The 72089-nt window shown below is 43.5% G+C and overlaps 3 protein-coding genes across 29 annotated transcripts in view; 2 read left to right on the forward strand and 1 right to left on the reverse strand.

The window, feature by feature from the left end:
• LOC115119118 (collagen alpha-1(XVIII) chain-like) overlaps nt 1-3716 on the forward strand; it is a 198784-nt gene extending 195068 nt beyond the window's left edge. For all 4 annotated transcript variants that reach the window (XM_065023904.1, XM_065023897.1, XM_065023898.1 and 1 more), the window contains one exon: nt 1-3716. This exon is cut by the window's left edge and continues 149 nt beyond it. In XM_065023904.1, coding sequence (XP_064879976.1) covers nt 1-65 — 65 coding nt within the window. In that variant the 3' untranslated portion in view covers nt 66-3716.
• A 4453-nt stretch (nt 3717-8169) lies between these two features.
• Nucleotides 8170-14051, reverse strand: slc19a1 (solute carrier family 19 member 1). Of its 2 annotated transcripts, XM_029647863.2 has the most exons (6): nt 13757-14051; nt 12274-12939; nt 9811-10612; nt 8892-9084; nt 8577-8718; nt 8170-8462 (listed from the first exon to the last, which is right to left on the reverse strand). In XM_029647863.2, the coding sequence occupies exons 2-6, from the start codon at nt 12544-12546 to the stop codon at nt 8259-8261; spliced, it is 1614 nt and encodes a 537-aa protein (XP_029503723.2). In that variant the 5' UTR covers nt 12547-12939; nt 13757-14051; the 3' UTR covers nt 8170-8258. The 2 variants fall into 2 exon arrangements, with proteins under 2 accessions (XP_029503723.2, XP_064879978.1); XM_065023906.1 differs by having other exon boundaries at nt 12274-14051.
• A 511-nt stretch (nt 14052-14562) lies between these two features.
• Nucleotides 14563-50718, forward strand: LOC115129853 (poly(rC)-binding protein 3-like). 23 transcript variants are annotated; one of them, XM_065023925.1, is made up of 17 exons: nt 14572-14783; nt 15108-16546; nt 16739-16785; nt 21968-22060; nt 23203-23325; nt 42181-42355; nt 42604-42627; nt 42781-42822; nt 42942-43058; nt 43192-43323; nt 43537-43665; nt 44250-44393; nt 45844-45885; nt 46526-46604; nt 47112-47167; nt 47431-47600; nt 47770-50718. In XM_065023925.1, exons 6-17 carry the CDS (start codon nt 42275-42277, stop codon nt 47822-47824), a joined length of 1071 nt encoding a protein of 356 aa, XP_064879997.1. In that variant the 5' UTR covers nt 14572-14783; nt 15108-16546; nt 16739-16785; nt 21968-22060; nt 23203-23325; nt 42181-42274; the 3' UTR covers nt 47825-50718. The 23 variants fall into 23 exon arrangements, with proteins under 23 accessions (XP_064880075.1, XP_064880068.1, XP_064880010.1 ...); XM_065023928.1 differs by having other exon boundaries at nt 16471-16546; XM_065023938.1 differs by lacking the exon at nt 16739-16785 and having other exon boundaries at nt 14571-14783; nt 47115-47167.
• The last annotated feature ends 21371 nt before the right edge of the window (nt 50719-72089 follow it).

Raw genomic sequence — 72089 nt, forward strand, 5'->3', positions numbered from 1 at the left:
GCTGTCACAGCTCCTACGCCGTGCTCTGCATCGAGAACAGCTACATCGGACAGTTCAAGAGATAGGACTGACCGACCAAACACACACACACTACAGCCAGATCAAGAGATAGGACTGACCGACCAAACGCACACACACACTACAGCCAGATCAAGAGATAGGACTGACCGACCAAACGCACACACACACTACAGCCAGATCAAGAGATAGGACTGACCGACCAAACGCACACACACACTACAGCCAGATCAAGAGATAGGACTGACCGACCAAACGCGCGCACACACACACTACAGCCAGATCAAGAGATGAGCCCAATGAAAAACACACACAAACACATCAGCCAATCCAGGAGGCCTAACAAAACGTAAGTACCAGTGGAGGCTGGTGACTTTAAAAACGAGGAGGATGGTAGACCCAGGGTATAGGTGCGGAACGCACGGAGACAACAAAGTGTGTTTCAAAAATCGTCAAATACAAATTATTTTAACTTAAAGCATTTAGTAAAGACAATTTTAGTACACTATTATGGGGAATGGGAATGAGAGGGCTACTTACAGTGTTGGAAAGGGACCACAGCAGTGATTGAATGAGGGTATGAGGCATGAGTTGAGGTGTTCAGAGGCTTGACCAGTGCAGGACAGGATTTGCCTAGAAAGACAAACAATAACACAACACACTACACAGTTAGACAAAAGAGCTCAGAATGAGTTAGTCTAAGCAAAGAGTAAAATGATTGATGTGTAATAATGTGATTGTGTATGTGATTGACTCTTCATAAATGAATGAGAGAAAATTGATAGGGGGACTTAAAGAGCTTGGAGAGGAAACATTCAGTGTGCCAGTGGATGAGCTGCACTGGAGACATGGCTTCAGTTCATGTCAGGAGATAGTTGACAATGGTAGTGGAGTGATCATCACCTCTTATTAATCAGGGAACAGGAGGGGACTTCCTGGAAATACAAATAGCAGATACAGGGATTTCCTCTACCCAGACAAATAGACAACTGGGCTGAGCTCCCTTTCTGCATGTTTTCATCATGTAGGCCTTATAAAACATTTACTCACATCTATCATTGCTATTATGTTGATTGATTAATTCCAGTTAATACGCCTAGCCAGCCCAGTTTTGAATATAAACTACATTTGATCACATTTTCTCCTGACACACAAATGGACTATAAATACTTAATGTTACCAATCAGTTTATCCTGACCAGACGGACAGGGTGCATAGGCTGTTTGCAGCTTCTCTTATTAGGAGCCTACAGTTGATCATACTGAAATATAGTCTCGTTTTCATCCCATACAGCATGTCCGATTTCTAGCGTTTAGGTGTAGCCTAGGCTGCTGCAGCATTTATGTCATGAGTTTTTGCTTGTGTCTGTCCGGAGTGATTGTGTTATCATCTTTGCTAAATAAATACCGGAGGAAAGAGGAAAGCTTACTTGAGCGCACGCGAAAAAAATGCGCTGTGTCAACCTCTCTCTTTAATCGAAATGTTTATGGATGATGCGATGAAGCTATCAAATCATTCTGAATTGTTTTCGACATCCTAGAAAAGAGTCGAAAGTTTGACATGTTCAGCAAGTAAAGCATCGTAACGTGCCATTACCTCTGCAAGCTCTTTGTAGTTGCCCTTGTTGGCGGGAATTTTCCCTCTCGTCTTGTCCTCTATCGATGCAGCTTTTTCCCAGAAGCTTGAATGTGATGTCGGCATTTATATGATCCCTGCTTTTGTTTTGCCGTTTAGCTGAACGATCGATGTTCTTCAGGTCACTGTACCCACCTTTTGACCAAGGCTCAGACTTTCCCTAAAGCAGGCATGGCCAGCAATACAGGCAGCTTGATGAAAGGCTCCCTGTTACCAGCTTTACTTTTGATACCATTTGGTATTGAACGCCCTCACCTTTTCATCAGTTTCATGAAGATCTCAGGCAGAGGTCGACCCTCCCTTTTCCGTGTAAACTGCACACTTCGCGCTGGTAGGTAGCTAGCTACTGAAGTTAGCGAGGCTAACTTTTAAAAATGTTAAATCAATTGCACTAACTGGACATAAAAAAAATATTTCTAAAACAATTTATAATATACCTCTTCTGTCTCCTGTCATTTAAAAAAAAAAATGTGATTAAATAAAATCCCCCAAAATGCTCAACTATCACTGTTCACTCTTAATCTCTATCCAAATGTCACCAAGTTTCTCAACACATAGAATCCCCATAATGCTCTGTGGCACAATCCCAATACAACACACTATGTTTGTTCTCTGATCATAAAAGCTTTGATCTGTTGGAGGACTTCCTCCGGAAGTGGTCATAATTACCATGTATGTCTACGGAAGGGGGTGAGGCCTACAAGCCTCCTAGGTTTTGTATTGAAGTCAGAGGAGGATGGAAGCTAGCTGTCCTCTGGCTACACCATAGTGCTACCCCAGACAGTGCTTTTGAAGTTACTGTAGACCATTGCAAAACAGTGTATTTTAATCAATTATTTGGTGACATGTGAATATATTTAGAATAGTTTTACCATAAAGTATAACTTGAATGTTTCTAATGTTTACATTTGTATGAAATTTCACCGAAGTTGGTCCTCCCCTTCCTCCTCTGAGGAGCCTCCACTGGTATACACACACACAATGGTGCTTTGTATATAACAGCTACATTCCCCTTCTCCAATACACTCAGTCCAGCTGGTCAAATAGGACCACATGTCCATAATATGGGGTTGATCAAGAAGAGCGACAACCAGGCTAAGAGATGGACCCCCCCCCAATCCACCCCCTTTTTACACTGATCGCAGCTGACCAAACAGCCCACCCCGACCCCCTGCACATACGTCTAAATCACTGTTCTGTAAACACCTCAACACTGTGGTTTTCAGTAAAGTTTGTATTCATTCCACTTCTCCTTTCACTGTCCACTTCAGAAAGCCATGTTCATTGTGGGTTAGAGGACAGACTATCACAACGTACATTTATTTTTTTGTGGTCTTACCCTCAAAAGCATAATACATGCACTGTAGAAAGTCTATAGCCTTTTAACAGTTTGCCCTAGAATCAAACCACACCTACAGATTAAACAGGACACTAATTCTGTTCTCTATGATTCCAACAAGCTAATTGTTGCAGTATTGTACATTAAATGATTATTATCCAATGTTGTAATTTTTTATTCACTTTACATTTTGTTGTAATCAGTACATATAACCAGTTTTTGAAGTACTATCTATAACATAGTCATAAATGTTGGATGGTTTTATTTTGCTAGCGGACATCAAAAGGGAACAGGATATTTAAAATGTTTTGATAACAAAAGGAGTATTTATTTTGCGATTAACATTTTTTAAAGTAGTTTTAACATTCACACTTTTCAGTAATGGACTCCATGGATCTATGTAATGACAGAGGAAGAGATGAGTCTGGGCTAAGAATCATGACATTTTGTATCAAAAATCTAATTACTATGTTTTTGTTTTGCAATGTCCTTTTGCGTTTCAAAATTCTCAAAAGTGCTCTTAAGTGTTTTTCATGTCTATGCACTGTGATAGAAATTAAATAAGGCTTTTAATCCAAAATCCAAAGACGAAAGCATTGCAGCTCACTGAATGAACTGGTGTATGACCCTGGTGGAGTTTCCTGAGGTGACATGTACTGTGCCATTTCTCTCAATGTCATCAATGTTTATTGCAAACAAACAAATGCTACATTGTTTTTCCAAACTGATTTATTTGTAAATCAAAAATAAAATGTTGACATAAGTCTGTTTTTTAACAGCAACAAAATAGGTTCACAGTCATTCACCCAAAGTGTATATTTTCGGCATTGATTGAAGTCAGTGTGACAATAATAAACATGAACAATTCTGACAGTTAACGTTACAAATCTTATCCTATACTGAACTCGTTGGCTAGTATACTGCACGGCATATAGACCATTAGGTGCAATTCATCTCATACCTTTGTATTTGTTTATGAGGCCATATGACCATGTAAAAATCATTTATACTCTACAACCTCATCACTATATGCTGAAACTTACCTTGAGATATGACCTTTTAAATCAATTAGAGAATAGTGCAAAGTTCAAGTTGCATATCGTGTGTTCCGGACCCATTGTACATAGCGTTCTCAAGTTAAGTGCTTGTATTGTTCACACACATCTTTTATCCACCCTACATGTAATTAATAGACACTCAACTACTATAGTCTATATTCTGACATGATTTCTCAGTTTTGTAGAAAGATGGTCCTAAGATTACTCAAGGGGACAGGAATTCAGCAAACCACTTCCTATGCACAGCAATTCAATTAAAGGAAACTTCAATTAAAAAAAATGGGTAGGTATAATCTGCATTTATGGGCATACTTTGAGTATGGTATAAACACATTCAGAATGTAAAGGGTACACCAGATATGAGTTCCCAGAGTTGTCAGATTCCAAAGAATAAACATATAGGCCTAAAAGATATTTACATTTTTCAACTTAATTTTGCATTTTATTTCCTCAGTGACAAACATTTAAGAAAACACAATTTTACTCTTACGCACACAGATAAATAAATTGTTCCATTAAAACAGTAGTTCCCAAACTGGGATGGGATGCAGAAAAGAGAACGGACCTATATATTTTTCAATAATAGCCTATAATCTTTGAGAATTTACAATCAACAAATAAAAGCTAGACAATCAGGTCCCCACTGATGTTATGTTTGTGCATAAGAACACCAGCCATGTCAAAATGCATAGAATTGTATGACATTTGCTTAAAAGCAAACAAAATCTCAGCTCCATGGCAAAATGCATAGAATTGCAGGAAATTGGTTTTAAAATTGCACATTTTTTTATTTCAGCTCCATGGCAGGATGTGAAATTGCAGGGGATTAGCTTTGAAACAGCAAAATATTGTGTCCACTGCCAAGATCATATTTATGCTTTGGTCTGTGTGTGGGTTTTTACCACTCAACCCTTATGGTGGGTTGAGACTCAAAAGACAGCTCAATTGGTGGGTCACGAAGCAAAAACGTTTGAGAACCCCTGCATCAAAACAATACAAAATAGCTCATTCGAAAATAACATGCAGAATAAATGTCTGCCAGCTCATTGTTAAATCCTCAAACTCATTTGCAGTAGTTCATAACTATATTCCAGTTTACACATTCACATGGGCTTCCTATTAGAAAAGATGACAATGAACATATGATTAGCTGGGGGAGAAAATACAAATCTGCATGAAAACATTTAAACAAAAATAGGGGAGAGTGGGGTAAGTTGAGCCAAAGAGGTAAATTGAGCCACCCTTGTTTCTAGGAAACTATACACAAAATGTTATAATTTGAACAAATATCTACGAAGAGGTCATCATTTCATGGAGTCTGAAGGAAGAAACCATTTGGAAAAAGTAAAAAAATATATATAAAAAATAAAATAAGATTTTCACCAAGTCAAATTAATTTATATTATAGAGGTTTCATGATGCTTGTATCTAAAGCAAAGCAGATCATTTTAAGATTATTCTATACATCAGCATGAAAGTGCTTTATTGTATGTGTGTGTGCTAATATAATCTAAATGTTTGCCTTGGGGTGAACCAATGGCAAGTTGAGCAAATTGAAGTGTTTTCTTCCCAGGCATAATGCAAGGCATTATCGCTGGGATATGAGGTAACAGGGCCTGGCCAATGTTAAAAATATATATATATAAACTACAAAGTGTTTGAAGCCTGTGTTAAAAAGGTGCTTAAAATTATTAAAAAGAAAAAGCAATTGTGTTCGGGAAATAAAGATAGATATTATTTTTAAAAGGTATTGGTAATATTTCATTCAGTAGAGACATTTCAAAACTATACACAAAATGGCTTAATTTACCCCCCTCCAGACAACCTGTTTTCAAAACTAAAGTTTACACAAAATGGCTTATTTCAGGGATACACAACATCCGAAATAAGCAAATCTATACAAAAAGTGATGCTGAATGTAAAAAATGGCTCACCCCACTCTCCCGTAAGCAAAACTATACACAAAATGGTCACTAAAACACTTCCTGACACAAGGTGCATTGAATTACTCACTGGCAGCAAGCATAACTTGTTCCCAACTGGCCTACCTGGTTAAATAAAGGTGACAAAAAAATAAAAGTCCACTGATATGGTTAGTTTGAAGGCCCTAAAACAATTGGCATTTGCTTTGTTCACAAGCAATCACTGATTAAACCTAAGACAATGGGAGTGTAGTGAACATACACACAAAGGGCTTCATTTAGAAAATCTTTTCACTCTTCAAATAAAATCTTCAGGAAGATTCAGCAGCCCAAAAATGCATCCTGTCACATGTCTACTTAATCTAAAGCAATGCTAATGTCATCACATAGTAATCATGGTCCTGTGAGGCACACCTCTCTCACTGGAGGACTTCTGTACATCTAACAATAGACACACAGATTCAAAAATATGGTTTTCGCTAATCAATACAATTGCAGCAATTGTCGAGAATTCCTAATGATCGAAAAACTGAATCATTTGCTGAATATAACAGGCTACTGTTCCATCAGTAGAAGAAGTAGTCCAGTAGAATTAGTTAGACTGTTTCTGTAGATCATTTCCTATTGGTCCCCTCTACTTGAGATGATTATTTTCTCAGTCAGAGTTACAAAAACAAACATGCTTCAACATTATTAGGGAACATATGATTACCCTGTATTTGGAAAACTCTGAACATAATCCCAGTGGATAACACCATTTGGGATGTTTCTGGGATGAGAAGAGAAAAGCAGCCACTACATAGTACATGTCAACAGTCTCTCTGAGAACATTAGGCTGACAACGAGGCCCAAACTCTGACTATTAAAAACAAAACACTGTTTGAGTGAGAAGTAGGGATTGGTCTAACGCCGAAAAAGAAAATTCCTTAAATGTACCTACTACAGTAGCTATATGCTGGTCTATTGTACTTCGAAAACAATGTTGAGGCAGGTTTCTTAGGATGCAAACCTTCCCAAACAGCCTAATTCATTCTCTTAGAGGTGCTCCCACAATGTGATTTGTACCACATACAAGGTCATGTATTGCTACTTACAAGCAGTGGTGTAAAGTACTTAAAAATACTTAAGTACTACTTAAGAAGTATCTGTACTTTACTATTTATATTTTGACAAATTTTACATCACTACATTCCTAAAGAAAATAATGTACATTTTACTCCATACATTTTCCCTGACACCCAAAAGTACTTGCTATATTTTGAATGCTTAGCAGGACATAAAAATGGTCAAATTCACACACTTATCAAGAGAACAACCCTGGTCATCCCTACTGCCTCTGATCTGGCGGACTCACTAAACACAAATGATGTCTCAGTGTTGGAGTGTCCCCCTGGCTACTGATGAAGAAAAAATGCAATTGTGCCATCTGGTTTGCTTAATAAGTCATTTGAAATAATTTATACTCTTACTTTTTATTACTTAAGTTTATTTAAAACCAAATACTTTGACTTTTACTTGAGTCATTTCTATGAAGGTATCTTTACTTTTAATCAAGTATGACAAGTTGGTACTTTTTCCACCACTGCTTACAAGACCATTAGGCTGATCGAGTGAGCTTTTTATTATCTTGTTGTAATGTATGTGGGCCCTGCCTGTAATTCTTTAAAAACATTGAGAAAAAAATATGTATTCCATAATAACATCCTTTTGGTGAACTGAATCCACGTTGGATATAACAGATAAGGCACTAAGGGCTGAGAACAGTGACTGTTCACTAACACTGGTAAACTACACTCCCCCAACACATCCAACGAAGTGTCATGAGGTCTCGACTCACCTCTAAGTCTCATCTGTCCTTGTGCAGTCGTGTGGAAACCGTAGCAGAGATTCCCAGACCATTTAGACCACTCAAAGTCAGTGTAGGGGGTTTAGGTGTTGATGTAAAGATGGCACAATGTTCAAGGGATAGTTGAGGATTTTGGCAAGGAGACCCTTTATCTACTTCCACACAGTCAGATGAACTCATGGATACCATTTTACATCTCTGCATCCAGTATGAAGGAAGTTAGAGGTAGTTTCGCCATCCAATGCCAACTAGCGTTAGCTGACAGGAAGTCTACAGGGACAACTTGCATGCTAGCTGTTCCGATAGACTTCCAGTCATTACGCTAACGGTAGTTAGCAATTTGGCACTGCACACAGATACATAAAAATAGTCTCCACGAGTTAATCTGACTCTGGGGAAGTAGATAAAGGGCTTCACTGCCAACATTCCAGAATATCCTTTCAGCCCTTCACGTTGTTCCCATTGGACAGAGGTTCCGTCTCTGAGGGGTTTGATGGTACGGGACATAGCTCAGTGGGCGTGGCCTGGTCGGTGTCCCCTCCACCTCCTGCCAATTGGTTCCTGTAGTGGCGAATGATGACCCAGGCAGCACAGCCCAGGTAGATAACCGTCAGCAAGGCAAAGTAGAAAAAGTAGACCAGGAACTATTGGAGAACAGAACAGCACTCATTAGAAAACATATGGTGTTCCCATATGGGTGACGTCAGCTTGCAGGAAGTTGTCTGAGTGTGGTTGTAATCAGAGTGTGTGTGACTGACCTGGGAGTGCACGTCTAGTCCCAGACCCTTCTTGTCAGAGACGATGAGGGTGATGATGGACTTCAGAACGGTCGCCAGGAAAGTGTTGACCCCAAACACCAGGGCACACAGCTCCTTGGTGAGCGAGGAGGCGATCTGGAAACTACAAACACCACAACAGGATAGTCAGCTAATTAAATGTACAGCCTATAGTAAGAAAGACGTGACAGTTCTATTTGACAATGCATTCATACACTGTACACGTCTGAACATGAAAATCCCCAAAATCCCATTATATGTATACAACGAAATAAAAGTAGACCTAAAGAAACGTACATGGCGATGGGCACGAGGAACTGGTAGAAACCCTTGAAGAGGGAGTAGGCCACATAGCAGACCCAGATGTTGCTGGTGGTCCCCATGAGGAGCAGCAGGCCAGCCTGTAGAGCCGTGATGACGCCGATCACCAGCTCAGACCACACGTTCCAGCGGATCTTCACGAAGCCCGCTGCAAATGACGTGATCGCACCTGGGACAGAGTTAACGAGGTGGAGTTAGTCAAAGAAGATAAGCTGTGTGTGTGTGTGTGGACTCAGGGTCACAGTTTGACCATCTCGCCGTGTGAGCAACATCTAAACCATTGTCATCTTCCACCACCTTTCAACAGAACGTGACTGTTTAGTCTGCTATTGTCTCACCACATTCTGCTTCATGGGAATTCCTCTTCCTAGATTGATGGGCTTTGTATGTCTCCTGTCCTTGTCAGCTGTTTAGGTCATGTAATTTCAGTCATAATTAAATCATTGGAGAGGGGTCAGTCTAAAACAGTGTTTCCCAACTCCAGTCCCCCCAACAGTGCACATTTTTGTTGTGGCCCCGGACAAGCACACCTGATTCTACTTGTCAACTATTCATCAACTATTGAATCAGGCGAGTTAGCCTGGGGCTACAACAACGTGTTGTTGGGGGTACTGGAGGACTGGAGATGGGAAACCCTGGTCTAAGACAACTCATTTGACTGAGAAAATATGTACCTTGAAGCATGTTGCCATGGTGCTCTCACTACTACCTCTGCCAACTGCTGTAGGGGTGTTAATATTTTGTAGGAATCATTGACTTGGAGAACACAGGCTCCAACCCTGTCAGACAGTAAAGACCCAGGTGAATGCTACATATTGGTTATTAAAACACTTGTATACCTGGCTTTGGAGGGCCTTTGTACCCAGACTAAAACCTAGAGAAATGGATCCCTCACCCAGTAGTGTGGAGACAGCCTCCACCCCTCCGTTGTAGACGTGTTTGTTCTCCGTGGCGGGGTACACCTTGTTCCACAGGACATGGACGTACAACAGCACCAGGTAGTAGCCAGCGGAGTTGAACACCCACCACAGGCTCCACAGTCTCAGGCTGGGCCTCCGCGGCACGTTCCTCAGCTCCTTCAGCATCTGAATAAACACTGAGTCCCTCCAGGAGGAACCAGAGCTGAGAGGGGCCAGGGAGGGTGTGTCACCTGAACCCAGGCCAGCTTCGCCCTGCTTCATCCTGGCCAGCTCCGACTGGGCAGCAGCCTGCTCCTGGAGGTTCCTCTGGGCAGCGTGGTGGGCCCTGTTGAAGAACAGGGACCTCTTGGGCCAGGGCAGGCAGCAGGAGAGCACCAGGCCGAAGGACACCAAGGCCAAGGAGACAGCACTGAGCATGGCGAAGGAGAGCCTGCCCACAGATATCAGCAGCTGGCCCAGCACCGAGCTGGCAAACACCCCCATGAGGACGCAAGAGCGTGAGTAGCTGGCCACACGTTGGTAGAGCTCTGGGGTGACCAGGGAGAATATATAGGAGGAGTAAGCCACGCGTGCTGCCATGGTGATGCCGTAGAAGAACTCCATGAACTGCATCTCTAAGAGGGAGGAACCCAGGAGGAGGAGGAGCCAGATGGCCACGTGGCTGAGGCTGGAGAGGACCAGGACGGGCTTGTAACGCAGGACGTCTGTCAGGAGGAAGACTGGCACCAGCACCGCCATGTAGGAGTAGGACAGGATCGGGTTGATCTCATTGGTCACCTGGAGGAAGAGAATGGCGGGTATGAGGGGGAGACCACATAGAAGAGACAGAGGACTCCGTGGAATCCAATTCTCCTTGTAAAAGTTGTTGTAGCTGAAGGCTCTATAAATGTGCCGGCAGGTGTTCTCAAATTGCATATTTAGGCTAGTTTCCTGTGAGTCCTCGAACACTGACAAATGCACATACCTCATATGCTGTTCAGAATAACCTTGTCGCTGTGCTGACACCTTTGCCAACGCAACAACGTTAATCCCCCTCTACAGGAAATGAGGGGAGCAAAAACCTTCACTGATCCCATTCATTTGAATTAATGCTACATTGTAGACAAGGACACCTTCCAATGAGTCTGCAGACTTCAGGCCATTAGGTTCATTAGTTGATACTGAGCCAGACAAGCCTACAGTAACCAATCAGAAAAAGAGACTTCCCTAATTTGTAGGAATGTGAACTTTGACCAGAGGGGTTACTGCAGGAGGGGTTACTGCACTCACACTGTGATAGCCTTATTACAGTCCAGTGGGTTCCATGACTAAGGAACACTGGTTCAATTATTTTAGGATTGAGCGGTTGTAGTTCAAGCTCCTAGTATAAATTCAGATGGAACACGTGTCAGCTGATATAGCTTATATCAGGGTTGTCCTTCTACGTGTCATACAAGGCTATAGCCTCCAGCGCAGGACAATGCCTTCCATATCCCTCAAAATCAATTGGGCCTCAGGTTGAACTGACATGCCCTGGCCTTTAAATATATATATCATTTTATTTTTTACATTTAACCTTTATTTAACTAGGCAAGTCAGTTAAATAAAGGTTCAATAAAAAAAAATATTTAAAAAATTCAGTAGAAGACCAATAGCAATAGTTGACACGACTAACAATATACTTGTTTACTAAGCAAGAGTGAAGATAAGTTTCTCAATCTTTCCTACTAGTGCTCCAAAATTATTGAATTCACATAGTAATCAAAATACTAACGTGCAATATCCATATCGCAAGAGATCCATATCACAAGATCCATATCGCAAGAGATCCATATCGCAAGAGATCCATATCACAAGAGATCCATATCACAAGAGATCCATATCACAAGAGATCCATATTACAAGAGATCCATATCACAAGAGATCCATATCGCAAGAGATCCATATCGCGTATTGTATTGCAAGAGATCCATATTACAAGAGACCCATATTGCAAGAGATCCATATTGCAAGAGATCCATATTGCAAGAGATCCATATTGCAAGAGATCCATATTACAAAAGATCCATATTACAAGCAATATTTTGAAACGTGTAATGGACGTTTTTATAGTTTCCGCCATGTTTTCTCCTCTTGCGGCTGCTTCCCCCCAAGCGGTGCAGTTCCTCCTCCTTGCGGTTAGATTCACTGTAAGTTCGCATACTATTCTGTTAGGTCAATGCAGTCAACTAATCGTTCCAAACCAGAACAATGCCGCTTTCCACTTTGGTTCTTAATAGCGATGGGGGACCAAATCTAAACAGTTACATATCGGGATATTATTTGTGACTATATATATATCATACCACTGACAATATCACCCCCCCAAAAAAAAATGCGATGTTCTCCATCTTCTATTTAAATAAGGAGCCACACCAACATTCCAAACTGTTATAGGGGGATGACTGTGCATCACTGACCTGTTCCCTGGTGAAGTTCTTCTCCATGCTGAGCAGGTTTGGTGTTATAAAGGGCTCCCCAGGCTTCAGCTGCACCATAAACCCATAGAAACACAGGAACACCACCGACAACTCCCAGGTCCGGGCGGTCTTGGTCTGGCCGTCTGAGGGGTCCTCGGGTGGGGGAAGAGCCATCTCAGGGTCAGGCTCTCCAGGGGAGGTCTCCTTCAGGTCCAGTTCAGCCTCTTCCTCCACAGCCCTGTCCCCACTCACCATAGCGTCTTTGCCCACCATGGTAGTGGCCTGACAGTGGACACTGGGGTCCCAAGTCTACCTCTGACTGTATCAAATGACTAAGTGGTATTGCTATAGTGAAGAGGCTTGGTATAGGAATTTTCATAGAAACCAGAGAGTAGGGCCTAAACCACCAATTCAGATGTTCTAAGCAGACAATGAGTAGAGATTCCTGTTAGCACTCTTCCTTACAAGTTCCACAAAGGATCCAGTGTTAAACATTAGAGGGGGTGAGAGGGAAACCTTTTACAATGACGAACATGGAGTTAAAGTGCTACCTGCAGCCATTTTGATACTCTATGTATGAGAGAAGGTCAACCTTTGCTCCATTCCATGGATTAACAATAATTGAAAGCAAGCTAGTTTACAGCTGGACCTCTGGTCTGTTTGAACCTGTAAAATACAATAATGTTTGCAAATAGTCACTCAAAGTTTGTTTTCTGACAGAGTGCTTTATTCTTCATTATTTTGTGGGATGGTGCTCAACCAAACTCCCTATGTCCAAAGCGGTCCTTTCCCGGGCAGTGACATCAAATCACACGTATTATAGTAACAACCATGGTAAACAACGACCCTAACAGATCTGAGCTGTCAGGTAACGAGTATTATTTGGGTGCAGTCAGTGTATGATAACTTTGTTGTTCTCTGTTGGGATGATTTATTAACTTGGGGTTGACACACTCCGAAAAAATGGATTCACAACGAACGACTTGTGTAACGTTTACCATGGTTAGAAAGATTTGTAATTGCAATGCTGCATGCGTGAGACCAGACATAGTTACTTTAAAAAGTATTCGCTAAAACAGGGGTGCAACTTCTGCACGCATGGCTGGCACGAGCCATATTCAATGTTAGCTAACTAGTTACGTTAGCTAACCAGATTCCAGTCTGGAATACCTAACGTTAGTTAGCTAAAGGTAGCTAAGCTTGTCTGGAAGAGGTAGGAGCTTATTTTAATAAACCCCTTGCTAGTGAACAATGTCAGAGAGCTAGCTACAGCTAAAATCAAATAGCCTATACAATTTAGCTAACTGCCTATAGTAGCTGACACTATCTAGCTAATGTTAGCTCCATCATGCGAGTTAATATTATCTTATTGCAGGGAACATTGGTGAACTTGTTAGCTAGCTGAAGTTGACACCAATAATTGGGTTTTAAACAATGTACATACAACTTTGTACATTGACAAGGAAAGTAGGTAAAAACCTACCTCTAAATTCTTCCCCGACTGAACTCGTGTGCGCGCTGTTGCTTAGTTGAATGCATTTCAGAGCAACTGAGTCTGTGAGATTTTGCAAGGAACTATGGGGGCTGTAGTTTCTGTTGATTGACCGGAGATAATCCAAAATGCACCTTAAAAGGTATTTATCAATGAACATTAGTATATCACTCAATGGTCAATACTTTTCACTGGTTTAAATATCAATGGCCAATAGGCTACATAATGTATTCCAATATATTAGGACATAATATCACATGAACATTTAACGAATAAAGACAAACACCCGACACAAAACATAGAGCATTCTACTGAGCAAGCAATTGAACATTGCCCCATGGATAATCATTGGACGTGACCGTCGCGCGCTGTGAAATGAGGGAGTTCTATTTTCCTGGTCCGGGTTGAACCGAGAAATGGCGCCTCATGTCATCTGGGGAAGGCTAGGAGGAAGGAGCGCCCTTCTCAAATCAAACAGCAGTCTGCCCTCTCGGCCAATCGTCCCGAAACATACAACATCTCCTTTCCATAAAAATACATGTTTGAATGTTCAAACTAGTTTTAATTGGGAAGGCAGATAAAGCGTTTTTATCGCAATCACGTTTGCACAGAATCTGACTCATCACTAATCCGATTTATCACTCCACGTCCTTAATTACTAGACTTTTGTTTAGAACCGGCTAACAACCTTCAGGCTGCCCTGTTCCAAAATGAATGCAATCACCTTCACCCGATACAAACTCCTCTCATCGGGGTAACCCGAGCTAGATAAACGAATCCCCTCAGTGTGAACGTCCATATTACATCTTTGGAAAGTAGGCTACATGTCGGCGTTACAATGTAACAGAATAAAGAAACGTTGTTATAGTATGAGGAGAAAACGTATGAGAATGTTTGTAAACTTTATTTTCGCGTCACGTGTGAGCTTTTATATCCAGATTTGGAATACGTCTAGCAGTATGAATATGCTAGAAAACGCCTGCAACATCATAAACAAACTTCAGCAAACATTTGCAATGTGAGTTTGACCTTTGGAGCTATAAATGAGGGCATAGCAATGGAGTGGTGACTGACTATCCAGTGTGTTACGTAATCCTATTGTGCATTTGCCTACTTAGTTTTCAAACTGGGTTCTTTTATGGGATTTGGTAGGGTATTTATAACATATTTACTACTCATATAAATAGTTCTCCAAGTATGGCATGACCAATTTGATTATCATGTGGTTGGTTTTAAGTAAAAAACTGTCTCAGGCTACATGGAGAGAATCAGTCCATTGTCACAGCACTTTAACTGTTATGTGATTTAGCCAGTCATAAGATATCTTCTGTGCCCTCAACAGAACCCATAAACACATATCTGGGGATTTGGTTGTCATGCAGTTATCCCAAGGCAGTCCAACAGTGTGCCTTGATTTCATGGACATCACAGCCATAGCTGTGAGGAAGGCCTCACTGCAAATTCTGGATCCATCCAACCTTTCCTTTTATTGCTGTTTCCCAGACGAAGCTCTTCCTTCTGTGTCACCTCCTTTGAGAACCAGACCCTAATGTGAAAGGATAGCATGCATGCATACGGTGGCGGCCATTCTGCTGTATCACTTTCACCCATGAATGTATTCTGTGCTTTCAACTAGGAACTATCCATCTCTTTCAGATCAGTGGTTATAAGGAATCGGACAGAGAGGGAAATAAGTCTTAGGACATCATTTCCACAACATTTTCCTGTTACCTTGGTTTGACTGTGGCAATATCCTGTATATTATTCACAGCGACCAATACTCATTTCATCGCAGCTGGTAAACCCTGCCTATATTTCCCCTCTGTGCCCATCGTTCCCCTCCCATTTTCTATGAATCTTTTATAGCCATCTCCTGTCCAGTATAGAGGAGGTACATCCTCTACAGCACAGCCTGTCAGCTGTGTTTTATTAGAGGACTGAAATACTGCTGAATCAGAGGTTTCACCTCTCCTCCCTCTTTAACAATCAACTCTGTATGTGTGTATGCATGCATTCCTGTGTGTGTGTCTGTGTGTGCACGACTGCGTGTGTTCTGTTTTCAGAAATAATGCAACATGTCATGCGTAACCTCCTTTAAGAGGGTAGCCGTACATGACAATGACTGTAGCATGCAGTACAGCACCTGACTGGATCTCAGCTAGTGTTGTAGGGAAGAATGCTGCCTATTGTGTTATCACACTGGTCTAGGTGAATCAAAATCTAATCACTCTAATGTGTCCCAGGTCAGGGTCTTAAATCACTCACACAGGCTAAGTGCACCATCCTAAATCTGTCATTAAGAGAGAGGGAGGTTCTAAGAGTCCAAAGGCAATTTCTCTGATTGGCTGGTTGAGTCATTGCACCTATTGGCCCTGCCTTCAACGTCTCTCATTGGTCGTGCAGTTTTACAGCTGCCTCTCATTGGGCCAGTAGGAGAGAGATTGGGCCGGGTCTTACTCTTGTTCTCTGTGTTTGAGTGTCTGTGGATGGGTAAGACACTCTCTCTCCCATCCTGGGAGTAACTGCTTGTGTTAGTTCCTGTCTGTAGGCTGTGTGAGTGTGTGTTTGGGTGTGTGTGTGAGAGAGAGAAAGGGAGAGAGTAGCGTTTACGTTTCACCTCCCTGTCTCCCTGTTCCCTGTCCTTCCTCTCCTCTCTACTCCTCTCTCGTTCCCTCTCCTGGACTACCCCATTGGGACCTACCCAGACCCCTTCCCTGCCTGGACCCTCTACTCTCCATCCCTGTGACTCTCCTCATCTGTCCACATCTCTCCCAGGTCAAGGTAAGCACCACTTTATCTAGCTTCCTCTAATTTCAGACGTCTGATGAATTACGACCCTGGATAAGTTTACACCATATTGCAGTTTTCTAATCAATCTGTCAGGTCAGAGATATTCAAGACAGTTGGCATTGCATACAGCCAGTGATCCTGAGAAGCTCTCTTCCCTTTTTCCTCCTTGGCTGCTGTTCAAAGACGCCTGCTTGCCTGGCCCTTCTTCCTCCATGCAGACCATGGCTCTGGTGAGTCTGCTCAGAGGGAGGCAGGGAGGGAGAGAAAGAAGCAGGGGATTCAAATCAGCCAGCAAGGCCACATGGATTTCATCTACCCAGACTAAGCTCAGTCTAAAAGAGGTCCCTTATCTCTCTCCTCTTTTTTGGTCTTTGAAACATGGGTATCCTGCTCTCTGGGCATGGCAGTGTCACCTCATTTGAAAGTTTAAAATAAAAAGTAAATTCATGCTTGGGTGCAGTGGTGATTGTTTGTACCAGGCTGACTCGTGTTTTGTTGTTCTTTTAGGCTGTTGTTGTCATAGGCTTTGACCTAATTAGCCACAGATGCTCCAACAGTAGGTACAAAACAGTATCCCTACTTCCCCTCTTAGAAATGCATTGTCTCCTGTACTGTGGAGGTTGTGGGAGCACCATTAGCTAGCAAATGGAATTATGTTGCACACAGGATAATTGCCTTACCAGATAGTGTAATTACCTGCTAAATTGAATCAAAGCCATGGCCTCACTGCATTCCCTTCTGTAAACAGGGTTTAAAGGGAAGGCATGCTGACTGGTACTGAGGATGGACAGGATGTGCTCTGCTGGCTGTCTGATTGGACTTCCTGTTTTGAATCTAGTTAGGAGGGAGGGCTGAGTGTGTTGATGTAGTCCCTCAAATAAATATTGTTCTGTATACATACGACTGTGCTTTTACTAGCCAGTTAGAACCAGCACATTGTAACTACTGTGACCTGCATGTGATACCGGTTTGTTGGGGTCATCTTGACTCATTTCAAACATATATCAACTGGTGGTGATTATACAGATATTCTCATGGCATCTTGTTTTATTAGATGCATAGCTACTTGTACTAGAAACAAACAGAGTCAAATAAATGTTGACATTTTTCCCCCTTACAAGCTTCACACGTCTTTGTTAACAATCCAACGACTGTTGTTTGGAGTAAGAACACAAGGATGCGGTGTCTATGGCTTGAAAAGCCAAGAGACGAAACGGTTCACCAATAGTGCTGTTAACGTTGTATCCTTGACTTCTCAGTAACCCTCTGTCTGTACAGTAGGACAGCAGAGTTCAAAAGACATTCAAGATCCAGAACCTGCCATTCAGGCAGTACTGTGTCTTATTGTTCCATTGTCAACCTCTCAATAGGATGGATTCATGTTTTTTAACGAGTGTGGGAAATGCAGCTCAATAATGTGACATTTATTGAAATCATAAGAATAGTTCAATAACTCTGATTTGTGTAGGTGTTTGCAGTGGCGCCGTATCATGATGTAATCTATGTTCCGTATCTGCTCTATGCTTCCATAGTACTGTAGCTCTGAAACATACCTGCTGTGTACATGCCTCAGGGTTTTGGCAGTTCCATTTACTCCCATATGGCTCTACAACAAGGAGCTGACATGAGCTGTTTTTATCAGGTGTAGGGAGGAAAACTGATGATGATGGCTTATAGAACTCAGGGCCCCAAATGGAACAGAAAACGCAGCCGTATGGAATTTGGAGGACATTTTGACAGATCTGACGTGTAAGTGTGCATGCTAGCACCTTCTAGTGTAAATGTGTATTGTCCTGTCAACAATAAGGAAGGAAGGACTTTACTTACCCATTGATGGACGTTAGGGATGATACAATAGCTTCTCATTACCACACCTCTGTGTTCAATAGGCTCATTAGGTTGTATTCTATTCCTCCTGCACCCATTTGCACCATAACTCATAACAGGATGTACTGTAAGTGATACTCCGGCCTGAGAGAGAAACCTGAGTCCTCTCTCTGTTCACTGGCCACACAGAGGAGAGTTATGGCCTGGGAAATAGAGATATTTTGTCTCAGAGAAAAACAATCTCTCTCTTTTTTCTCTCTCTCTCTCTCTCTCTCTCTCTCTCTCTCTCTCTCTCTCTCCTTCCCTCCTTCCCTCCATAACCTGGTTTGACAACCATTAGTCAGTTTTATGATGTTGCCGGGAGGATTATAGACGGCTCACTGTTTCCTTTAGACACATTTCCTCTTAAGCGTCTGCAGGTGCAGCACACGGAGCAACTGATGATTATCAGATTGGAGAGAATGGATTGTCTGGCCGTCTCGGTTGACACGCACATGGCAAAGTTGTTGTTGAAACAACCTTGTGCAAACCATCTGCACTTCCAGGTTAGCTACAGTACATATTAACTATACACACCTATAGATGTAGAATAGGATCAGAGACGAAGGCAGACATCTCAGTACTCTCTTTGAGCTGTTGTATTTCTGCCTGTATTCTAGAATTAGCTGAGTAGACCGGAACAGGGCATTCGCCTCAGACTGACATGGAAATCATGTTATACACACTATTTAGTCTTATGGAACTCAGTCTCATTTCAAAGCATCACATTTTGGTTGATACCGCAGCCCTTGTGACTGTTGTTGTCAGAAAGCCCTGGAGGATAAACAGGGTCAAGTTATACTGCAGCCCTTATGACTGTGTGGTTAACAGGGTAAAGTTACACGTACTAACAGCCATTATTTCAGTACTTAAACCAACATGTTGTTTTTCATCACTAACATACTCTTACTAGTGGCCTTTACGGTGTTGATGTCAAAGCAACATACAATTAGAGAGCAGTGATATTTCTCTCAGCAAGAGGTTGAAAGAGGGAGAAAATGGAGGGAGGAAATAAAGAGGTAGATGATTACTTTAAAGGGGCAATCCACAGTTGAAATAATAAAGTGTTTTCCCCCACTTATGTTTGGTAAAAGGCTGAGGGATGTGCCTGGAGAAATGTTACCACTTTCAAATTCATAGACAGAGATATAGATGCAAGGATCGACCAACCAAGATATCAACATTATAGTTTTAAGCATGCACTGTTTGTTTACAAGCACAATGTTTACAAACATTGGAGTAAAACAAGTTTATATTTTGTGGTTCTGATGGAGTACGGTAGTTTAACTATGCTCATAAGTTATGTTATTCAAGAATCAATGGGTACATATCAACGTCCATATGTCCAAAAATGTACAGTTGAAGTCAGAAGTTTACATACACCTTAGCCAAATACATTTAAACTCAGTTTTTCACAATTCCTGACATTTAATCCTAGTCAAAGGTCAGTTAGGATCACCACTTTATTTTAAGAATGTGAAATGTCAGAATAATAGAAGCGAGAATGATTATTTCAGATTAGATTTATTTCATCACATTCCCAGTGGGTCAGAAGTTTACAATTAGTATTTGGTAGCATTGCCTTTAAATTGTTTAACTTGGGTCAAACGTGTTGGGTAGTCTTCCACAAGTTTCACACAAGAAGTTGGGTGAAGTTTGGCCCATTCCTCCTGACAGAGCTGGTGTAACTGAGTCAGGTTTGTAGGACTTCTTGCTCGCACACGCTTTTTCAGTTCTGCCCACAAATGTTCTATGGGATTGAGGTCAGGGCTTTGTGATGGCCACTCCAATACCATGACTTTGTTGTCCTTAAGCCATTTTGCCACAACTTTGGAAGTATGCTTGGGGTCATTGTCCATTTGGAAGACCCATTTGCGACCAAGCTTTAACTTCCTGACTGATGTCTTGAGATGTTGCTTCAAAATATCCACATAATTTTCTTTCCTCATGATCCCATCTATTTTGTGAAGTGCACTAGTCCCTCCCGCAGCAAAGCACCCCCACAACATGATGCTGCCACCCCCGTGCTTCACGGTTGGGATGGTGTTCTTCGTCTTGCAAGAACACCATCTTTTTCCTCCAAGCATAATGATGGTCATTATGACCAAACAGTTCTATTTTTGTTTCATCAGACCAGAGTACATTTCTCCAAAAAGTATGATCTTTGTCCCCATGTGCAGTTGGAAACCCTAGTCTGGCTTTTTTATGGAGGTTTTGGAGAAGTGGCCTCTTCCTTGCTGAGCGGCCTTTCAGGTTATGTCGATATAGGACTCGTTTTACTGTAGATATAGATACTTTTGTACCTGTTTCCTCCAGCATCTTCACAAGGTCCTTTGCTGTTGTTCTGGGAATGATTTTCACTTTTCGCACCACAGTACGTTCATCTCTAGGAGACAGAACGTGTCTCCTTCCTGAGCGTTATGACAGCTGCGTGGTCCCATGGTGTTTATACTTGTGTACTATTGTTTGTACAGATGAACGTGGTACCTTCAGTCATTTGGAAATTTCTCCCAAGGATGAACCAGACTTGTGGAGGTCTACAATTATTTTTCTTGGCTGATTTCTTTTGATTTTCCCATGATGTCAAGCAAAGAGGCACTGAGTTTGAAGGTAGGCCTTGAAATACATCCACAGGTACACCTCCAATTGACTCAAATGATGTCCATTGGCCTATCAGAAGCTTCTAATGCCATGGCATCATTTTCTGGACTTTTCCAAGCTGTTTAAAGGCACAGTCAACTTAGTGTATGTAAACTTCTGACCCACTGGAATTGTGATACAGTGAATTATAAGTGAAATAATCTGTCTGTAAACAGTTGTTGGAAAAATGACTTGTGTCATGCACAAAGTAGATGTCCTAACCGACTTGCCAAAACTATAGTTCGTTAACAAAAACGTTTTTGGAGTGGTTGAAAAACAAGTTTTAATGACTCCAACCTAAGTGTATGTAAACTTCTGACTTTAACTGTATGTAGCAACTGCCCCTTTAAGGTGGAGAAAATGGGAAGGGGCAGAAGACAGACAGCACAGGACTTCCTTTTAGAAGTCATAAAATATGAAACAGTCTGATTCATCGTGGTAGGCTTTGCTAAGAAGCGTTCTGATGTAATAGCATATTGCATTCAGAGCATTTCTGTCCTCAGTCCAACAGTGAGATGTACTTGAACACAGCGACCAACAGAGGGCACTGTTATCCTGTTGAAACAGCAGCCACAGCGGTAAAATTACTAGTTTCCTCTGGCAGGCCAAGCATATTGAACACATACGACTTGTCCTAAACCACCCTCAGAGTGGCAGGTTATCATTGCGTTATGTGCCATTGATGTTGACGACATCCGCTGACCTCCCACTGTCTAGCCGACTATCTAATCAAGATCTAGAGACAATGTCATCATCTATATTATGGTAAATTCTATCTAAAGCATTTCAGGGGGTCCAATAGGGGAAATCAGAAATAATAATGGAAAAGCGGTTGATTGAGATAGTCAATGTTCAATCAAAACTCACATTTAACCCCTGCCTGCAAATGTTTGACTCTTTCTCTAGTCTCCGGGTGGATTTGAAGTGGAGACGTGGAATCTTCCATGTTATTCTGGAATGTGGGATAAGACAGGGTCCCATGATATGGACCCCTCTTCGGTAAGAACAGCATGATCTTCTGACATTACCCATTAGGCTGATAATCAACACACGCACACACACACACACGCATACACTTCTTCACACAATATAAGGAGGTTGTTATTTTCAGCTGCAGCAGAAGGGAATGCTACTAATTTGAGTTTTTTGTTGAGTTTAGTAATGATGAAAGTCATTTAAGCATACACTAATGGTGTAGGTCCACATACTGTATGGTGTTTGTTCTGCCTTTTAGCCAGGGGTGGACTGACCATCTGGCATTTTGGGCAAATGCCAGATGGGCTGGTCCAGTTTTAGCCCATTGGGCCTGTCTAACTTGGGTTTGTTGTGCAAAATTATCTTTATCTGAATAATATAGGGGGCCTCAAGGAATAAAATGGGCCGTTGTGGGGCCTCAAGAAAAAAAATGGGCCTTTATACGGGCCTCAAGGAAAACTATGGGCCAATATGTTAAAAATGCCAGAGCCGATTTCGGCCCCCAGTTTTATTATCTTTGACCTAGAAGTGGAGGCTTTCACCTACTGGAGAAATACTAAAAGATGAGATGTTCCATAACCTGTAGGTAGGTAGGAGTGGTTCTGAACGGATAGTTCATCACTTCTGCTCTTTTCTATAACCTGTAAGAAACACTATATATGGTCTATTCTTGGCATGTAGGTTTCTTACTTATGGTTGGCACAAATTGAGACATGGGGAGGGGAATGGGCAGGTTATACTGTGTGCAAATTAATTACTGTAGTATTTCTATAGTTTAAAAAATGTTTTTGCAGACATTACTGTAGTATTTACTGTAGTGATTTTGCTGACTATAGTATATTGTAGTATTTACTATTGTATTCTACGATGTACTACAAAATGATATAGTAATACTACACATGATCGAGGCATACTTCAGTGTGTAGTATAGTATTCTACAGTATACTAGAGTTTACTACAAAATTATATAGTAAGTACTGTAGTACTCTCTAGTAAACTGAAGCATTTTTTCATGTGGGCTGAAATGATTTATTTTACAGTATGCTCTATTTTACAATACAGCGTTTCAGTCATATATATTCAAATATATCTGGGATTTAAAAAAAAGTGGTAACAGTAGTATGTATGTATTCTTAATGGTTCTTGTGTTTTCCTCCTCTCTCTAGAATGGGTTGATGCTGGTCCTGCTGGAGCTGATGATCTGAACCAGTCTGTCAGCCACCTAGCTCCCCCTCCTCCAAACACAACCACTGCCCATGTCCTGATCCCAGTGGTCCAGCTTGTCTGTGGTAAGTCCCTCCTTACCCCTCCCCTGCCCTCCCTCCCCTACCCTCCCTCCCCTGCCCTGCCCACTCCTCTTTAGTTTTTTTCTATTAAAAGCACATTAAGTCTATGCTTAACTAAAGACGTCCAGTGCAGTCCATATACCCAAGGCCTATACCCAAGGCCTATACCCAAGGCCTACACCCAAGGCCTACACCCATGGCCTATACCCAAGGCCTATACCCAAGGCCTACACCCAAGGCCTATACCCAAGGCCTACACCCAAGGCCTACACCCAAGGCCTACACCCAAGGCCTATACCCAAGGCCTACACCCAAGGCCTATACCCAAGGCCTATAACCCAAGGCGCTTCCGGCGCCGACAGAGATGGCCGCCTCGCTTCGCGTTCCTAGGAAACTATGCAGTTTTTTGTTTTTTTTACGTGTTATTTCTTATGTTAGTACCCCAGGTCATCTTAGGTTTCATTACATACAGCCGAGAAGAACTACTGAATATAAGAGCAGCGTCAACTCACCATCAGTACGACCAAGAATATGACTTTCGCGAAGCGGATCCTGTGTTCTGCCAGCTGGCTGGTGTGTTTACGGACATATTCAATCAATCCCTATCCCAGTCTGCTGTTCCCACATGCTTCAAGAGGGCCACCATTGTTCCTGTTCTCAAGAAAGCTAAGGTAACTGGCCTATACCCAAGGCCTATACCCAAGGCCTATACCCAAGGCCTACACCCAAGGCCTACACCCAAGGCCTATACCCAAGGCGTACACCCAAGGCCTATACCCAAGGCCTACACCCAAGGCCTACACCCAAGGCCTACACCCAAGGCCTATACCCAAGGCCTACACCCAAGGCCTACACCCAAGGCCTATACCCAAGGCCTATACCCAAGGCATATACTCAAGGGGTACACCCAAGGCCTATACCCAAGGCCTATACCCAAGGCCTACACCCAAGGCCTATACCCAAGGCCTATACCCAAGGCCTACACCCAAGGCCTATACCCAAGGCCTATACCCAAGGCCTATACCCAAGGCCTATACCCAAGGCCTATACACAAGGCGTACACCCAAGGCCTATACCCAAGGCCTATACCCAAGGCCTACACCCAAGGCCTATACCCAAGGCCTATACCCAAGGCCTACACCCAAGGCCTATACCCAAGGCCTATACCCAAGGCCTATAACCAAGGCGTACACCCAAGGCCTATACCCAAGGCCTATACCCAAGGCCTACACCCAAGGCCTATACCCAAGGCCTATACCCAAGGCATATACTCAAGGGGTACACCCAAGGCCTATACCCAAGGCGTACACCCAAGGCCTATACCCAAGGCCTATACCCAAGGCCTACACCCAAGGCCTATACCCAAGGCCTATACCCAAGGCATATACTCAAGGGGTACACCCAAGGCCTATACCCAAGGCCTATACCCAAGGCCTACACCCAAGGCCTATACCCAAGGCCTATACCCAAGGCCTATACCCAAGGCCTACACCCAAGGCCTATACCCAAGGCCTATACCCAAGGCCTACACCCAAGGCCTATACCCAAGGCCTATACCCAAGGCCTATACCCAAGGCCTACACCCAAGGCCTATACCCAAGGCCTATACCCAAGGCATATACTCAAGGGGTACACCCAAGGCCTATACCCAAGGCGTACACCCAAGGCCTATACCCAAGGCCTATACCCAAGGCCTACACCCAAGGCCTATACCCAAGGCCTATACCCAAGGCATATACTCAAGGGGTACACCCAAGGCCTATACCCAAGGCCTATACCCAAGGCGTACACCCAAGGCCTATACCCAAGGCCTATACCCAAGCTGTTGCTAAGTTTAATGTGTAGTGCCAGGGTTGCAAAGGGCCATCTCTGAGGGTCTGGTGACTTTCTTTGCATCTCGCCTCTGTCTGTTTGTTGTGCCACTGTCAACACGCACGCACACACGCACGCACGCACGCACACACACACACACACACACACACACTTGGGGCTAAGGCCACTCTCCCTCTGACACCCAGGGTAACTTGTGTCCTTTGTCACCGCAACTGGCTCTGCCACACTGGCAGCTTTAGCTTACAGCCAGTCAGTGCAGGAGTGTGCAAGTGCAGGCATTTGTGTGTCATTTCTTGTGCATTTGGTGCCTGTGTGTGTGGTCTGTAGCCTACTTGTCAGGGATAAACATGTGTCCCAGTCTCCAAGCTTTAAGTCCTCACTGTGCCACACAAGTGGGTGGTGAATGATGATACATACAGTATGATTAGAAGCCTCTTACTTGGGCCCTTCTGTGATGTATTCTACAGTGTTTGTATAGTCGTCCCGGTCACCAAGCTATGAGATTGAAGACCTACGGGTGAGAACATGCCACCTCCCTCTGTACATGTGGGTGAGATGCTCCGGGTGCCAGTTCAACTGACGTGGTCAAGTTCAATTTATATCACACTAATGTGTCGGCAGTATTAGACAAAGTGTTTACATTGACCCCTGCATCAACAGCGCAGGTATAAACAGGCACACACACACACATCTCTCTCAACTACCAGCAAAATGTACACAGTCATTAATCATCTCAAAACAAGTGATGTATGCTTCAGATACCCTACGAGAAAACAGTCGAACAGAGAGAGGGAGGAGAAAAAAGAGAGAGGAGGGAAAGGAGAGAGTAGAACACAGAGAGAGAGACCCTAGAGCATGGTACATGTAGCTTTATCCATCTAAACACAAAGGGAGACAAAGTCCCCTCTCTCTTCTGTGCCCTCTGCAGATCCTTAATGGAAGAGACAGATATTACAGAGTACCACTAGAGCTTCCACTAGCTGCACCCCGCAGTACTCTGGCTGGTTATAATCTCGGTCCTATATCCATGGTGGTGCAGTACTCTGGCTGGTTATAATCTCTGTCCTGTATCCATGGTGGTGCAGTATTCTGGCTGGTTATAGTCTATGTCCTGTATCCATGGTGGTGCAGTACTCTGGCTGGTTATAATCTCTGTCCTATATCCATGGTGATGCAGTACTCTGGCTGGTTATAATCTCTGTCCTATATCCATGGTGGTGCAGTACTCTGGCTGTTTATAATCTCTGTCCTGTATCCATGGTGGTGCAGTACTCTGGCTGGTTATAGTCCCGGTTATAATCTCTGTCCTATATCCATGGTGATGCAGTACTCTGGCTGGTTATAGTCTCTGTCCTGTATCCATGGTGATGCAGTACTCTGGCTGGTTATAATCTCTGTCCTATATCCATGGTGGTGCAGTACTCTGGCTGGTTATAATCTCTCCTATATCCATGGTGATGCAGTACTCTGGCTGGTTATAATCTCTGTCCTGTATCCCTGGTGGTGCAGTACTCTGGCTGGTTATAATCTCTGTCCTATATCCATGGTGGCGCAGTACTCTGGCTGGTTATAATCTCTGTCCTATATCCATGGTGATGCAGTACTCTGTCTGGTTATAGTCTCTGTCCTATATCCATGGTGGTGCAGTACTGTGGCTGGTTATAATCTCTGTTCTGTATCCATGGTGGTGCAGTACTCTGGCTGGTTATAATCTCTGTCCTATATCCATGGTGGTGCAGTACTCTGGCTGGTTATAATCTCTGTCCTTTATCCATGGTGATGCAGTACTCTGGCTGGTTATAGTCTCTGTCCTTTATCCATGGTGGTGCAGTACTCTGTCTGGTTATAGTCTCTGTCCTATATCCATGGTGATGCAGTACTCTGTCTGGTTATAGTCTCTGTCCTATATCCATGGTGGTGCAGTACTGTGGCTGGTTATAGTCTCTGTCCTTTATCCATGGTGGTGCAGTACTCTGTCTGGTTATAATCTCTGTCCTATATCCATGGTGATGCAGTACTCTGTCTGGTTATAGTCTCTGTCCTATATCCATGGTGGTGCAGTACTGTGGCTGGTTATAATCTCTGTTCTGTATCCATGGTGGTGCAGTACTCTGGCTGGTTATAATCTCTGTCCTATATCCATGGTGGTGCAGTACTCTGGCTGGTTATAATCTCTGTCCTTTATCCATGGTGATGCAGTACTCTGGCTGGTTATAGTCTCTGTCCTTTATCCATGGTGGTGCAGTACTCTGGCTGGTTATAATCTCTGTCCTTTATCCATGGTGATGCAGTACTCTGGCTGGTTATAGTCTCTGTCCTATATCCATGGTGGTGCAGTACTGTGGCTGGTTATAATCTCTGTCCTATATCCATGGTGGTGCAGTACTCTGGCTGGTTATAATCTCTGTCCTTTATCCATGGTGATGCAGTACTCTGGCTGGTTATAGTCTCTGTCCTTTATCCATGGTGGTGCAGTACTCTGGCTGGTTGCTGGTTATAGTCTCTGTCCTAGTCTCTGTCCTTTATCCATGGTGATGCAGTACTCTGTCTGGTTATAGTCTCTGTCCTATATCCATGGTGGTGCAGTACTGTGGCTGGTTATAATCTCTGTCCTGTATCCATGGTGGTGCAGTACTCTGGCTGGTCATAATCTCTGTCCTGTATCCATGGTGGTGCAGTACTCTGGCTGGTTATAATCTCTGTCCTATATCCATGGTGATGCAGTACTCTGGCTGGTTATAATCTCTGTCCTATATCCATGGTGGTGCAGTACTCTGGCTGGTTATAATCTCTGTCCTGTATCCATGGTGGTGCAGTACTCTGGCTGGTTGTAATCTCTGTTCTATATCCATGGTGATGCAGTACTCTGGCTGGTTATAGTCTCTGTCCTATATCCATGGTGATGCAGTACTCTGGCTGGTTATATTCTCTGTCCTGTTGTCCTGTATTCATGGTGCTGCAGTAAATTGGCTGGTTATAATCTCTGTCATGTTGTCCTGTTTTCATGGTGGTGCTGTACTTTGGCTGGTTATAGTCTCTGTCCTGACCTACATGTCTGATGTCATCACATAGCACTAAACCGTTTAACCCAGATGTCTGATATCATCACTAATTCTAACCATGGATGGATTTTCCATTATTGTGGTCATTTGATTGGATTAGTGTAACTTGTACTGCATAGGATATGTTATTTAAGCAATAACGCCCAAGGGGTGTGTGGTATATAGTCAATATATCACGTCTAAGGGTTGGTCTTATGCACAACGCAGTGCGGAGTGCCTGGACACAGCCCTTAGCCGTGGTATATTGGCCATTTACCACAAACCCCTGAGGTGCCTTATTGCTATTATAAACTGGTTACCAACGTAATTAGAGCATTAAAAATAAATGTTTTATCATACCAGTGGTATACGGTCTGATATACCACGGCTGTCAGCCAATCAGCATTCAGGGCTTGAACCACCCAGTTTATAATGTCTTATAGAACACTGACAAATCTACAAATCGCGCATTGAGAAATTATGTCTCAAAAACACCAATCTGTTGAGGAGGTGAATAGCGTCAGTGAATGTTGCATTTGATTAGAAGTTGAAAGGACTATTCCTCTGTATATACGGACACTGGCATTACTAAAGGAAGACCACATACGACACGTGACACAAGAGACAGACCAACACGGTTAAAGTTCCATTTCACCCCATTCATTATTGGTTTTAGCTGCAAGGCAATGTGGACCCATTACTGGCTGCATTGACCACATCAGTGGAGAGGGTCAGGCCATATTTTCCATTAGGGGCTGGGATTGTTTGTGTGGATTATGGGGCTGTGGGGGCACAGAGGGGAAGGGGAGGTTTTTAGAAAGGGAGGGGAGAGGAAGCTGCCCGGCAGAGGAGGTCTGTTGTTTTGACTGAGACAGAAAGAAGTGCCGTGCACTCTTATCCCCACGGGTGTGTAATGCTGATCATTGGGATGAAAAGATGGTCAAAGATTACACGACTCTATTCTATGATCAACACCGGACATCAGGGCCCAGTTTTTCAAAAGCGATGCCCAGAAATATAAAATGCCTAGAAATAGAATGAATAGAGCGGGAGTCCCCATTCAAGTCAGTGATACGTCTGTCCTATTCATTCTATTTCTATGCATTTAATCCTATCCAATAGGCGAAATCCATATAGATAACTTTAGAAATACTGGGCCCTTGTTAAACTTGTTAAAGCACCATTCTGCATGGTGTAAAGTATGTTGTAAGACAAATCAATAATGACGTTTTTAATGATCCTGCAGCCCAGGATACATCAGTTGGTTGTATAAAAAGTATTGAGTATTGATATAAAATGTTCATTGGGTCAGGGGAAGTGCTTAGATAATCACCTCCCCAAAAAGTCCCTTCAAAAAGTCCCCCCCCACACACACACACACACATTCACACACACACACACACACACACATAGACACACTCACACAACACTCATTATTTGGTACCTCAGCCCCGCCTCCTTCAGTCACCACGTCAACAATCACTGGCGGGATCGACTGTTCCTCCTGATCCCTCTCTCCCTCGCTCCCTCTCTCCTTCACGCCCTTCTGCCTCCATCAGGCCTGCCTGTTCCTGACAGGGGACTGGGGTGGCTATGGGGAGGGTGCTTCTCCCACCGAGGGCTAGTCTGGGTTGGGCTGAGCTGGGCTGGTCACCTTGCTGGAGGCTATGAGGGAAAGTTTACATATAGAAGCAGGCCAGCCAGCCCATACCTCAGAGTGTCCGTTGTCCTCCATGTTTGTCTGATCCCAAATTGAACCTCCATCTCCTCCTCTGGAACTTTCCCTTCATCTGAACCGGTAAGATACTGTATACTGCCTGACCATATGAATACTACTAGGTAAAGAGGCCTTCTATAAGACTCACTCTGGACCTTTTGCATGGACTTGAGATGTAAATATCCTTGCCATCTCAAGCGCATAATTAGTATGTGTGGTTGCTATAGGGTTTGTATATGTTTATAGTAAAACATGCACTGTGACTGCCTTGGGATATGGAGGAATACATTGGTCATGTCCCAATACTCTCAAATGTATTTCCTTCTTTATTTCCTTTCCTTCATGAGCACTGATAGGTGCAACGACTGGGACATGTTTCCCAGTTCCACAATATCACTTTCACCTATCAAGTCCTTTCAGACCAGTGGGCCCTAAGGGAAGGAGACAAGGAGAGGACGCTGTCTAAACTATGGGGACAAGGCCTTAATAACTTGAGAAAAAATGGTAAAGTTCAAGTCTGTGTCTGTGGGGCTTCCACCATGTACTCTTGGTTTTGAAGGAGAGCCAACAGCGTTATTTGAATATAAAGCAGATTCCCTGTGACACTGTGCTTCTCTCAGCTTCTTGTGATTCAATGTGGAGCAAATTTAATGCTCTATTTGTGGTATTCTCCCATGGGCCAATCGACAGGCGGGGCGGTAGGGCGGGTGTTTTTTTGGGGGATAGATAGATAGATGTTGAGTGTTTAAGAGGACATATTTAAACCGAGATATGCTTCTTGCTTCCCTCTGAACAATTTAAATTTAGGTGGGACACGCTCCTCATTGTTTGTGTTGCCCCTAATCCAATGCCCCGTCGCCCACATCGCCCCCCTCAACCCCCCCACCCCCTAAACCCTACATTCTGTCTGTGCTGCTGGGGTCCCTGCACAACTGTCCATCTGACACCGGGTTGGATTTTAGCTGGATTGGATAATCTGGACGGGATGCCTCTAAAGCTCCCTGTAATTCCACAAACACTCACACACACACGCAGATTAAAAGCCAGCCGGGAGGAGCCAGGTTGGTTCGAGGGCGGCTGGATGTTACGACAGACATGTGATGTGGGGTTTGGGCTTTGACCTCTGTATCGCCATCTCTCTACCAGCCTCATCCTCCAGGGCACACAGACCACCACGCCAACCCACAAACCAACCACCCTGGTAGTCCCTTGTCACAGACGTTGGGGGTCTGTGGGTTTGTGCTGGTGTTCCTTGGCGGTTGTTGTATCTGAAAATACTTTGAGTGTTGTGTTCATGATCAGCAAGAGAAGAAGGCGGTGGGTTGGTGTGTTGGTGGGTTGGTGAGTTGGTGGATTGGTGGGTTGGTGGGTTTGTGAGTTGGTGGGTTGGTGGGTGAACAATTGACCTACAGGACAGGCGAGTGCCTGGGGGTGGCTATGCAGACTTTGACACCCCGCCTCCGTAGACATGCCCCAATGCCAGTGTGCCTCACTAGGCACCCCCTTTGTTCCGTTTGGGGGTCGGGGAGGGGGGACGGTGACCCCATCCCGCCTCATCATACAGCCTATTTACAGTAGACCACAACATCGTAAGTGTAGTCAGGGTATCACACTGCCACAAATTGTTCGGCTAGGATGCAAGGCTGTTTCATTTCGTCATTTTATTTACAGAGGGGTCACGGGTTCTCTGTCTCGCCCATGTGATTTGGCCTTTCCAACCAATCAGATATCCCGATTCAGACTGGGCATAGCAAAGGAGAGAGGGAAAAAATCCTTTTCATTCTGTGTTTTTTTAATCTTTTGCGAAACGTCGAAAGTGGTCGCCATCTGTTTTACGCTGCACGAAGGTAATGCCTATTTTTCAGCTTCTAGATCAGGTTTGAGGAAGGCCTCTGATGAGTCCAATGGTCATATTGTTACTATTCAAATATGTATTTATTTTTATAAACACATATGGTGGAAATGTAAAATAGTGCAATTGACTGTATCATATGTACGTACAGTAGGCTAGTGTTAAACCATATGTAAAAAAGGCTTCATGGGTAGTCTCCTGGCTTTAAACTGGCAGCAGGAGATATTGGCCAATGTTGAGTTGGGAAATGTCTTCAATAATTAATGAATGTCTGTAGAGTTATCGTTAAGTGGCGCGGGAACAGCAGCCGTTGACATGTTGCGAGTTTATTATCTCAATCCCATCGTTATTTGAAACCCCTTTGTTTTGTAATACAGTGGACATCGATCTGACTCCATTGTTTTAGCCGTTGCTCTTAGTGTGTCCTTCATTAGGCAAATACAAAGGGTGTTGCGACCCCATGTGTGTGCTGTGAAAGTATTTCTGTATTCCCTTGAGAATCGCCGGTTAGCTTGTTGGTTGGTTGGACCCCTTTCTTTGTGGTCCCTCCATGTTCCCTGCTATTGACTCACCCTTGCGATCATATAAATTGGGGCTAATTGTTTAATGGAATTATCGGTTAATTGTTCCTTTAAGGTGGGTTCTAATGACATTGTGATGTTTTGCAGATCAGAAGTGGCGTCGTTCTATTGCGATAGGTTCCGCTGACCTTGTCCACACGGAATGGTAACAGAACCTGATAGCCCATGAGATGGATGTATCTAGTCCTCACGACCATTATCCCAATCATCCTCACTATCAAATTAGCTCTCTTGATGGTGTTCTTGATCTGGAGGAACAGTCAACGTGTCATTTGGCATTATCACTAATTCATGTGAACCGTGGGATTGAACGTACGTTTCCTCTGTAATGGTTAGGACAGGTTTTAAAAGATCACATAATTGTTAAAATATTGCAGAATCGACATCTCAAATAACAATACCGAAGGCTGGCACTATTTTTTTGTTGTTGAAATGATCAAATTGATATTTGTATTGGAATTTAGAAAACAAAATATCATTGTAATCTATCAAGGATGTAAAAATACTAAGATCAAAAATTATATTATAGAATTTAAAAATTATTTTAAAAAGATATGTGTTTACACTCGACCCATTTAACATGACTGTGATCTGTAAATCCATGCATGCTCATTCAGCGGAGCCTTGACTTAGGGACAAGCTGTGATCTCATGTACATTTGTGGGAAATCTAAGATGGCCGACCGCATGCTCTTCTTTTACCACCACAGCCACAGTACAACATGGTAATGCTACAACGCAAAACGGGGTCTACATTCTCTATCCCGTCGTAGGCAATGGCACATTTTACAACCCCATTTTGTGATTGGATTCTAATTAGGGGACAGTGACAAGTGTTTTGGGGCCACCCATGCCCCAACCCTCTCTCCAGTGTCGCCTGGCCTGGTGAGGGCACTACACAGTGAAAGGGAGTGAGTGGTCGCCCCCGTTTTGACTGTGATGTAGGCTGAGGTCTCAGCGAGGGGGTGGCTGATCTAGAGTGACAGCTCTAGAGTGTACTGTCACAGCCGGGTAGAGGAGAGGACGCCCACTCCCCACCTCCCCCCTTCTCCCCCCCATCACACGGCAACAAAAGCCTAGTTAGCGTCAGATGAGACCAGAGCTGCTGCTCACATCTCAGTGTCCTGCATCTACAACACATTCTATTCTATTCTATTCTTTATTCATTGTCCCCCATGTAAGAGTTTCTTTTTCAAAGGAAGATCTGACAACTTGGGTGGGTGCAATTCTGTCTCTGACCACTTCGGTACAACAACAAGTATATTTGGTTATTTTATTTTCCAACAGCAACACAAGTTCAACTTGAATATCTAATATCAACATGTACTTCTCTGCTGTCCACTGTGGCCCTTACCTACTGACAGCAGTAGAATGATGATTTTACAGGCTCAGTAAAAGCCAGTGACAGGCTCAGTCATGCAGGAGACGGTTCTGCCTGAGTCATGAAAGTAGATGGAGTTCTTCATATGGGGTTTCCTTCTGTGACATCCTCATGGTATTGAGGATACATAGGACATCCTTAAGGCACAACATAGGCCGTCTAAAAGGTTAGAGGTGAGAGGTGATTGAATCGGCATATCGGTGCTATTTGAGGGTGCTGACTTGCTTTTAGTGAGTAGTTCACTGCAGCCATTTTCCTAATGAAAAGTCTGTTTAGTGCGTTCAGAATGTAGAATGGACTGGATCCCCTGGCTGACGTTTCTCTTGGCTCCTCATAACAGATTACAATGCTGCGTCACTCATCTCTTATCTTTGCCAGCAGACGTGTATTCCCTTTTCTAGTTTTCTTGTGTGTTAACGCATGCTCTATTAATTACACTATGATTGAGCTCAAAGGTCATTTGTAGAATCGGGGTCAATTAGAGTCGGAGCAGGCAAACATACAGAGTACATGAATGTAGGGTGCACTGCTTGTGAGGAGCCAATGTCTTGAGTCACCCTCAGTTTAGTGGTCTCCCTCTCTCTACTGCTTTGGCTTACAAGTGTATGCTTACGGAGGGTTTATATCAAAATCATAACAGCATATCTCTAGTTCGGTGGATTAAAATGGAACAGATGACGGGGCTTTGGCCTAGATTATACTGCAAGTTCTGTCCTCCATTTTCCCATTCCTCCAGATCTCAGTCTTTTTCTCACGTGCCCTGTAAGAGCCTTTGGGTTGATGTTTCATATAATCAGTCTCTGACTTTGTGGAGATTTTCAAACAAAACACATTTTCCAACACAATCTCCAATCTCTAATAAGGAAATCTTAAAGATGCTGATTGCATGTTCTCTTTGGTCTAAGCTTGAGCAAGCATACAGTATGCACATGCACCAACTCACACACATGCACATACACCAACTCACACACATGCACATGCACCAACTCACACACATGCACATGCACCAACTCACACACATGCACATGCACCAACTCACACACATGCACATGCACCAACTCACACACAGCTGACCGGAAGCAGGGAAGGGCAGCGGTGAGGCCGGATAAGGTGAGGCAACACTGCAGAGAAAATTGCTGGCTCATTTCTACAGTGCATGATAAGACTGCAGTGCTGATCCACTTCCAGTCAGTGCATTCCTTTCTTTTGCCCAGCACTAATCAAGGCATCTGGACGGCCTCTGTCTGTCAGTCACCCAATTCTCCCAAATACCTTTCTCTCCATTTCTTCTTTCCTTCCTGACTGCTGACAGAATCATTTCAGGTGATCAGTGATGGCGTCACTTCTATTTAAGTCTCACCTGTCTCAGTGGAGGGGGCCGTGACTGTAGTCACTCAGAGCTCTCTCCTGCCCAACCCCTTCAGATACTGAAGGCAGCTATCTTTTCATATTTAGTCAAGTGTTCTCGGTCACTCACAGTCCAGTGGTTCTACATAAGAGGAGGCATCCTCCATTGTTAGCTCTACATTAAAGAGCCAAGGAATGAAAAGAAAGACAGGCAGATGTAAAGCTTCTTCTCCAGGAGTGATGCTGCACTGGGCTGAGGGCAGGCAGGGCAGCAGACGAAGGGAGAGATGAAAGAAAAGGAAGAGCCATTTTGTGCACGGTGTTGTCCACCCGAGCGTAAAGCGTGATTAATTCAATAGCAGAGCACCATAGAGGAGGAGGCCAGCAGCTCTGCAGCTCAACATAGCTCTCTCTGACCCACTTACTAACTACATCAGATGTCACGAGAAATACTGCTCTCTCTCTCTACCACTTTCTCTCTCTCTACCTCTTTCTATCTCTACCTCTTTCTATCTCTATCTCCATCTCTCTACCTCTTACTCTCTCTATATACCTCTTTCTATCTCTATTGCTCTCTCTCTCTCTCTCTCTCTCTACCTCTCTCTCTCTCTACCTCTTTCTCTCTCTACCACTCTCTCCACCTCTTTCTATCTCTATCTCCATCTCTCTTTCTCTCTATACCTCTTTCTATCTCTATCGCTCTCCCCCTCTGTCTCTCTCTACCACTTTCTCTCTCCATCTCTCTCTCTCTCTCTCTCTACCTCTTTCTCTCTCTTTCTCTATCACTCTCTCTACCTCTCTCTCTCTCTCTATCGCTCTCCCTCTACCTCTTTCTCTCTCTATCTCCCTTTTTCTTTATTTCCAACTTGTTGATGTAATAACTCTGTTAACAGAGAGGATTGAGAATGGTCAACACATACATTGTGCAGAGCATAGAAAATATACTTGAAAACACTATTGGTCAAATGCAGACAATTGGTTTTGATAATGTAGTGTTCGGTCGGACGCATTTATTAACCTTCACTCTGTTGCCTCACTCTTGAGTACAGTGGTATTGTGTCCTGAATTGCATCCCCTACTAATAGATTCTAATACATAACTGATTGCGCTCAGATTCAAATGTGAACGGTTTGGGATTAAATTAAATATCATTCAACCAAGGGACACAATAGGCACATTTGAAGATAAAACAGGATTTGGGATTTTAAATGTCTTTTTTATGCTGCCGCTGTCTCAAATATAGTTCCGTCTGAGAATGGTGCCTAGCTGTTGAAATAAAAAGCAAGTTGACTGGAAGGCATGGATGGGGCATGGATGAATCATGAGTCTGTGACCTAATTCTATTGTGCTGCAGTGGATGAGGGAGAAGGTAGTGGATGGTAGGAGAGCTATTCAAACACACCACCAGGCACCACGAGAGAAAATACATTCTCATTTCAGCCACACATGACGACTCTCAGGAGGTGTGGACCCGATTGGAGTCTATATGATTTGTTTTCTGCATGCCGTCTTTTGAAGAATGCTTCAAATACTCAACCCAATTCCAAGGCATTTCCATCACCATGTCTGCCTTCACGAAGACCAGAAGTGGTAGCTACATATAAACCAGTAATTTTATTACAATACCACAGAGAGTGGTTACATCCTCTCATCTAGTTCTATCACCAAAATACCACAAATAACCCCAGTAACCCCTGGCTCCAGCAGTCCATTGTGCCACGGTCCCAGCCAGCCTACCACTCCCCACGTGCACCCCCCCACCCCACACACACACACTTGGTTTTAGTGGGTTTATTTCTGTCCCTGCCCAGGCCCTGTGGCAGACCTGCACCACTGGCCTGGCTCTTAAACCCGGATTAAGGCTTTTTATGTAATCTGACCTCTAGGAGATTGGAGAGAGACAGCTGGTTGCAGAACCCTTTCCTCCCTTATCTCAGAGAACTCCGGTGGCCTCCCACTCTCTCCGTTTGGCCTATCATTTGGCCTACTCGCTCTTTCCTTCTTTCTTTCTACAACGGGTTGGTCAAAGCAAGCATTGTGATTGGTTGAGATGTGTTCTAGGCCATACACAAACAAACAGTTTAGCAGGGGTAAGCCTATGACATAAACATGGACATCTTGTTTTCTGTTCCATCTGAGAAATCTCTACGCATCTAGTGTCTCATCAGCCCAGCCAGCCAATTCATTAACTTGGTTTCCACTGCAAAAAGCATCTTGACATTTTTTCCCCCATGTTTCTAGCTTAATATTTGGGTTTTATAACAACAGGGGTTTGTCCAAACATCGCTGTCTGTCTCTTGACATTTGCAACATTGTTTCAATATTGAAATTCGATCTCCACTGTCCTATTAAGAATTAACGTGTCAGGACGAGATGGACATCTTTTCTCAGCCAGTCGAAATCAACATCGTTTTTATGGATACATACAAAGAAATTGAATGCAGAAACATTGCTGTTATTCTAGCTGCACGGTTTGACGTGACTGTGTTAGCCGTAGTTGGCTAGCAAGCAATGGATAAGAATGTTGCCAGCCATCATGGCAACGGAACATTTAGAATGATATCCATAGATCTAGAACGGGAAATCTTTTCTCAACTAGTCGAAATCATGAATCAGTATCCTTTGTATGGATACAGAGATGGCCGCCTCGCTTCGCGTTCCTAGGAAACTATGCAGTTTTTTGTTTTTTTACGCGTTATTTCTTACATTAGTACCCCAGGTCATCTTAGGTTTCATTACATACAGTCGAGAAGAACTACTGAATATAAGATCAGCGTCAACTCACCATCAGTACGACCAAGAATATGTTTTCCGCAACACGGATCCTGTGTTCTGCCTTACAAACAGGACAACGGAATGGATCGCATGCAGCGACCCAAGGAAACGACTCCGAAAAAGAGGGAAACGTAGCGGTCTTCTGGTCAGACTTCGGACAAGGGCACATCGCGCACCACTCCCCAGCATACTTCTTGCCAATGTCCAGTCTCTTGACAACAAGGTTGATGAAATCCGAGCAAGGGTAGCATTCCAGAGGGACATCAGAGACTGCAACGTTCTCTGCTTCACGGAAACATGGCTTACTGGGAAGACGCTATCCGATGCGGTGCAGCCAACGGGTTTCTCCACGCATCGCGCCGACAGAAACAAACATCTTTCTGGTAAGAAGAGCGGCGGGGCGTATGCCTCATGACTAACGAGACATGGTGTGATGAAGGAAACATACAGGAACTCAAATCCTTCTGTTCACCTGATTTAGAATTCCTCACAATCAAATGTAGACCGCATTATCTTCCAAGAGAATTCTCTTCGATTATAATCACAGCCGTATATATCCCCCCAAGCAGACACATCGATGGCTCTGAACGAACTTTATTTAACTCTTTGCAAACTGGAAACCATTTATCCGGAGGCTGCATTCATTGTAGCTGTGGATTTTAACAAAGCTAATCTGAAAACAAGACTCCCTAAATTTTATCAGCATATCGATTGCGCAACCAGGGGTGGTAAAACCTTGGATCATTGTTACTCTAACTTCGCGACGCATATAAGGCCCTGCCCCGCCCCTTTCGGAAAAGCTGACCACGACTCCATTTTGTTGATCCCTGCCTACAGGCAGAAACTTAAACAAGAGGCTCCCACACTGAGGTCTGTCCAACGCTGGTCAGACCAAGCTGACTCCACACTCCAAGACTGCTTCCATCACGTGGACTGGGACATGTTTCGTATTGCGTCAGATAAAAATATTGACGAATACGCTGATTCGGTGTGCGAGTTCATTAGAACGTGCGTTGAAGATGTCGTTCCCATAGCAACGATAAAAACATTCCCTAACCAGAAACCGTGGATTGATGGCAGCATTCGCGTGAAACTGAAAGCGCGAACCACTGCTTTTAATCAGGGCAAGGTGTCTGGCAACATGACCGAATACAAACAGTGCAGCTATTCCCTCCGCAAGGCTATTAAACAAGCTAAGCGTCAGTACAGAGACAAAGTAGAATCTCAATTCAACGGCTCAGACACAAGAGGCATGTGGCAGGGTCTACAGTCAATCACGGACTACAAGAAGAAACCCAGCCCAGTCACGGACCAGGATGTCTTGCTCCCAGGCAGACTAAATAACTTTTTTGCCCGCTTTGAGGACAATACAGTGCCACTGACACGGCCTGCAACGAAAACATGCGGTCTCTCCTTCACTGCAGCCGAGGTGAGTAAGACATTTAAACGTGTTAACCCTCGCAAGGCTGCAGGCCCAGACGGCATCCCCTAGCCGCGCCCTCAGAGCATACGCAGACCAGCTGGCTGGTGTGTTTACGGACATATTCAATCAATCCCTATACCAGTCTGCTGTTCCCACATGCTTCAAGAGGGCCACCATTGTTCCTGTTCCCAAGAAAGCTAAGGTAACTGAGCTAAACGACTACCGCCACGTAGCACTCACTTCCGTCATCATGAAGTGCTTTGAGAGACTAGTCAAGGACCATATCACCTCCACCCTACCTGACACCCTAGACCCACTCCAATTTGCTTACCGCCCAAATAGGTCCACAGACGATGCAATCTCAACCACACTGCACACTGCCCTAACCCACCTGGACAAGAGGAATACCTATGTGAGAATGCTGTTCATCGACTACAGCTCGGCATTCAACACCATAGTACCCTCCAAGCTCGTCATCAAGCTCGAGACCCTGGGTCTCGACCCAGCCCTGTGCAACTGGGTACTGGACTTCCTGACGGGCCGCCCCCAGGTGGTGAGGGTAGGCAACAACATCTCCTCCCCGCTGATCCTCAACACGGGGGCCCCACAAGGGTGCGTCCTGAGCCCTCTCCTGTACTCCCTGTTCACCCACGACTGCGTGTCCACGCACGCCTCCAACTCAATCATCAAGTTTGCGGACGACACAACAGTGGTAGGCTTGATTACCAACAACGACGAGACGGCCTACAGGGAGGAGGTGAGGGCCCTCGGAGTGTGGTGTCAGGAAAATAACCTCACACTCAACGTCAACAAAACTAAGGAGATGATTGTGGACTTCAGGAAACAGCAGAGGGAACACCCCCCTATCCACATCGATGGAACAGTAGTGGAGAGGGTAGCAAGTTTTAAGTTCCTCGGCATACACATCACAGACAAACTGAATTGGTCCACTCACACTGACAGCGTCGTGAAGAAGGCGCAGCAGCGCCTCTTCAACCTCAGGAGGCTGAAGAAATTCGGCTTGTCACCAAAAGCACTCACAAACTTCTACAGATGCACAATCGAGAGCATCCTGGCGGGCTGTATCACCGCCTGGTACGGCAACTGCTCCGCCCTCAACCGTAAGGCTCTCCAGAGGGTAGTGAGGTCTGCACAACGCGTCACCGGGGGCAAACTACCTGCCCTCCAGGACACCTACACCACCCGATGTTACAGGAAGGCCATAAAGATCATCAAGGACATCAACCAGCCGAACCACTGCCTGTTCACCCCGCTATCATCCAGAAGGCGAGGTCAGTACAGGTGCATCAAAGCTGGGACCGAGAGACTGAAAAACAGCTTCTATCTCAAGGCCATCAGACTGTTAAACAGCCACCACTAACATTGAGTGGCTGCTGCCAACACACTGTCATTGACACTGACCCAACTCCAGCCACTTTAATAATGGGAATTGATGGGAAATGATGTAAATATATCACTAGCCACTTTAAACAATGCTACCTTATATAATGCTACTTACCCTACATTATTAATCTCATATGCATACGTATATACTGTACTCTACATCATCGACTGCATCCTTATGTAATACATGTATCACTAGCCACTTTAACTATGCCACTTTGTTTACTTTGTCTACATACTCATCTCATATGTATATACTGTACTCGATACCATCTACTGTATGCTGCTCTGTACCATCAGTCATTCATATATCCTTATGTACATATTCTTTATCCCCTTACACTGTGTATAAGACAGTAGTTTTAGAATTGTTAGTTAGATTACTTGTTGGTTATCACTGCATTGTCGGAACTAGAAGCACAAGCATTTCGCTACACTCGCATTAACATCTGCTAACCATGTGTATGTGACAAATAAATTTGATTTGATTTGATTTTGAAATAAAAAAAGGTCAAACAACATGAAATGGAGCTACAACTAACCAACCAAACAACATGAAATGGAGCTATAACTAACCAACCAAACAACATGAAATGGAGCTATAACTAACCAACCAAACAACATGAAATGGAGCTATAACTAACCAACCAAACAACATGAAATGGAGCTACAACTAACCAACCAAACAACATGAAATGGAGCTACAACTAACCAACCAAACAACATGAAATGGAGCTACAACTAACCAACCAAACAACATGAAATGGAGCTACAACTAACCAACCAAACAACATGAAATGGAGCTACAACTAACCAACCAAACAACATGAAATGGAGCTACAACTAACCAACCAAACAACATGAAATGGAGCTACAACTAACCAACCAAACAACATGAAATGGAGCTACAACTAACCAACCAAAAAACATGAAATGGAGCTACAACTAACCAACCAAACAACACTGTTATGGCCTTCCTAGTCTCTTATGACAGCCTTAGCTCATTTAGTTCTGGGTTCAGGGATTATGGCCTTCCCTGTCCCTATACTTTTATGATGTACAGGTGTAGGATCTTAATTTGATCACCCTTTTGTTGCTCAGTTTCGTCATTTACATGAATTCACTGAAAACCAACACTAACACACAGTTATATTAACAGTATTGCACTTTTCATGTAGGCTACTTTTGGACAGCTAAATAGCCTAACCACTGATCAAGCAACATTATGGAGTAAACATTCAAATCCTGTTGCTGCAGGATTCTTTTGCTGTGACAATATAGGTCAAATTAAGATCCCAGAGTTAATGATTGTCCTCCAGAGTTAAAGCACTGTCTGCCACTCACAGTCTATAAAACTCTTCCTGTCTGAACAGAACTCGAATGGTATTCATGAGCAGGTTCATTCAAAGATGATATCCATCAATGTTAACCAGTGGTAGTTTGGTAACTCTGTTTCCAGTGGGCCTAATATTGAGTGGTCGTGTCTCATCCTTCTTGTCTTGCAGGTGACTGGTTGGCTGGCTGTTCCATAACACTCTCATTGGCCCTGGGACTCCTCTTCTACGTGACCACACCCCTTCCTTCACATCCAATCCCAACATGGAACCACCCAAGGTGCAGCAGCCAGGCGAAGGAGGCCTCAACGTCACCCTCACCATCAGGCTTCTGATGCACGGCAAGGTACAGTACACACCGCCTGGGTTCCAATACTCTCATATGGCTTACTTTCCTTATTTCCTTATCTCCTTTCCTTCATGACCACCGTTGGCTGAATGCGCTGGATAGGTTACTGTCAGTCAAGTGTTTTTAGATCAGTGGTTGTGAGGGAGACGAGGAGAGGTCGCTTTTCAAGGTTTTGGGGAGAGTCTCTGTCATGTGTTGAGTTGGACGTTGATGCTAACTGTTGTTGAACCTCTGTTTCTTTACAGGAGGTTGGAAGCATCATTGGAAAGGTAACTATCATGTTCATAAACACATCACAATCGTATGAATATTACAAAACTGTTTTAAGATGAGTACATTTTTTTAATGTGACATCTCTCCGATGTTTTAACTGTTGTCTGTCTGCTGTCTGTTTCTTGTCTGTCTGCTGTCTGTCTTTTCAGAAAGGAGAGACAGTGAAGAAGATGCGTGAAGAGGTAAGTGCAGTATGTATCCCATAATGCACCTTACCCAGTTTAAGAATGCATATTAAATGGATAGTATTCCATTTAGTACTTCATGATCTACTTTATTTCTCTGACTGTGTCTACTGTTTGACCCGCAGAGCGGTGCACGCATCAACATCTCTGAGGGAAACTGCCCAGAGCGGATAGTTACCATCACCGGACCCACAGATGCCATCTTCAAGGCCTTCGCCATGATCGCATACAAGTTTGAAGAGGTATCTAGCATACATACATCTCCTCTTGGTCGTGGTTCGTTTTACAATTTTGTGGCAGTTTTAAAATGCTGCTACACCAGGTATTTTAATACAATACTATTATGCTGATATGATCTTTATGGTTTCTTCCCAGGATATAATCAACTCTATGAGCAACAGTCCAGCCACCAGCAAGCCTCCTGTCACCCTGCGTCTGGTTGTCCCAGCCAGCCAATGTGGCTCCCTCATAGGGAAAGGAGGCTCCAAAATCAAAGAAATGAGAGAGGTAAAGAAGGGCATAATTAGTGATAAGGATTGATTGAATTTACTTGACAATTTATTAGTTAGTTAATGATTAATTCGCAAAGAAATGCACATGTAGCCATTACATTTTTATTAGTCGTTTGTTTAGGAATCGTTCCTTTCTGGCTTGAGGACCAGCTATTTTTCATTGCACCTTACACAGTACACATGCTCAATAACAGTCTTCCCACTTCAGTCCACAGGTGCTCAGGTACAGGTCGCAGGGGACATGCTGCCCAACTCCACTGAACGAGCAGTCACCATCTCAGGAGCCCCGGAAGCCATTATCCAGTGTGTCAAGCAGATCTGTGTTGTCATGCTAGAGGTAGAGTGTGGAGGGATGAAGGAGGAGGGTCTGATTCAGTCCTCCCGGGAATACACAGGAAAATACATTCACACAGACCTTAGGAATCAGCTAAAATGTACAACGTGGATGTACATTTTTTTTTACAGTCTCAAACATCTAAGGAAGGAATTAGGATCTTGGTCAGTATAGACCATGGGACAAAATGATTATAACAATGTTGTAGATGATGGCTTCCCAGGTTGCAATGATATAGCCGACCTATGAGGTAAAATCATGTGATTCCAGTTGTCAGTGTGCTCTTAGACACAACACCTATTTCATGTCACTGCATGCATTCACAGTAAAGAACAATAGTGTGGTGTAGTGAGTGTCACAGACTGTCTTCTCCCAAGGCACTGTCCCTCAGTCTACAAAACCTCTTCCTGTCTTCTCTTCTTTCTTTCTCTCTCTCTCTGTCTCTCGGTCTCTCTCCCGCACTCTCGCTCTCTCTGTCTCTCCGTCTGTCTCTCTATCTATCTATCTCTCTCTCTGTCTCCTCTATCCCTCATCCCACTGCTCTAACACTCTCTCTACCCCTCTTCCCCTCTCCTCCCTCTCCTCAGTCCCCACCGAAAGGTGCCACTATCCCCTACCGCCCCAAGCCTGCCTCCACCCCCGTCATTTTTTCAGGTGGCCAGGTAAGAGCCGACCCGCTGGGGGCCTCCACTGCCAACCTCAGCCTCTTACTGCAGCACCAGCCACTGCCTGTTAGTGTCACTTCCAGGTTTTATTACTCATCTCCTCACCGCTGCCACTGCCTCTGCTGGCATGATATCATCACCACCTTCATCATCACCACCATCATCACCAGAACTGGGCTAGCTGCCATTTCAGTGCCAGTTGACTCAGGACTTGATCCTAAACATGATCCAAAAATATGTTGGATGGAGTTGCTGTGCTGGCTGGTGTTGAAATGGAATTCAGCCCAATGCTGACCCCATTATCACACTGTGAACCCCGATGAGCACACATCAATTAGGTCCAAGCACATTCCCCTGACAGTGGGTCCTCGACTCCTTCCTCCAATCACATCTCTCCCCAGCCCTCACGGTAGCCACTCCCACCTGGCTGTTCTCAGCCAGTGCAGTTAACCTGAACCTGATTGATGTGAGGGGTGAAGAACTAGAGAGGGAGTCTAGAGGACAATGGAGGAGCTTGCAATATGATTAAAGAGAGCAGTTATTATTGTAAATAAAATAGTACAATTAAGTTCTATGCCTACCACATTATTTTCCTAAAAAATTCAAATAAAATTGCCCTACTACCCAAGAAATGATCAGTAACATGTTTAGTACATACATGTTTAGTGCAAAGTATTCGTGTGCAAGCTCCCATTGTTTATCCAACTCCCTCCAACAGATATTATATCACATTTCTTTATGAATAATTGCCTGTAATATGACATTATGACATTATCTCAAGTTTCACAAATGGTGACTTGCAAAAATGGAGCCACATAAGTGGTCAGAGACTGAAGTAGACAGTTATGTTCAGTATTCACCTCAGTACAAGGGATATGATATCTGAATTGTTTTTCAAGTTTGCTCATAGATCTTTTTTTTTGCTAGCATTGTATGTTTAATTTTGACATGAATTGAACTTGATTTCCATAAAAGATAATACTAAGACAGGGTTGGGGTCTGTTCCATTTAAATTCTTGTCAATCCAGGAAGTACACTGAAATTCTAATTCAAATTCTCTTAAATGTTTTTCAATGAGGAAATGTGGAATTGGAATTTGGTTTACTTTCTGCATTGACTGGATTTGAAATGGAATTGGCCCAACCCTGCTAAGAGAATACTGAAAGAGTTATCAAGTGACTAGAATCAGTGAATATGACTCTGATAGATGTGGGGTCACGAATGTAGACCACTACCGCCCCTAGTGGAGGTATAGTGGAAGTACATGGACTTTCCCAAACTCGGGCCCCAGGACACCAAGGGGTGCACACTTTGGTTTTTGCAAGAGCAGAACACAGCTGATTCAAATAATCAACTAATCATCCAGCTTTGAAATTTGAAATCAGCTGTGTAGTGTTCGGGCAAAAAACAAAATGTGCATTCCTTGGGGTCCGAGGACCGAGTTTGGGAAACGCTGATTTAGCCACTTCCATCAGCAGATTCTAAAAGCGTTGTATGTTTCTCCCTCTCTTTCCAGGCGTACACCATTCAGGGACAATACGCCATCCCTCACCCTGACGTGAGTTCTAATTCCATGAGACAGTCTTCTCTCTACACTCTACTCTCTCGTGTCCAATCCTATTAATATTAACCCATAATATTAATACTACCAATTCTGAAAAGTAATTTCTGTCTCTTTCAAATCTGAAATTACTCACAACCTCTGTCCTCGTTTGGAGCCAAACTTCATAGGGCTTGGCCTGTAGGAAAACAAGCAGAGGGACACAGAAAGAAAACAATTATTTCCTTATCACCCAGAATAATAAGGATACCGGTTGCTCAAGTGAGGAATGTGAAAGTTAAGTGCAGTATTTCTTCAGAGAGGAGGAGGTCAATTTCAAGGAATACCGCAACGTAGTCAAACGGACATGGTATGTTTCATGACTCCATGTTGGGTCCAAGTGTTTCAGACACAGACATCCATGAACTAAATTTCACATGGCACCATCCAAACACACAGAGACATCCTTTCTTCACCGACTCGGGCCAAGTCCTCTATGAGTTTCCTTTCTCTCTCTCTCTCCTCCTATCTGTGTCACTGCTTCTCCTGAATCCTGTCTTTCTTCTTGTACGGTTTCTTGGTGACAGACCTGACCTGTGTGTGTGTGTGTGTTTTAACGATGCCCTCATAGCTCTGCTGTCCCTCCTACCCCCCTCAGCAGTTGACCAAGCTCCACCAGTTGGCTATGCAGCAAACCCCCTTTAACCCCCTTGGACAGACCACCCCTGCCTTCCCCGGTACGTACCCACCTACACGAGAACCGCCCTCTACCAAATCTCCTTCTCTTTTTTTACCTGTAGAGACACACACACACTTCCTCCTCTTTCTCTCTCTCTTCCTCTGTCTTTCTCTGTTCATTCTCTTCCTGTCGTTCTTTGTGCTGCGCTTCCGGTGACATGGCCACCTGGTGGTTGCTCTTGTTGACCTTTTATTTGTAGGTTTTCAAATATTTGGTTCATTTTCTTAATCTGCTTTTGTAGCGCCTTGAAGATTTTGGTCCTTCCGAGTTAGTTTTATCTGGGTCGGCGGGTAAATCTCCTCTGGTTTGAGAACCAACCCCCTTTCCAACAGAGAAGGAGAAGCCACAAGCTCCTCTCTCAAGACCTCTGCAGAAGCATCTCCAATCAGGGTTCCGACTATAGGTCTCCAAAGCTAACTGTCGCTCACAGCGGACGCCACCCTCCCCGTGCAAAACTCTATTTTATGCCGTGTCCCCTCTATCGGTCTCTCTCTCTCCCATATAGCAGGTCTGGATGCCAGTAACCAGGCCAGTACTCATGAACTCACCATTCCCAATGATGTGAGTATGGGGACCATGGAGCTTTTCATTTGACATTTGTCATCTATTGTCATGTAAGGGATGGGTAAGGTGATTACACCAATAGTCAGTCAATATTTTAACAAACAGTTTTCAAATGCTTGCATGCACCACCATGGATATATTTGTAAAAATAGAACAATTGAAAAAAGGGGTCAGTGTGTCATGGTGCATGTGACTTTGTCTGCATTCCATTCAGACTTTGCTATTCCCCTGTTTTAAGTCCCTCCGCCTCTTCTTCCCAGCTAATAGGCTGCATAATCGGGCGCCAGGGAACCAAAATCAACGAGATCCGTCAGATGTCTGGGGCGCAGATCAAAATTGCTAACGCCATGGAAGGGTCATCGGAGCGCCAGATCACCATCACAGGAACCCCCGCCAACATCAGCCTGGCCCAGTACCTCATCAACGCAAGGTCAGAGTTCTGGCAGACACACACACATTACAATTGACAAAGGGGTCAATAGCTCACCTGTTGTCCCAGGGATCCTCTGTTTGTCTGTTTGTTGTTATTACATTATCTTCAGGTGAAGTGTTTGACAGAAACAATGATGCACTCCCTTTCCCATCATGCCCTGTGGCAGGTTCAGAGACGTGGCGGCCATGTGGAATGACCCATCCTCCATGACGACATCCTAAGGACCCAGCCCGGCCGTCCTCCACTCCCTCTGCTCCGCCCCCTCCATCTCCTGACCACTGAAGACATGATGTTCCTACCTAACTCCTGATGATGATGCCCTCTAGACTAATGAATCTGGCTCTGATAACAACTCCCTTGACCCTCCAGCTTACTATCACGATCGCTCTCTAATAAGAGAGCTGTTGCTTTCAGAGAAACTGAAAAAATAAGTAATGTCTTTGTTTTCGTTGATTTTAGACCTTTAGACAAGTGTTGAAGCATGTTGAACGTTCATTAGGATCAAATTGTGTTATTCTGAATTCTCTCTCTATCACTCTCTCTGCTAGTGTTACAAAATAGGATTTCAATATCAGTTTGAAAAAAATGTACAAAAAAAAAAATGTAAAACTGGAAAAACATTGGAAAAAAATGCTACTGTTCCATTTTCTAGGTGCTGGGTGATGCTATCGGCACAGTATGGTGGGATGTAGCCCAATTACTTTATGATGCTCTTTTGAAAATAGGTGTTTTTTAGGTACATTTAATCATTCTATTTTTACCCCTATTCGGATCCTTAAAATGATCTGCGTACTAATCCGATCTCTACCCATAACTTCTTGCTGCATCACATGACCTCTTTGAGCCAATGGTATCACTCCTAGAGCCCTCCTTTCTATGTCCATTTCTTGTATTTTACATTATGACTTATACTGCATGTGTTCAGTAATGTATTGTATGTATTTGAGTATTCCAGTTTGGTGTAAGTGTTCCTATGGTGTTGCTATGTTATTGCTGGTGGGAGGAGCTATTGGAGGTTGGGCTCATTGTAATGGCTGGAATGGAATTAATGGAACTGAGTCAAGCATGTGCTTTCCATATGTTTGATGTGTTTGATACTGTTCCATTTATTCCATTCCAGCCATTACAATGAGCCCGTCCTCCTATAACTCCTCCCACCAGCCTCCACTGCTCCAAACCTTTTCCGCAATTATTTTCAGGAGTTTTTTTTGCCATTCACGTCTAGTCCTACTACCACCCCAAATTAATAACTCTCCCTCACATCCTCCAGGAACCCTATTTATAGTATTTAAGAAGCATGAAAGGAAATTACTCAAAATAATCATCAGTGGCTAAAAACTGTATCCTAACTGACTGAAAACTAAAATGATTGTTTACTCGATTTCTTAACCAAGACTACTGTGGGTGACCACATAGTCAGCTATGCTACGCTCATGCAATAGACAATTCAACTCTTCATTATACTGTGGACTGCCTCTAGTGTGTGAGGAATTAGTTGGACTTAAGACTATTGCTGTGTCCAAATTCTCTTAGTTAGCTTCCTTTCGTCGTCTCCTTCACTCCCATGTCCACGACAGATAAAAGAGGCTTCAATGTACTACTCTTGAAGGAAAGGAGACCAGGAGAGGAAGCTGTTTGATATTATTGGGACGTGGCCATAGGTGTTTGGATGGAGCCAAATGTTTATGGGCCATGGAATGTTCCGGGGTTCATGGGGGAACCCGTGGGGCCTGGGCGGACGTGTTTACCCCCACGCCGCCACATTCGCGATTGTTCATCCATCATGTTAGTTTTATTATAATATTGTTTATTTAATGCTTTAGGTTTTGAATGTCATTATGCTTTTACGATGATGTCAACAGATTAGATGACAAAGTCATGTTGCTTGTTTTAAGTGATGATTTAAAAAAACAAATTGCAATTCTATTTATTGTTTCTTGGTGCATCATAATGACTGTTTTGGTTAATCATGATATTTAAGCTAGGTTTTGTTTGTGTGTATTGGATTTCAGGGGAGGTTTGGGCTATATTTGTTTGGATTAAACATGGCAAATTCCCTTCATAACAATTCTCAAGCTTATTCAAAGTATAGGCTGTTGTGACATGTCATGTTTGCAAGCCTGGGCTGAGGTCATATTCAGCACTGATGCATATGAACAGCCGTTGAATGTTATCCTCTCAACACAGGTCATTCATTCACTGTCCAACTGGTTTCAAGTACAGTCAAAACCATCCTGGTCTGGAGTTTCATTCTGTTAAGACTGGTTTGTTTCATGTAACTCCCTGTTTTGGTTTCAATATGCTGAGCCTGACTTTGGGTCTAATTTCAACCGCTTTCATCATATAAACGTGATATGTCAATGGACCAAATGCTGTACTGATGTACTGAACGATGCATAGTTGATTATTATTCTGCAATAATTCTTACATTTTGATGTTAAACTTAAGTAGTAGTGCTAGCCTTGACATTATGGGTTTGTGTTATTCATTTAATTTTAAAAAATTCATAGCTTGTAATTCAATGGAATGTTTGTCATTTAAGCAAGTTAAAATGTCTGTTTTTTTTGGCAAGCTTTTTAGAACTGTTCAGCTTCTCATCATCGATTGCATTCAGACTAGGAAGGAATATTGAATTGTTGAAATAGTGATACCAATGTGATTTCAATAACTTCAATATCCATATGTTGTTACAGTGTATTGAAACTGTATTTACACTGGCGTATATGACTGAATATACACACCTACTGAAACAGACTAAAATGCAACTGATGCAATAACAAGGGAATGATGTGCAATTATTATTTGTATTTTTTCTTGTGCATATAATACAAGGAAAGTTTGTCATGTATTTACAACTCATGTTGCTCCTTGACCTCCTTCCTTTCTGGACGGCGGCAGCAACAAAAATTGAAAAAATACATGAGATATTTTTTCAGCTTTTGCTCCAGTATATTTTGCTTATTTAGGAAAATGTATCGGAGCTTGGTATATATTTTCAGTTGGATTATTTGCAATGAGCAAATCTATTTTAGGTTGAAGTAATTTAATTATTTAGGTTACTTTTGAAAATGTTTGTAAGTAAGAAAATGAATAAAGTTTTTTTTCTTCTTGTGAACCTAGGTTTGTCTTGTATCATTTTGATCTTCAATTATATCAAAAGGGGCTTGGTTTTTCTGTGTTGCCCATTAAAATGTTACTGTCAGCGGCGTACATGCCATCTTGTATGTCTTCTTGAATGTCTCATCTTGAATGTATCATCCTGAATGTAACTTCTTGATGGTATCATCCGGAATGTCTCATCTTGAATGTATCATCTTGAATGTCTCATCTTGATGGTATCATCCTGAATGTCTCATCTTGATGGTATCATCCTGAATGTCATCTTGATGGTATCATCTTGATGGTATCATCCTGAATGTCTCACCTTGAATGTCTCATCTTGAATGTATCATCTTGATGGTATCATCCTGAATGTCTCACCTTGAATGTCTCATTGAATGTCTCATCTTGATGGTATCATCTTGAATGTCTCATCTTGATGGTATCATCCTAAATGTCTCATCTTGATGGTATCATTCTGAATGTCTCATCTTGATGGTATCATCTTGAATGTCTCATCTTGATGGTATCATCTTGAATGTCTCATCTTGATGGTATAATCCTGAATGTCTCATCTTGAATGTCTCATCTTGAATGTCTCATCCTGATGGTATCATCTTGAATGTCTCATCTTGAATGTCTCATCTTGATGGTATCATCCTGAATGTCTCATCTTGATGGTATCATCCTGAATGTCTCATCTTGATGGTATCATTTTGAATGTCTCATCTTGATGGTATCATCCTGAATGTCTCATCTTGATGGTATCATCCTGAATGTCTCATCTTGATGGTATCATCCTGAATGTCTCATCTTAATGCTATCATTTTGAATGTCTCATCTTGATGGTATCATCCTGAATGTCTCATCCTGATGGTATCATCCTGAATGTCTCATCCTGATGGTATCATCTTGAATGTCTCATCTTGATGGTATCATCCTAAATGTCTCATCTTGATGGTATCATCCTGAATGTCTCATCTTGATGGTATCATCCTGAATGTCTCATCCTGATGGTATCATCTTGAATGTCTCATCTTGATGGTATTATCTTGAATGTCTCATCTTAATGCTATCATTTTGAATGTCTCATCTTGATGGTATCATCCTGAATGTCTCATCTTGATGGTATCATCTTGAATGTCTCATCTTGATGGTATTATCTTTAATGTCTCAACTTGAATGTCTCATCTTGATGGTATCATCTTGAATGTCTCATCTTGATGGTATCATTTTGAATGTCTCATCTTGATGGTATCATTCTGAATGTCTCATCTTGATGGTATCATTCTGAATGTCTCATCTTGAATGTCTCATCTTGATGGTATCATTCTGAATATCTACAGTGCCTTGCGAAAGTATTCGGCCCCCTTGAACTTTGCGACCTTCTGCCACATTTCAGGCTTCAAACATAAAGATATAAAACTGTATTTTTTTGTGAAGAATCAACAACAAGTGGGACACAATCATGAAGTGGAACGACATTTATTGGATATTTCAGACTTTTTTAACAAATCAAAAACTGAAAAATTGGGCGTGCAAAATTATTCAGCCCCTTTACTTTCAGTGCAACAAACTCTCTCCAGAAGTTCAGTGAGGATCTCTGAATGATCCAATGTTGACCTAAATGACTAATGATGATAAATACAATCCACCTGTGTGTAATAAAGTCTCCGTATAAATGCACCTGCACTGTGATAGTCTCAGAGGTCCGTTAAAAGCGCAGAGAGCATCATGAAGAACAAGGAACACACCAGGCAGGTCCGAGATACTGTTGTGAAGAAGTTTAAAGCCGGATTTGGATACAAAAAGATTTCCCAAGCTTTAAACATCCCAAGGAGCACTGTGCAAGCGATAATATTGAAATGGAAGGAGTATCAGACCACTGCAAATCTACCAAGACCTGGCCGTCCCTCTAAACTTTCAGCTCATACAAGGAGAAGACTGATCAGAGATGCAGCCAAGAGGCCCATGATCACTCTGGATGAACTGCAGAGATCTACAGCTGAGGTGGACAACAATCAGTCGAATCTGGCCTTTATGGAAGAGTGACAAGAAGAAAGCCATTTCTTAAAGATATCCATAAAAAGTGTCGTTTAAAGTTTGCCACAAGCCACCTGGGAGACACACCAAACATGTGGAAGAAGGTGCTCTGGTCAGATGAAACCAAAATTGAACTTTTTGGCAACAATGCAAAACGTTATGTTTGGCGTAAAAGCAACACAGCTCATCACCCTGAACACACCATCCCCACTGTCAAACATGGTGGTGGCAGCATCATGGTTTGGGCCTGCTTTTCTTCAGCAGGGACAGGGAAAATGGTTAAAATTGATGGGAAGCTGGATGGAGCCAAATACAGGACCATTCTGGAAGAAAACCTGATGGAGTCTGCAAAAGACCTGAGACTGGGACGGAGATTTGTCTTCCAACAAGACAATGATCCAAAACATAAAGCAAAATCTACAATGGAATGGTTCAAAAATAAACATATCCAGGTGTTAGAATGGCCAAGTCAAAGTCCAGACCTGAATCCAATCGAGAATCTGTGGAAAGAACTGAAAACTGCTGTTCACAAATGCTCTCCATCCAACCTCACTGAGCTCGAGCTGTTTTGCAAGGAGGAATGGGAAAAATTTCAGTCTCTCGATGTGCAAAACTGATAGAGACATACCCCAAGCGACATACAGCTGTAATCGCAGCAAAAGGTGGCGCTACAAAGTATTAACTTAAGGGGGCTGAATAATTTTGCACGCACAATTTTTCAGTTTTTGATTTGTTAAAAAAGTTTGAAATATCCAATAAATGTCGTTCCACTTCATGATTGTGTCCCACTTGTTATTGATTCTTCACAAAAAAATACAGTTTTATATCTTTATGTTTGAAGCCTGAAATGTGGCAAAAGGTCGCAAAGTTCAAGGGGGCCGAATACTTTCGCAAGGCACTGTAGTCTTGATGGTATCATCCTGAATGTCTCACCTTGAATGTCTCATCTTGAATGTCTCATCTTGAAAGTATCAATTTGAATGTCTAATCTTGATGGTATCATCTTGATGTCTCATCTTGAATGTCTCATCTTGAATGCTTCATCTTTCATCTTGTATGTCTAGGAGATACCACTAGAGGGCCTAGCGATGCAGGAGAAGAACACAGTATCCATCAAATTAATTCAATTATTTTTATTTTTTTAAATCTTTGATTTAGAAATGGAGGGCACCATTGAGACCAGGGTCTCATTCTCAAGGTAGCCCTGTGAACATCAACACAATACAATAGAACATACAGCAAAATAACAACATCAACACAATACACCATATAGCAAAATAACAACATCAACACAATACAATATACAGCAAAATAACAACATCAACACAATATACAGCAAAATAACAACATCAACACAATACAATATACAGCAAAATAACAACATCAACACAATATACAGCAAAATAACAACATCAACACAATACAATATACAGCAAAATAACAACACAATACAATATATAGCAAAATAACAACATCAACACAATACAATATATAGCAAAATAACAACATCAACACAATACACCATATAGCAAAATAACAACATCAACACAATATACAGCAAAATAACAACATCAATACAATACATATATAGCAAAATAACAACATAACAAACAATATCAAATAACATCAACACAATACAATATACAGCAAAATAACATCATCAACACAATACACCATATCACACAATACAAAAAATCAACACAATACAATATACAGCCAAATAACATCAACACAATACAATATACAGCCAAATAACATCAACACAATACAATATACAGCCAAATAACATCAACACAATACAATATACAGCCAAATAACATCAACACAATACAATATACAGCCAAATAACATCAACACAATACAATATACAGCCAAATAACATCAACACAATACAATATACAGCCAAATAACATCAACACAATACAATATACAGCAAAATAACATCAACACAATACAATATACAGCCAAATAACATCAACACAATACAATATACAGCCAAATAAACAATCAACACAATATACAGCAAAATAAACAACACAATACAATATACAGCAAAATAACAACACAATACAATATACAGCAAAATAACAACATCAACACAATACAATACACAGCAAAATAACAACATCAACACAATACAATACACAGCAAAATAACAACATCAACACAATACAATATACAGCCAAATAACATCAACACAATACAATATACAGCAAAATAACATCAACACAACACACAGCAAAATAACATCAACACAACACAACATATAGCAAAATAACAACATCAACACAATACAACACAACATATAGCCAAATAACATCATCAACACAATGCAACACAACATATAGCCAAATAACATCAACACAATGCAACACAACATATTGCAAAATAACAACATCAACACAATACAACACAACATATAGCCAAATAACAACATCAACACAATACAACACAACATATAGCAAAATAACATCAACACAATACAACATATAGCAAAATAACAACATCAACACAATACAATCAATACAAGACCAATCAAAACGAACACAAGCATCACTAGCTGCTGTATGGGATTGAACAGGAGATACAAACATACAGCATGTCAGTGCTGCAAAAAGCACCCAATTGTCATCGTTGAGTAAAAGTAAAGACACCTTAATAGAACATGACTCAAAGAAAAGTTAAAATCACCCAGTAAAATACTACTTGAGTAAAAGTCTAAAAGTATTTGGTTTAAAAAAAAACGTATCAAAAGTAAATGTAATTTATCAAATGTACTTAAAACCTCTTAGGGAAGTTCAGAATTCAAGCAGATTTTCGCAGCTTTTTGTTAAAAATCGCGCAACATTTCAGCGCCCTGCTATTCATGCCAGGAATATAGTATATGCATATGATTAGTGTTTGTGGATAGAAAACACTCAGACGTTTCCAAAACTGTTTAAATCACGCCTGTGTCATTTACGGAACGTGCGTTTCATCGAATAGTGCATGAAAATCTGTTCACTGAAAATGGAAAAATATATTCTTCCGCGACTACAGGCAATTGTTAAAAGCGAACATAATTACATAGAGCCGAGTTTTCATTGGCTACAGCTTCCCCAGGTTGTCTAGAGTCACGTCATTTGTTGCGCAATTGATTCTTGGTCTAACCGAAACAAGGGAACTCCTTTCCTACTGTCCCCGCCCAGATTTTGGTTTGACTTTTTCAAGACAGCATTTTTTCCACAGACAAGCTAATCTTTTCACATCGCCTCCTGAGGATTTTTATCGCTTATTAACGTGTACTAATACCTAAAGTTGCATTACAAAAGTATTTCGAAGTGTTTTGTGAAAGTTTATCGTCGACTTTTTTAATTTAAAAAAATTACGTTACGTTATGAAATGCTTTTTTTTTTTCTTTACTCGCGACGGAGTCGAACTTCGATATCTAGGCTATTTATGGACCGATTTAATCGAAAAAAGACCCTAAATGATGTTTATGGGACATCTAGGAGTGCCAAGAAAAAGCTCGTCAAAGGTAATGAATGTTTTATATTTTATTTCAGCGTTTTCGTTTGCGACTGCTAACGCAAAATCTGTCGTTTTTGGTGATGGTGGAGTATTTTGAGGGTGCATGGTATCAGATAATAGCTTCTCATGCGTTCCCCGAAAAGCATTTTACAAATCTGACTTGGTCGATAGATTCACAACGAGTGTAGCTTTAATTCAGTATATTGTATGTCAATTTTAATGAAAGTTTGAGGTTTATCAACCTCTATGGTGGCGCTCTTGAGCATTTCTGCTGATTGTGGTCCCCACTTCGGTACCACGTCCTCAACAAGTTTTAACTTAAGTATCAAAAGTAAAAATCATTTCCAATTCCTTATATTAAGCAAACCAGACGGCACGATTTTTTTGTTTTTTAAATGTACAGATAGCCAGGGGCACACTCCAACACTCAGACATAATTTACAAACGAAGCATTTGTGTTTAGTTAGTCTTCCAGATCAGAGGCAGTAGGGATGACCAGGGATGTTCTCTTGTTAAGTTTGTGAATTGGATCATTTTTCTGTCCTGCCAACTATTCAAAATGTAATGAGTACTTTTGGGTGTCAGGGAAAATGTATAGAGTAAAAAATACATTATTTTCTTTAGGAATGTAGTGGAGTAAAAGTAAAAGTTGTCAAAAATAAAAATAGTAAAGTACAGATAACAAAAAAACCTACATAAGTAGTACTTCAAAGTATATTTACTTAAGTACTTTACATCACTGCAGTATGTCAGAAGTTGAGGTTAATTGATTATTACTTTGGACATCATGACAAGTCAAATATATCAGACAAACAGTAGAAATGTACCTTATGTTGCCTTTATACCTGTGTAACAAGAACATTTTAGTATTTTATTAGGATCCCCATTAGCTGTTGCTAAATCAGCACCTACTCTTCCTGGGGTCCATCAGGGGTCTTTGTCTCTGGCTCCAATGACAGACAAGGATAGAGGACAGTAGTCCATCATGATTTCATTCCTTTGGGTTTTACAGTAATAGTATTACAGTAATAGGGATATTTTAATATGTCTATAAGCTAAATGGGTGTGAGATGAGTGTCATATAAAAGAGGACAGTTGCACAGGGACCCGAGACGGTCCAGAGCAGAGGGCCCGGTGACAGATGCCTGGAGAGAATACACTGTCTGCATGCCAAGGCTCTATATTAACGTCTAAAGCAGGAGTATCAAATTCATTCCATGGAGGGCCTAGTGTCCGCAGGTTTTTAGTTGTTCCTTTCATTTAAGACCTAGACAACTTATTAATTAGTGATCTTATGTCATCAATCAAGTACAAGGGAGGAGTGAAAACACGCAGACACTCGGCCCTCTGTGGAATGAGTTTGACATGTGTGGTATAAAGAATGGACTCTCCATACACCTTGTGTCATTGGCAAACCAGGCATTGAGGAAAGGTCTCGGTGACCGTTCACACTGAATTAATGACATTTTCTGTGTTCCAACTTTTTTGTCCTTGACTTGGGTTGGCAGGGTAACAGGGAGAACAGGAACTGCCTTGCTTAGTTAAAGCTTTTTGACTGTAAACGATCTAACACAATATTCAAAAGCAGGATAGAAATGAGTTTTCCACACAAGAGTCTTGGCTATCCTCCCTCAGTCCCACTCATAGTCCAGGACACTGTTCTACAGGGTGCCCTGGACATCTAGCCCTGGCTTCCATACATGTGATCCAGGCAAGGAAATGAATGCCAGCGGAAGTCTATGGAATGGATCTTACACAAAGCCCTTGGATATATCTTTACCATGTCCTAATCCTCTCTTCATAACAGGAGTGACACCTTCTCTTGTACAATCAGTGAAAACACACAGCGATGCATTGACTTTTTGAGTGGGTGTTGACCGAGGGAGGAAAGGTTTGTGCTCTGAGCGTGGTGGAAAACATAGAATGGAGGGGGGGGGGTTAAGGGTGTCTTCGACCCAGACAAATGATCAGGTGTTCAGGGAAGCACGTCCAGGCAGGGTCCAGGCAAGGTGGTCTCACTGAAGATCGATCCACTTTCAGGAGGTGATTGGGGTCTTATTCAATGCAGGCACACATTGTCCAGTCAGTGTCCACCCCCTGCTGTACCACCCACCACTACCAGGCCTATAACTAACCCCTCATCTCTCTGTCTTCCTTTCCTATACCACATCCAAATCACTCCTCTCTCCTGGCTTTGTCTCTCTCGCCCTTTTTCTCCTTCTCTATTTCTCTCGCTCTCACTCTCTCTACTATGCTCACTCAACCATAGCACATTCACCTCCACTCCTTGCCCGCTCTCTCTCTCTCTCTCTCTCTCTCTCACTCCTCTCTCCTCCCCCATCCCTCTTTCATTAGGCAGGCCCTCTCTGGCTCATGTCCAACCTGACACCAGAGGACTACTAGAGGAGATAGACCAGGAGAGAGACCTCTGCACTGTACCTGGGGCTCTCTCTCTATGGGACATATCATTACTGCTGGAGTCAGGCAGCCAGTGAACTGCAGTAGGATACTCAACGTCACCAAGTCTCTCTCCGTCCTCTCAGAGCTTAGCCAATCCACTGTATGGAAATTGAGAGTATTTATATAGATTTATAGATGCTTAAGAAACTATGACATTTTAAATGACGATAAATGTATTTTCAGACTCAGGTGAGGTAGACAGATGCAGAGCTTGTAGATGATCATGATTCATGATTATGGGAGAGAAGTGGTATGTTGAGATTGTTTTTGACGCAGGTATCTTTTGATTGGCTTGTGAAATAATGAGAACGTTATGACTGTGTTTTTTCCCAGGGTGCAGTATGAAGCAATTCCATTACATGCTACAGTCTGTGGTGTCCCCTCACAGTCAGGTGTCAAGGACAATATGAGTTTAACTTTAAATAGAACATCTTCTATTGTTTGTCACATCTATATGCATTACACTCCTCAAAGACAAATTAAGGCTTTAGGAGTAAGCCGTCAAGATAAAACTCCAACAACCGATGACTGATTGGGCATACTGAAGAATTGTTGACTGCGCCTCACAGTAGTCTAAGGGCTCTGGAACGTCCATTTGCAGAGCGAGCCCATTTGATGAATATTGAATATAATATGATGATATCTCATGAGCACACCTTGTAGCTATTTTTCTTTCTGCAACAGCCTTCGTTGACAACAAACATTTGGTTTGTGTGTGTGTGCATGTGTGTATGTACAGCTGTGTGTGTGCGTGCGTGTGTGTGAGGTGCAATATGCATGTTGGTATGAAAGATTGTCAATGAAGCTTAATTAGAGGACATAGAAATGGGCCCTCCTATAGGGAGTGGGACCACTCTCTGTCTTTGTCTCATCACAGTCTTGCTTGAAGAAGAAAACCCAAAGAGAGAAAGGCAGAAAAATCACTCCCCTGTTCAACAGACTCCTGGAAATAGCTTACTGAGGAGTGAATGCAGGAAGAATACAGTAATCACCGGTGTATTGGAAACTAAATGGGTTGATCCCAGAAGAAAATTAGACTCTTTATTGTTCAAGCCTAATATCCACAGTCCTTCTATTGTTCCATCCTCGGTTTGCTCCAGCAGCCACTGTCAGACAGGGACTCTCTCCTTGTGCGAAAGCAGCTCCAGTTGCGATTTTAGCATGTGCATCTAAAATCTGCAGATGCATGCCAGCAAAGCCACAACACATCACTAAACGATACATTAATGGCACTATAACGGTGACAAACGGTGCCCATAAACTGTTCGGGCCTACATAAAGCTGTCCCAACAGAAGAGCTTTCTTTTCAGCACCAAGTAGTGAATCCTTACCACCAATACACCTGGCTATCAGCGAAGCCTTGTCTGGCATTGAAACAGTTCATTCAGCCTCATTTACTGACTTTTTAAAACCATAGCTGATATGGCTGACTAGCTGAAACAAATGTGATTTCTAATGAATCCTTGTGGATTTGTGTAAGTCAATAAGAACCGCATTGTCTTTCAATAATAACGAACGCCAACATGAGTTGTAACTTTTGAACCATACACAAACATTATTACATTTATGTTCAGCAAATTCACAATGTTTGTTCTTATATCATGAATACAGCTCTAAGTATAAGCAACTGCAAGCAAACGAGCTGCGACGAGGTAGGACTAGTCCTTCAGCACTTTCAAAATGGACACAGACAGAAATTCAGAAAGATGTTGAGGCCTTAACTTTACTCTTCTTTAAGTCAACACAGAGAGAGAGAGAGAGACTTGACTTTTTGTCTTTCTTTACTAAAACAATCTCATTTCACTTAAAACTCACCACCCCCCCTTAAAAATAAAAAACAAAAAATATATCCTGTACTGCATACATTTACCATACTCACCTTTCTATCTACCACATGATACAAACCATCATCACAATACCCACTCCTACAACTGTATATCCAAAACATCTTCCCCAGCTATACAGACAGCCCCCCTCAACACACCATATCTCCTCAAACATCTCTACACATTTTATCATTCTATAGAACTCAAACTCAACCCTGAGGCGCACAGAGACCATCCCATTAAACAATAGTACAGAGTCTGTTACCCCCCCACCTTTGACCCTGTTCCTCCTTGTTAGACAAATAGATAACTTTGCCTGAGCAAACAGAGAGTTCAACAAAACACATTTGGCTTTCTCCTTACTCGAATACCTATATCCCATTATAAACATCCCAACAGTAAAAACCACCCCCAACCTCTCACACAGACATTCCAACAGAGACATTAAAGGCATTAACCTGGTGCACACAGAAAACACATGAATCACAGTTTCTTTAATTTTACAGTTCAACCCGTGCCAACCAGCTGTTAGTGGCCAGGGCTCCATGAAGAACCCTCCACTGGAGGTCCCCTGACCTCTTTGGTACTGGGGGTTTGTAGAGCCCCCTCCACCTAAAACCCACCATACTCTCCGCCCCACATACCCCCTGCCACTGATGTGCCTTCACTCCTGTTGGGCTCCTAATGTTCCTAACCTTAACGCAGAGGTTAAGGGCTTTACCTCCCACATCCTCAAACTCCCCCAGGCTCGGAGTGTTAAAATCTAACAAGTCCTCCAGACCCCCTTTCCAGTCCCCAGTCTCTGCCGTCACCTGCAGTGGTGGAAACATTGGTGGCTCATTTCCCTTTGGCCGCTCAAACATCCCCCTTACCGGCTCAGACAGTACCTCCTGGACCTCCTCCAGGAATCTCTCCAGCAGCCTAAGAGACGTTATTCCTGTTTGTTGTGCCAAGACTTCCCAGGGTTTTCCACCCCTCCTCTCCCAGCAGTCTCAGGTCACCCAGCCTTTGTAAACCCCCTGCCATCAGTTGCCTCTGCAGGGTGGCCAACTGAACCGATCTCAAAGGGATGGCTGGGTTGTGGAAGATAGGCTCCTCCCACACCCATAACCCAGGCTCCACACCCCCTTCTCGAATGGGCCTTAGCAGCTGCCAGGCCCTCAGCATTGCAGAGTAAAAATCTGAGAGACCTGCTGTACTCAGCCTCTCCAGCTTCATGAGGAACAGCTGCCGGTCCAACCATAATCCGCCAGCTCTCCTCAGCAGCGCGCATGCTGGCTCCCTCCAGCCAACATCAGCATGGTACAGCAGTCTCTGCACCGCCTTTAGCCTGAAAGCAGCCATCCTGCTCTCCAGTTCCACCAGGCCCTGTCCTCCTTCATGAACGGTCATGTACAACACTGCTACCTTCAGCCAGTGATGGCCCGACCAGAAGAAGTCCACCAGCTTGCGTTGCAGGTCTGTGAGCAGACCGGCAGAGGGATTGAGGACAGCCAGTTTATGTCACAGGGAAGATGCTACCAGGTTGTTAATTATCAGCACCCTCCCTCTATATGACACTTGGGACAGGAGCCACCTCCACCTGGCCAGTCTTGACACCACTGCCTGTGACAGCCCCTCCCAGTTCTTCCTTACCCACTTCTCCGAGCCGAGGTACATCCAACACTTTAAGCCCTTCACAACCCCACTGCAAACCCCCTGGAAGCAGAGGAGTAGCCCTATCCCCCCATGCCCCACATAACAGAGCTTTGCTCTTGCCCCAGTTTACCTTAGCTGATGAAGCTCCCTCATACGCCTTCAGACTGGTCTCTAGTGCCTGCATATCCTTATCATCACATAAATATAATCTGCATATGCTGACACTGCTATGCCTGTCACCACATCCATTCCTGTCCAGCACACTCCCTGCAGTCTCCTGCGTAGCAGTCCTAAAAAAGGCTCAATGGCTAATGTGTATAACTGCCCAGATAGAGGGCATCCTTGTCTAATGCCCCGTCTCATCCAGACTGGCCTACTGAGCCCCCCTCCCACCTTGACAATACATGACGCCCCAGCATACAACATCTTCACACAGGTCAAAAAACTCTTCCCAAACCCAAACACAGACATCACATTAAACAGATACTCATGGTCCACTCTATAAAAAGTCTTCTCTTGATCTAAAGAGACCAGTCCAAAGTTCACATTAGAACCTCTCGACAAGTCCAACATGTCCCTAATGAAGAACAAGTTGTCCGTGATTGAGCGTCCCGGTACACAATATGTTTGGTCCTTATGTACCATCCAGTCCAAATGGGACTTCAGTCTTAGAGAGGACTTTGGCAAATATCTTGTAATCCGCACAGAGTATTGCCACAAGCCTTCCAGTTCTTAAGGTCTCACAAGTCCCCTTTTTTGGGCAGGAGAGTCAGAGCCGCCCGACGGCAGCTCTCCTACCCCGACACATTCACGCAACAAGCAAAATAAGTCCTGTCCAATTATCCCCCAATTTTTTATAAAACTCCACTGGGAGTCCATCGACCCCGGTGCACGACCGGGGGACATCTGAGTTACGGCCTCTGCCAGTTAATGGGACAACAGAGGAATGTCCATTTCATCCCTCTGTGCCAGAGAGAGCTTAGGGAGTCCTGTGAACAAGACTTGAGCACACATAGGATCACACACTTCTGCCCTATACAATTCAGTATAAAACTCCACAGTCCGCTCCCGCATCTCTCCCACCACAGAGGTCACCCGCCCATCAGACAGCCGTAGACAATGCATACCCTTAGCTTCACCGCTCTGTCTTTCCAAACCAAAGGAGGAGGAGCTGGGAGCATCCATCTCCTTGAGCATGGAGAACCTAGCTCTTACAAGTGCTCCCTTTGCTTTAACCTGGAAAAAACAACCCAGGTCCCTACGTAATTAAGCTAAATTAGCCTGGAGGCCTACATTGCCTTGCCCCACCATCTCTACCTCTATCTCACTAATACAACGCTCTAGTTCCCCCAATACTCTCATAGCCTCTGAAGATGAGAGAGCTGTGTACTGTTGACAGAAAAGCCGAATTTGGACTTTCCCCACATCCCACCATTGACTCAGAGACTCCTACTCCTCTCTTCGCTGCCCCCACCTTTCCCAAAATGTCTGGAAACCTGATCAAAAAGTGGCATCTTGTAAGAGCTTTACATTAAACTTCCAATAAGATGCCTGCCGGGACCCTGGTGAAATAGACAGCCGAGCCATGGTTATGTGATGATCTGAAAACCCCACCGGGAGAATGGTAGTTCCCAACAGCCTATTGCTCCGATTCCTAGACATGTAAAACCGATCAAGTCTGGCTGCACTCAACCTAGCCCCAAAAATCTTGTCTTGTGTTTGGATGTTTAGTTCTCCAAACATCCACTAGGTCAAACTGATTAATGATGTCCCTTAACGCTCCCACTGACACTTCCCCATTTTTGTCTTTTGTAAAAATCCATTGTACAGTTCCTGTCCCCTCCGACCACCAGCGTCTCCTCAGGCGCTACGTGTGAGAGTTCCTGTCCCCTCCGACCACCAGCGTCTCCTCAGGCGCTACCTGTGAGAGTTCCTGTCCCCTCCGACCACCAGCGTCTCCTCAGGCGCTACCTGTGAGAGTTCCTGTCCCCTCCGACCACCAGCGTCTCCTCAGGCGCTACCTGTGAGAGTTCCTGTCCCCTCCGACCACCAGCGTCTCCTCAGGCGCTCGACCTGTTAGAGTTCCAGTCCCCTCCAACCACCAGCGTCTCCTCAGGCGCTACCTGTGAGAGTTCCTGTCCCCTCCGACCACCAGCGTCTCCTCAGGCGCTACCTGTGAGAGTTCCTGTCCCTTCCGACCACCAGCGTCTCCTCAGGCGCTACCTGTGAGAGTTCCTGTCCCCTCCGACCACCAGCGTCTCCTCAGGCGCTACCTGTTAGAGTTCCAGTCCCCTCCAACCACCAGCGTCTCCTCAGGCGCTACCTGTGAGAGTTCCTGTCCCCTCCGACCACCAGCGTCTCCTCAGGCGCTACCTGTGAGAGTTCCTGTCCCCTCCGACCACCAGCGTCTCCTCAGGCGCTACCTGTGAGAGTTCCTGTCCCCTCCGACCACCAGCGTCTCCTCAGGCGCTACCTGTGAGAGTTCCTGTCCCCTCCGACCACCAGCGTCTCCTCAGGCGCTACCTGTGAGAGTTCCTGTCCCCTCCGACCACCATCGTCTCCTCAGGCGCTACCTGTGAGAGTTCCTGTCCCCTCCACCACCAGCGTCTCCTCAGGCGCTACTTGTGAGAGTTCCAGTCCCCTCCGACCACCAGCGTCTCCTCAGGCGCTACCTGTGAGAGCTCCTGTCTAAGACTCCCAAATAGAACCCCTCTTTCTCTCCCTGTGTTAGGCGCATACACATTTATAAAGACAAAACCCATGTTGTTAATTTCTGCTTTAACAACAAGAAGCCTACCTTTACACACCTCCTTTGAGGAGCCAAGTTTTACAGACAGCCCCGGTGCAAAAAGGACTGTCTCCCCTGTCCCATGGCTCAACACAAGATGCAAAAAGGACTGTCTCCCCCATGGCTCAACACACAGACAGCCCCGGTGCAAAAAGGACTGCCACCCCTGCACTAAGATTTGTCCCATGGCTCAACACACAGACAGCCCCGGTGCAAAAAGGACTGCCACCCCTGCACTAAGATTTGTCCCATGGCTCAACACACAGACAGCCCCGGTACAAAAAGGACTGCCACCCTGCACTAAGATTTGTCCCATGGCTCAACACACTTGCCCCTTTCCCCAATCGACTTCATTCAACACATCACCATGCGTCTCCTGCAGAAACAACACCTGTACTTTTTTTTGTTTTACATTTTCACCCAACACACTCCTCTCTCCTCTCTGGCGCCATTTATATTGAGCGAACCTACCCAAAGAGTCTCCATTAGAAGTGGGAGAAAATCCAGCAGAGAAAGAGACCAATAGCAAAGCTCAAAAAGCCCCAGTGTCAGAAAGAAAATATACATCTAAACCGTGTCTGAAGGTAAACCTTTACACACTGTTGTGACCCACTTCCTCAACCTAAACCATTTCCTGTTGTGACCCACTTCCTCAACCTAAACCGTTTCCTGGGTGAGAGGACACCATGCCCCTCATTTTTCATAGCATGTTGTACTGATTTTACAAACTTTCTAGGATCAGAAAAAAAAGCCTCAAGATGAACTTTTTCCCCTTAGTCTCATTCAGGAATCGTGTCAATTCTCTCAACGTGTACTTAGACCCCTCTGCTTGACTGGCTGTTAGCTCCGGGCCCATTGAAGTGGTGTCTGAAAAGAATAACTCCTCATCCTCTTCCTCAGACTAACTTTCCTCCTCATCTCTATCTGCCACCCTGACCACCTGCCCTTCATCTCTGGTCAGGGCATCACCCACAGCAACAGGGAACATTTCCATGGTGTCTTTGTCCACACCCTTTTTCCTTTTCTACTTGACACCCTCCTCCTCCCCCTAGTCTCTTACACTTCCCCATTATACACTCCTCACACACTAGAATAACCTGACTAGACCCAGCATCATCTACACCACCCTCCATAGCATGACTCGGCCCAGAATCATCTACACCACCCTCCATAGCATGACTCGCCCAGAATCATCTACACCACCCTCCATAGCATGACTCGCCAAGAATCATCTACACCACCCTCCATAGCATGACTTGGCCCAGAATCATCTACACCACCCTCCATAGCATAACTAGGCCCAGCCTCAGCTATCCCACCATCTCTAGCCTGACTAGACCCAGCCTCCGCTACACCACCATCCATAGCCTGACTAGACCCAGCCTCAGCTACCCCACCATCTCTAGCCTGACTAGACCCAGCCTCTGCTACACCACCATCCATTGCCTGACTAGACCCAGCCTCAGCTACCCCACCATCCATAGCCTGACTAGACCCAGCCTCCGCTACACCACCATCCATAGCCTGACTAGACCCAGCCTCAGCTATCCCACCATCTCTAGCCTGACTAGGCTCAGCCTCAGCTACACCACCCTCCATAGCATGACTCGGCCCAGAATCATCTACACCACCCTCCATAGCATGACTCGGCCCAGAATCATCTACACCACCCTCCATAGCATGACTCGGCCCAGAATCATCTACACCACCCTCCATAGCATGACTTGGCCCAGAATCATCTGCACCACCCTCCATAGCATAACTAGGCCCAGCCTCAGCTATCCCACCATCTCTAGCCTGACTAGACCCAGCCTCCGCTACACCACCATCCATAGCCTGACTAGACCCAGCCTCAGCTACCCCACCATCTCTAGCCTGACTAGACCCAGCCTCTGCTACACCACCATCCATAGCCTGACTAGACCCAGCCTCAGCTACCCCACCATCCATAGCCTGACTAGACCCAGCCTCCGCTACACCACCATCCATAGCCTGACTAGACCCAGCCTCAGCTATCCCACCATCTCTAGCCTGACTAGACCCAGCCTCCGCTGCACCACCATCCATAGCCTGACTAGACCCAGCCTCAGCTATCCCACCATCTCTAGCCTGACTAGACCCAGCCTCCGCTACACCACCATCCATAGACTGACTAGACCCAGCCTCAGCTACCCCACCATCTCTAGCCTGACTAGGCCCAGCCTCATCTACACCACCTTCCCTGGCATGACTAGGCCCAGCTTCTGCTGCCTGCATCTCTTTACCCCCTGCACTTTGACCTTGATTTCCCCCACTGGCGCTTGTACCCTCACCTTGTCTACGGGCTTTATGTGGGCACGCAAAGCTCTTATGCCCCAAATCCCCACACTCAAAACACCGTAGACTATCTGTGCTGGAAAATCCTGCATAGAGCCCCTCCCCGTGCCTACATTTAAAATGCACATTTAGTTGTTGCTCATTGTTGTTCAGAAACATAAACACTTGCCTCCGGAACGAAACAACATGCTTAACAGCATCTGCCTGAAAGCCTGCTGACAGTACACGAAAACCGCTAGCAAATGACTCAGCTCTTTCCTGATTTGGTCATCCGTAACAAACGGAGGCAAATTTGCAACTACCACTCTTGTCGAAGGGGTAGAGAGAGGTGAAATTGACACCAACACATCCCTTACAAATATTCCGCTAGCAATTAGCCTACCAACCAAATGATCCCTTTTCATGAAGACAACCACAGCTTTGTTCATTCTGGAAGCAAATGTATACATTCAGCTCCTACCTGTTCACCGACCGCGAGCAGAACCTCCTCCACCTTAACTCCATTCTCAGGAACACACCTGAATCCATGCCGTACCGACAGCGTTTCCTCCGCACTAGGCTGAGAAGCCATCACACACACCGCACCTTCCAAACCCCAGGAAAGTTACTCTGTCCTTTTCCACCCTAACTTTGAAAAAACTGTGGATACCACTAAAACAAATATTGCATTAACCCTCCACCATAGAAAATAACATGTAAAGAAAATAATCAAGAAAGTTAGTTAGGATATAGCCCTCCACACCAAACACTCAAACTCCAAAAACTCCCAGCATGCACTGCAAGAGAGAGCGAGAGAGAGAGAGAGGTGGTTAGTCTATTTGAAGTATTGTATTAGGCTTATGTGGTCTAAAAAGAAAGGAAAATACAATCACGAGGATCCACTTTTCAAGACAATATAGCGACTCACAGACTGCGCATTGCGCAAACAAAACAACCCTCACCAATTCAACTGGAATTACATGGACCTAGTACTGAATTTCTTATTGAAAACAAACATTTGAATTAGAAGAAACTGTCACATTGTTACAGACCCAACAACATTATATAGTATCCCCTCCTCGTGAAGAAAAGCACATGAGCTAATTTATGCAGTAGCATACAAGACATTCTTGGACTCACCATTGTTGTGCTGTGCTCACTTGAACAGGAAGGTGGCTTGGTGGTCCTTCTTGTGGGAAAATTTTGTCATCAAATATGCTTTCAATACAACTGGGAACTTGAAGAAAAAGTTGAATCATGACTTCAGTGATCTTCAGGTAGGAGCTCTAGAAAGAGGCCTGAGTTCTCCACTTGGAATCATGACTTCAGTGATCTTCAGGTAGGAGCTCTACCTGAGTTCTCCACTTGGAATCATGACTTCAGTGATCTTCAGGTAGGAGCTCTAGAAAGAGGCCTGAGTTCTCTTGGAATCACTTGGAATCATGACTTCAGTGATCTTCAGGTAGGAGCTCTAGAAAGAGGCCTGAGTTCTCCACTTGGAATCATGACTTCAGTGATCTTCAGGTAGGAGCTCTAGAAAGAGGCCTGAGTTCTCCACTTGGAATCATGACTTCAGTGATCTTCAGGTAGGAGCTCTAGAAAGAGGCCTGAGTTCTCCACTTGGAATCATGACTTCAGTGATCTTCAGGTAGGAGCTCTACCTGAGTTCTCCACTTGGAATCATGACTTCAGTGATCTTCAGGTAGGAGCTCTAGAAAGAGGCCTGAGTTCTCCACTTGGAATCATGACTTCAGTGATCTTCAGGTAGGAGCTCTAGAAAGAGGCCTGAGTTCTCCACTTGGAATCATGACTTCAGTGATCTTCAGGTAGGAGCTCTAGAAAGAGGCCTGAGTTCTCCACTTGGAAATCTGAGTTGGATGACCGTTCAAAACTTATTTTCCCAATCTGAGGTAATTTTTTTTCCGAGTTCCCAGTTGTCTTGAACTCACTGAAGTCTGAGATTTCCCAGTTACGAGTTTCCAGTTGTTTTGAACAAGGCAGAAGTCATGCTGGATTGACAGCATGTTCAATGTATTCAAGCTTTTCTGGACCATGTTATTGTGAGTGAATGTTTATCTTTTTAAGCTTAAAAAAGATACCATTTCAGACAGGTGTTGTAAATCCTTAAACCCAGACTTGGACCACACACCCTCTCCACCGAATAGCAGGCAGGGAAAGCAAAATAGTGATCGCTTTGCAACGCTTGCAGTTAGCCCCTGATTCCTTCCAAACCAGCAATTTTTGAATTTGCGATTTCCAACTTGTTGTGTAATGTTTATGTTGTCATGACGTTGGCCTGGGGGATAGGTTTATGACAGTCATAAATACCTCTTCCCCCCTTTTTCCTCTCTCTACCCTACTGAGGTTACATTAAAAAAAATGGGTTAACATAGAGATTCTGGGAACATCAGAATGTGGGGGGAAATTAACGATACTCTGGTAATCCGAACAATTGAACATATGTGGAATGTCTCATCAATGATAAGTTGACATAAACTCTACAGTGGAAAGTCTACACATCAGATTAATCGGATTCACATGGAATTGTTGTTCAATTTAAATGTTTGAATATGAAATTATTTGTGACGGAATGAAATGTGATTTTAGCTTCTAAAATGTGAGATGTGGGTTTTCATAAGTTAGGGCTGCTCACTCAGTGGCCCGCCTCTGTGAAGGGACATGGGCTATAAAACTTTTCAAACACTCCCTCTTCTCCCTTCCTATATAAAGCCTTGACGACAATAGAACTTCCTGTTCCGTGGATATGAGGGCGACGGTCCTATGTCAGAATGGTTCAGATAACTACAGAACGAAGCCAACATCAGCATGAGCTTTGGTTGCGAATGGTATGAACTTTTGAACTCTTATTCACTACAGAAGTGATACCACCTAGCTGTTGAGTTAGCGACCGCAGCTGCAAACGCAGGTTAGGAAGGAACAGACAGAGTATCCCGTCTATCACACAACGACGTTACTACAACGTATCCAATTGACAACCAGAGACATTCTTCAAAGGACAGAGGACTCTGTTTGGCAACACGGCCTTCCATCTACCACCAACCTACTGAAGCGCAGCTCAGAGTAAATATTTATTGCATTTCCCTTTTCCAAATGGGCGGTAATTTAGAACGCATAAGATACTGTATTTACGATAGCACAGCTTCGCCTTTGTTCCTGTCTTCTCGCTCTTTCACTCAACCCAGCCCCTTTTCCTTTGTGTAACAAGTCGTCATATCTGTTCCGCCCGATAGGGACGTTTTCTTTTATGACGTAATTTGTCATCAAGTTATGATTAATTGTGTGTATGTGAATTCTGTGTGATTAGTTAGGTATTTAGTAAATAAATAATTAAACCCAATTAAGATTCATGTTGACTGCTATTGATGAAAATATTACTAGGTCTTTAAGAGTTTATTCGGAAGATAACGGCTCTATAAATATTATTTTGTGGTGCCCGACTCTCTAGTTAATTACATTTACATGATTAGCTCAATCAGGTGATATTAATTACGGAGAAATTATTTTATTGAATAAATGTCATATCACTTAATCCGCCATAGTCAAAGACATGACAATGCCCAATGGCCGATGAGCACTGATACCTTTTATCTATAATTCATCTTCATATGGCAAGGATTGATAAGGATTTACCAGTAGATTGTCGACATGATTCATGACGTTGACCGCTTGTCTAGCTTGCTAGCTAAGATTTTGAAAGTAACATGATCAGTCCAATCAAAGCTACGGTAGATATAATGTGATTTGACGTCATTTTATCTGTGGCGAATTACCTTGAACCGCCTCGGATGGGCACTTCTAATATAAGTCTTTGGCAGCACCCAAGGGGGCTTGAACTGCCTAGCTCTCCCTATAGATTCTGCGGCGATGTAGTGCCCCCATGAGTGACAGAACACTGAGCCAATCGCGCCTACGTCTGTATATTCCACCGGCTGCCCCTCCACCACAGAAAGCACCGAGCTAGGCTGAAACACCTATGTTTTGGAGCTGCCTTACTCAGGAAAGAAACCATGTTTGTATGTGGCTTTATTAACTCAATATTTTTTTTTACATTGCTTGCAAAAGTACATGTGACATGAATGAATGTCAACGCTAAACCGGTGGGGCTCACCTGCTCTGAATGACGGGTCGCCACTGAGCAGCTCGACTGATCTGATGTGTGTTTCATATTTAAGGTGTGCTCCTTAGCTTCCTAAGGCTGTTATAGAGTGAGAGAGGATGAGTGAGTGAGGGAGAGATGGAGAGGGAGAGAATGATTGCTAAACTGAATCTAAAGCACTCAAACAGAGGGCTGTGACACTCTCATGTCTTTTTAGCAGCTGTTATCAACCTGTCTCTCCCTCCCTCCCTCCTCTGTTATAGACTCTGTGGCTGAAGTATTATATTCCATCACATTAAATAGAATGTGAGGAATGGACAGGGGGTCTATGAAGCGCTATTACCAAAGCGCAGGTAGCAAACTTTCCAAATTGAATCCCTCGTCACCTCTGTGGAGTGGCTTAAAGAGGATTACAGAGGCTATGGATAGGCATTGTGTTCCTTGATGCAACGTTTTTTGTACCACAAGCACTGTACCAGGAGATAAGTCCAATGCATAGGGACAAGTCTTAGAAGTCCTCAACAAATTCTTAGTTGGGGCTGTAGGTTGGTATATCACAATGCCTATACGGTCTATTTTTAATACATTTCCATTTGATAATAGACTGTAAAATATCAGAAGAGAGTTTGAACATTAAAAGAGCGTCTTTATGATAGTAAAAACACCCTTACAACTCATTCGATAAAATCATGAGTGGGTCTCTTTCTCCC

The sequence above is a fragment of the Oncorhynchus nerka genome, linkage group LG2 (genome assembly GCF_034236695.1).
Source record: "Oncorhynchus nerka isolate Pitt River linkage group LG2, Oner_Uvic_2.0, whole genome shotgun sequence".
NCBI lineage: Eukaryota > Metazoa > Chordata > Actinopteri > Salmoniformes > Salmonidae > Oncorhynchus > Oncorhynchus nerka.

Coding starts and splice junctions, on each gene's coding strand:
- slc19a1 (XM_029647863.2), bottom strand. CDS start 12,546: ATGGTGGGCAAAGACGCTATGGTGAGTGGGGACAGGGCTGTGGAGGAA. Junction 10,613..12,273: donor AGAACTTCACCAGGGAACAG/GTCAGTGATGCA, acceptor CTCTTCCTCCAG/GTGACCAATGAGATCAACCC. Junction 9,085..9,810: donor GGCTGTCTCCACACTACTGG/GTGAGGGATCCA, acceptor ACTCTGTCCCAG/GTGCGATCACGTCATTTGCA.
- LOC115129853 (XM_065023925.1), top strand. CDS start 42,275: ATGGAACCACCCAAGGTGCAGCAGCCAGGCGAAGGAGGCCTCAACGTC. Junction 43,666..44,249: donor TCTGTGTTGTCATGCTAGAG/GTAGAGTGTGGA, acceptor CCCTCTCCTCAG/TCCCCACCGAAAGGTGCCAC. Junction 47,601..47,769: donor CAGTACCTCATCAACGCAAG/GTCAGAGTTCTG, acceptor GCCCTGTGGCAG/GTTCAGAGACGTGGCGGCCA.